Source organism: Perissodus microlepis, chromosome 16 (genome assembly GCF_051167445.1).
Source record: "Perissodus microlepis isolate ML-2025 ecotype Zambia chromosome 16, ASM5116744v1, whole genome shotgun sequence".
NCBI classification, from domain to species: Eukaryota; Metazoa; Chordata; class Actinopteri; order Cichliformes; family Cichlidae; genus Perissodus; species Perissodus microlepis.
In genome coordinates, this window is record NC_140476.1 from 27,365,255 (window position 1) to 27,434,653 (window position 69,399).

Consider the following 69,399-nt stretch of genomic DNA (forward strand, 5'->3'; position numbering starts at 1 on the left):
GAGGTAAATGTAGAGCAGGCTGTTCTGCAATACTCGTTAAATTAACACACATGAGTTTACAGAGCATTTAGAAAACATTCCTGGATGTTATCACAGATTTTAAAATCAGCTGGAGAAGCGCAATCTCCTCTTGATTTGCTACCAGCTACCAGATATTTACATTCATGACTGACCTTTGATCTGAGGGGAGTCGCAGAATTACAGCTAGAAAAATGTCTGTGAATAAATGTCAAATGGAAAAAAAAAAAAATTCTACCTACATAGAAAGTCTTTCTCAGTTTTACAAACTCACATATCGACCAAGATTAAGTAAGTTTAAGTTGGGAAAAGAAGTAAAAGGTCACCAAAGGGCAGAATGTGCACAGAAAGTAAGCTTGATGTCGCCTAATAAAGACTCCAGGGAATGCTGGGAGAGTGAGTTTTGTTGTGGAGGCTTGCTGACATGGGAGGAGCAGCACCTCTGTGGATCCTCTTGATTTCTGTACATGGAGAGTAATTTTTGTTTAGTGATTCCATGTCGATATCTTTTTACCTTCATGATGCTGTCTATGTAGGCTTGTTGTTTGACGATTCAGTCACTCACACCTACTGTCAATTTGGATTCCCGATTTAACCTAGCCCCACCTAATGTGTGTTTGTGGACTGTGGTAGGAAGCCAGAGTTTCCAGAGAAGAAAGGCCCTGGCCAGATGGTGGACTTAAACCCAGGACCTTCTTGCTGTGAGGCAACAGGGCTAAATACTGTGTCACCAGGTTGTCATTTAAAAATAATAATAATAATAATTAAATAAATATGGATTACATACATCCAATTTGGATTTCTCAGCATGGGCACTGAACAGCTGAAAGGCCCTACAACACAGAACTGAAAGAGAAAGTAGTCTAAGCTTTGCCAAACTCCAAAACCTCATCTCACGATCGCAAACACAAAGCTTTTGTGATGGGGTTATACAGCAGCATCAGTGAGTTCTGGGACTACACCCATGTGTATGTGCTCCTTTGCCCCATGCTTCCTGTGTTCTCTACTCAGTACTCACTGGTCTGAAAACACCCATCTTCAGACTCTTCTCTGGTGTCCCCTGGATGACACTCAGTCATGGTGACACACACACAGACTCACAAGGTGAAAACTGCCTCTAGATATTGTTGTCAGTGGAGATCTGTCTCAGGCGCCTTATGAGGAAGGGTTTTGTTTTTTTTCTTTTACATTTTTGTGGGGGTTTTTTTTGCTCCTGGCATACCATAGGTTCACATCATGATGCCTTTAATACATGATAAGGAGGGGCAATCAAAATAAGATGCCACAGCCTGAAGAGATTTAAAGAGGGTTTGCATCAGATGGTGAAGGCATCTGTTGCTTGTGATCACCTTCCACCTGAGGTAAGGCAGGAGGCTGACAAAGCTGGAAGAGAATTAGACTTTTCTTTGCAGCAGTTTGACAGGAACTAATCACTTTTTATTGCTGCAGTGTGAACGTGGTTATCTGTTTGAGCCCTGTGACTCATTCATTTTCTGTTTATTTTTTCAAATACAAATAAAGAACATGTAGAAAGCCTTGGGCCAGATGAGAACTATAATAACAAAGGCCAGCATTGTATTAGTCCCAGAGAGAATTCGAGTGGAATAGGTTGTTGTAAGATGAGTGTATAATTTCTAATTGAAATTCAAATGTAATATTAATTACATTAAAAAAAAAAAAGTGTGGACAGCAGTAGTTCATCTCTTTCTTACCCACTGAGTGTTCAGCTTTTGAGTCCCTCTCGGGATCTGTAACAGCCTCCCGAACACTTCCAGGCAGCAAAGCTTTTGACCCAATAAACAACGTCTGATCCTGACATCCGAAACATCAGCAGCCAATCTGCTGAGAGGAACAGGAAGCTGAAACATGAAATCAAAGATGGGCAGAGTGCCGTAGGTTATTACAGTCCAATATCTCATGTCAGAGATGCACACCCCGAGAATAGACACAGCACTATTACATTTGTGATGTGTCTCATTGAGAGGAGATTGAGAAGGGAGGGAAGATAAGAGCCTCAGATGGGGAAACAGAGCAAAGAGTCCAGATACAGCAAGGAAGACACGCCATCAGGAAGCTAAATGATTTGTACACACACACACACACACACACACACACAAGTCAACTCCACAAGAAGAAACAGTCCATTCCCCCTCCCCTTCATCTTAGGTCCACCACATTATACAAACACTCGACTCCAGGTAAATGTTTTGCCTGTTTGAGTTTTATTAGTGACTTTAAGTAAGCAGCATTGTGAGATGGATTATGTCCTACATTTACATTCAATGTGTGTGTGTTTGTTCTTCTTTCACAGATGACTGTTTGCATTTCCCACACGTTCTTATTAAATTTGAAATAAAATCCCACAGAAGAAATATAGACTTTATTAATCCCACACTGGGGAAATTAACATCAGGACAAGGGTCAGGAAGGAAAAACAAATTAGTAGAAAGAAAATACCATACAAGAATGATTTGTATAAATTGTTGTTATATACAGTTATATTGTCATGTTTTGGCTGTGTGGCAGGCAGGAATTGGACCCAAACGCAAACTCACGGGGACAGAACTTGAACTCAAAAGCACAGCTTTATTGCTGGAAAACAGATCACAAACAATAGAAAACTAAACTGGGAAAAGCTAATTATAACATACACCAGGAGACACAGGGAGAATCACACACAGCATGAGGGAGATCGCGACACAGAAACACAGGGCTTAAATACACTGGGAAATAACGAGGGGAATGAGACACAGAAGGGGAGCACAGCTGGGAGAAATCGGACATAACAAGACCCAAGTGAAGCGAAACTCAATACATTCACGTAGGACACAGACCTTCAAATTAAAACAGGAAATGTAACAGACGCAGATTTGACTAGGAGAGACAGAGCAACTAAGAAACACAGAGAACAATAACAGGGAGACACAGAGGGCGGCTAACTAAATACTCAGAAAACTAAAGAGAATACAAGAAAGCCAAACTAAGACACTAAGCTAAAGAATAAACTGGGGCAACAAAGAGAACTAAGATCATAATACAAAAACTCAGAGACACAAGAAACTCAAAACACTGGGTCACCGACCCAGGACCGTGACATATATACAGTAAAATACACTACACACAACTCCAAGACCGTAATTTACATAAAGGTCATCCGTCCATGTAACTCGGTGTCACAGGAGCTCTGCAGCCGTTTTAAACTGTTACAGCAAAAAGTTGCCAGTCCATCGAGAGGCTAACACAGAGACACAGACAGACATTACCTTCACTGTGACTGAGACCTTAAACCTGTCACTGAGCATTTACTGAGGTCAGCAGCAGAGCCATTTTCTTATAGAGTGCTATAGGAAGCACTTCTTTTTGCAATTAGAGAAATCACCCTCTGCTGGCTATTAGAAAGTGTGCCTGTTTGAGGCTGATAAAATATAGATTCATCATTATCTCATGTGTTAGTGTAGCTTAGATATAAAAAGGAGGACATTCAGAGTGACTTAAATTGTGAAGGAAAGACAGAAAGACAAGCAAGAGTATTAAAAATCTGCCACCTGATGCATCCAAGCATTCAGCAATGCTGCACTCCAGTGGGCCTAAAACAGAGGTGGGCAACTCCAGGCTACAAGGGCCGGTGTCCTGCAAGTTTTAGATATTACTCTGGGTCAACACACCTGAAACACATAATTAGTTCGTTACCGAGCCTCTGGAGAATTTCAGGACATGTTAAGGTGGTCATTTAGCCATTTGAATCAGCTGTGTTGGACCAAGACCACATCTAAAACCTGCAGGACACCGGCCCTGACCTAAAAAAAAAAATCATCAGTCAATTGGGCGTACAGACCAGTTATTGGCCCCTGATAACCTCCAGTCGCTAGGGAAAAATGTAAATTCCTGTGTTGATTGTCTGTTACATGTAGCACCGAGGTCTTGGAGGAACGCTGTCTCTTTTCACTGTGTACTGTACCACTGCACATGGTTGAAATGTCAATAAAGCCACTTGACTCGACTTGAAATTGGCTACAAAACGTCCTGTACCAAAAGCACACTACAATGGGTGTGGTCACTAGCACATTGGCTCCTGGAGTTTTCATCAAACACTCACATACTCAATAAGCAGCTGTGAAACTGCGAAGAGTGTGACTGAAAGCAGAAATGGAGATTATTTGCTTTCAAAATGAAAGCTGCACCTTACAGCTTCAACCAAACAACATGTTTTAAAAGGAGTGCTCTTAAAAGCCTCTGAAAGCGAACGCACTATGTTTTTTTAATCACACTCTTTACAACTTCTCAACTCCTTATCAGGTAGTTTGCAAGTGTTTAAAGACATGTAGGTGTCTTCCATATAAACTACAGGGGGCTACAGCAGTGAGCAGTTTCACATAGTGATAGTAAGCAGCCTTCAGCAATCATTTGTAAATCAGTCAGGCATTACTAATTCTTTCCTAGTGGCCATGACTGCCAGAAAGTTATCAGTCTTCTCTAGATCTGCAAATTGTTTGGACAAATGGATCAGAGTTTGTGCAGATCACAAATAAGCCTGATTCAAGCCTCATTTTGCATAAGAAGTGATCATAACTGAGATCTAAGCTTCTATGTGCCGGTTCATATCAGCAGAGTGTCACCCTCACGGATCATCTTCACATCGCCCTCACTGAGCTCAAGACGCATTCAGCTGCTGTAAGAGTTTGTGCTTCTAAATCTAGAAAGGCAAATACCTTATCAGAGTCTGTGAGAGCAGCTCTGACTTACAAAACACACAAATCCACGTATGTATCAGATTTTTATGACATTTTTATTCCAAGCAGGTCTTTGACAAATCCTCTGTGTCATCTTTATTCCCCAGCGTCTGCGTTGTACAAAAGGACTTTCTGTCTTTCCTGTCGACTTGGTGAGCAGAGCTGCTTCAGGGTGTAATAACTTCTGAATGAAGGGCTGCTGGGTGCCAGTGAGCTAATTTTAACTCTCCCCAAAATGGCAAGAATTTAAAATGGTCCAAAATGAGCAGGGGCTGCACTGCCCTGCTGAGGAGCTGTGACACAGACACAGCGTGGAGCGGGGAAGCGACTGCGACCACAAAACTCACAAAGCTCACAGCCGTTTGAGTGATGGGCACTGATATAGAAAGACTATTTCTGGAAGCCATGGGCTGAGTCATGCCTTATTTTTCTTTCCTTCCATTTTTTTTTCTCCTCCTAAAAGTCACCAATGGGAATAACACAGGACCTGTGGGATATGTTGTTTCTGTATTCTGATCTTTACTCGGTCCCTTCACTCCAGCTCTGAGATTTGTTCAGCTAAAGGTTTCTTCGTGTTTTACCCCATTATAGGGGAATTTGGGGGGGTTTCTCTCCACCTTACAAATAAAATAAAATAACATGACTGTTGTAAGTTATATCAATAAATTGAAACGATCTGAGTAGTATTGAAACTGACCATAGAAAAATAGTAGAAAAAGGTTTACGTGTATATGTGAATTTGAGATTCAATAACAGGGTTTCAACTGGTCAAACCAAAAGAAAAACAATTAAATAGAAGCTAAATAATAAAACAGATTTGTGAACAACACAAGGTCAGGAAAAAAATTAACCAAATTCTAATAAAAATTACACCCCTATTCTGCCTTTAGCTGTTTTTATGAAGCCTTTTCTCATCGCCTTTTCCAATAAAAAATGGCGATTAGGGCAATTCATTCCAGAGATTTGGAACTACCACTCCAAAGACCTGATTCCATGTGTTTTAAAATGAGTGGCACCAGTACTGATCTCTGCTCTGAAGACCTAAGTGACCGGCTTTAAAAGTTAAAGCAAGAATTTTAAAACTGACTTCTGGGGATTTTAAAACTGGAGAGATGTGACATCTTTACTGGAATAAGTTAGGAGATGTGCAGCTGCATGTTGGAGACTTTGCCCAATTTAAAGAGGTTACCATCTTCAAATAGGTGCTAATTCCACCTTGGAGATAACACAACTTAACTTAGTAATATTCCTGATATTTAAAAAAAAAAATGAAGATCAAGTCAGCTTCCTGTAAGATAGAAAAGTTACATTAGCATGATTTAACATAAGAAGTTAGCATTGTTTAATCCCTGGGATGGCCCCATCCTCAGCAATGTCTCTTAAATTACCATTTAACAAGTTAAACAGGTATTTACATCATCAGATTTGCGTTCGAGTCTCAGTACAGAGTACAGCGATATCAGCAGCCTGCAACTGATATTCTGATAACCACAAACTGCTGAATTAATTACAAGTATTTTCACCGAACTCACCTATCTGAACTGGATTTCAAAATGTATCCAGTGTGTATGTGTGTGTGTGTGTGTGTGTGTGTGTGTGTGTGTGTGTGTGTGTGTGTGTGTGTGTGTGTGTGTGTGTGTGTGTCTCACTGTATACAGCTAGTGCTTCCCATGCCACATGTAGGTAAGAACATCTGTCTGTCCAGTTGTCAGTCTGTTTTCCATTCCCACCTGCCCCCTCAATGGTGACTGGGATCAAAGTAACTGTGCCAGAGATACATGCTGTGATCTGCTAAATATCCACTGCAGATATGGATATTTTTTTTGTTACTAGCAGTATTAACACTTATGACTTATCATTCACTCATAGGTACCCCTCCCAATGCTCTTCCCTTCTACTGTGGAAACAATTCCCAGTTTGGACTTGATAGCCAGACAGCCTCTCTACTTTTAAGGTTGTACTTAAAACTTTCCTTTATGTGACATGTATAGTTAGGGCTTTTTCAAGTGACCCTGAATGATTTCATAGTTATGTTGCTATAGGCATGTCTTTCAATTTTGTCCCTGTCTCCCTTAGTCTGTGGTTTGTCCTGTCTTCCTATTCTCTATTTTCCTTTTTTTTTCCCCAGTCACCCTCAAACAGTCTGGCTGTCCCTCCCTGAGCCTGGTTCTGCTGGAGGTTTCTTCCTGTTAAAGGGGAGTTTTTCCTTCCATTGCCACAAAGTGCTTGCCCACAGGGAGTCGTTTGATTGTTGGAGTTTTCTGCAGAACACTGTTAGGTTTTTAACTATAAAATTGCCTCGAGGTGACTGTTTGTGTGACTGGTGCTGCATAAATAAACCTGAATTGGGGAAGTTTGGGATTATTATTTATTTTATGATTTTCTAATGGTTATTAATTCATTAATCTATTCCAAAAACATTTTTTAAAATTTCAATCAGAAGGTGCAGGCTTGATCTTTATTGTTGCTGTACATAATGTATGTGTTTTCTGTTGAAGTAGCCTATGTCATGTTGTGATAACCACAGGCATGTGATTACTGTGGTAGCAGTGTGCAGGATAAAATAGTATAAACATTAAATACAATATAATCATGTATATGCAACATATAATCATGTTTCCACAGGACTCTGTGTAGTCCATGACTCAGTAGCTTGTAGAACCACCTTTAGCAGCAATAACTTGATGTATTCATTTTCTGTGTGGCTGTGTGAGTCACTCATATAGGAATTTTAGTCCACTTTTCTTTACAACGTCGCTTCAGTTCAATGATGGTTGCAGATGCTGCTGTGCTTTGGATCATTGTGCGGTTGCATGGCCAGGCTTTAGCTGTCAGACAGACGGCTTCACATTTAGCTCTAGAATACTGTGGTCAGCTCAATGGCAGCAAGGTGTCAAGTTTCTGTGGCTATAAAGCAAACCCAAATCATCACGCCTCCACCACTATGTTTGATGGTGTACAGTATTTGTGCTGATATGCCGTGTTTTGTTTTCTTTGATCATGGTGTTGTGTATTGTGGTCCAACATCTCCACTTTGGTCTCATCTGTCCAATACACATTGTTCCAGAAGTCTTGTGGTTTGTTCAGATGTAACTTTTCAAACTGTTGAAAGTTTCAGTGCTTGAATATTACTTTACCTTCAGGTGTGTTTCGTTTCTTCCTTAGGCCCCATTTTTGTTTCACTAATGATAACTCAGGAACAATGCATAGAAGGTAATTAAAACCATATTAAGCACACATTTGAATATTAATGAGGTAAATTAAGAGTATTATGATCACATGAGTTTTGGCCATGGAGATCGCACAGAGCCATAAGGCAGTCCTTCTTGTTAACTTTGGTTTGAAAGTCAGCGTAGTCCTGAAAGAAGGACATGTGCACACCCATGTGTATGTGTGTGTATGTTCACGTGTGTGTGTGAGAGAGACAGCTCTGTCAGCAGGCAGCCTCATTTATCTATATTTATGAAGGCAGGGTCCGGTCACCCCTTTCTTCTCTCTTACACTGAAGCTGAGAGAAAAACAGTGCAATGACTCATCACACACTCCTCCACCTGCAGAGATCCAGAGAGGATGAATAAGCTTCCCTGATGACCAGTGAAGGAGAGCGTGTAATGCCTTTTTCATTGAAGAAAACGGCTTGCTGTTGTTGAAGATGACAGCTTATCACGAATCACATTACGATCAAACACTTGAACCTTTGATGGCCAGAGACACACTGAATTATGATATTGAACAGCCTCCTTTTGTTGCTTTCAGTGAGCGTCCAGGTTGGAAAGCAGCTACTCGTCTCACAGGCCAGAGTGCAGAAATATTTTGTGTGGCCTCAGGGTATATCTAATGACTTTATCGATCCTTTGAGTTTTATGTTCCTGTGCTGTGGACAGAATCATTAGGGTCTTTTCGGATTGGTTATCTGTCCCACGCTTGTGGATGTGCTATGTTTTAAAAGCCTTGAGGGAATTTGTTCAGATTTGGCAAAGACATTCATTGGATGACAAAGATGATTTGAGGACAGCTGTTAAAGTTGTTAAAGTTGTTAAAGGTCAAGGTCACTGTGGCGTTATCACGTTTTAAGACAAATAAATAGACACACTAAAAATGCATTTCACACAAAAGTTAATTGGATGAAATATTACTGTGATATTGTTTTGGCACTGTGATTTTTTAGGTCATTGTATGTTTTGCAACTTGATCTGTATAGTTTCCAATAAGATCGACTATTGTAGATAAATGTAGCGAAGTTAGGTGCTGGTTTAGCTCACAGATTCATCAGGTGACCATACCCCATGAGACTAAATGCAGGAACCACACACCCCTTCTGTGACCGAATACTAACACTAATGCAAAGTGTAACTAATAATCAATTTAGATTTTAAAAAAATCCAAAAAAAATTTTGATGCAGAGTAGAAGTGTCAAATCAGACTAAATGGAAACTTCAGAACCTTCAGTCCATCTGGTCTTCTAGCAGAGCCCTGGGAGTTTGAGGGTTTGTCAAAGTATTTTAGCTGTTTCTAGGTCTGCCTGTCAAATGCGGTCTTCTGCTCCATGTCAGCCACCACTATGTCTGGTTCATTAACCAGCAGCTGATTGTCTGTCTGGAACTTCCACAGGATTTAGTCTGCTATTCTCAACCATCTTTTGTGGGATCCCCCATCAGGACTTGGAGACTTCTAGTCCATACATGGCGAAGATATTTCTGTACATTAGTCCAACCATTTGGTTGTGACTTTCACTGTACAATGTCCCATCTTATATTCTGCTACTATGTGTCGGATAGTCTCCGGTGTAGCTTTTCATAGTCTGCAATTTGGGTCCTGTCAGCTGTGGCAGACTCGTTCCTCTATGGCTCTGGTGCTTGAGGCCTGTTCTTATGTTGTCATGATCAGAGCCTGTGCTGTCCTCTGAGCCACCCTTTTTTAGCCACTTGTAGGATTTCTTTATGTCAGCCACTTTCTCTAGCTGTCAATGGAAGATCCCATGTAGGGGCTTGGTTGCCCATTAGAGGTTCCTCCACCTGTTCCTCATCACAGTCTGTCTTCAGCAGCCTAAGGTATTCTTGAAGCAGCTCATCTCAGGGGCCGTCTTTGCATTCAAACCCCTACAGGTCCATGATCTAAAATTATGTTTTTAGGTATACAGCACATTACTGGAGCCTGGATTATTATAAATTATTCAATACAGCCTTTTCAAATTAAAGGAGTTTAGAAAGTCTGGATGCAATAACCCAGGGGAACCAAAAGCCTCCTTATGTGACAGCCACTGACCTCTCCACACATTTTGAGGTGGACAGTAGACAGTCTATCCAGGGTCTACTCTAAAATGAACAAAATCAGCCAAAAATACACTTACTGTATATTTAAATTTTAATGCATTTTTGTCTCCAAATTCTGCATGTCTACATTTTTTTAGACATTTCTTTTTTTTAATTAGTGAGTGATGGTTTACCTGTAATTGCATTACATACATAACGTAAGCGTCTTCATTACTGATCTTCTTCATCTCACTGTCTTTCACCATCTTTAATAAATTAAAACCAATGTGACACTATTAAATATGATTTAATGAGGCACCGTCTGATGAGGCGATGTTAAACAGATGGTTTTACAATCCCATCAGCGAGGAAACATCTGCCGCAGTGTCTGCTTTCTCATCCCACCGATCACTGTCTGAACGTTGGCAGAGAGCTGATGAGAAGATGAAACAGAGTCACGCGAGCCATGGCATCTGCGTGAGCAGAGATGCTAGCATGAGATGGAGTCATCATGGTAGCTGGTCAACCGTCGGCCAAAATCCTGCACGTCTGAACTGCAACAACAAAAATCCACCTGTGTATTAATTCTAAATAGAAAAGTAGAACTAGTGCTTTCTATTTATCAGTCACGCTCCGATGGATGCAACAGAGAGCAATTTGGAGTATTTTGCCCAAGGATATTTGGCACACAGCCTAGAGCAGCCAAGGATCAAACCACCAACCTTCTGATTAGTAGGTGACATGCTCTACCTCCTGAGCTACAACCTCCTCCAAAACGGGGAAAACTGTAGCTCATACTCTGTGAGTTTAAATCATTATACAATTAAATCCAATAGAAGTTCAGACTTTCAGTTTGTTTGCCACTTTTTTCAGCTGTTCCTCTCTTCTGTACTTTTTTTTACTTTTTTCCTGGGTTTGATCTGTCCTAACACTTCTTTGTCACAACAGGGTCGTTTAGATGTTTTCTACCAGTCTGGTCTTCTTGTTCTTGAATCTTGTAACCCAATTCATTCATGAAGATGTCTTTTGAACGTAGACTATAGACTGTAGATATGTTTAGCTTGGTTTTATTACAAGTTTTTCTCACAACCATGGAAATAATGTAATCATACACTTTGTTGTTTTCTGTGGTCTTTCGGGTGTTTCGGTGTTGCTAAGCTGGGCTATGCTTTCACTCTGTTTCTAAATGCACTAGTTTGTTTATTTGGCCACTCCTGGAATTTTTACTCTCTCTCTCTCTCTCTCTCTCTCTCTCATGTGTGGTGTTGGGGGGGGGGGGGGTTCAGCCTAATGCCGGTCTCCCTCCCTTTCACAAACATCTCTTTAGGACACACATTTAAAATAACAGTGAAAAAACTCAAATAACTTTGAGCCTCTAAAAATCAGGGACTATATATAAAAATGACTAATTCCTAAACAATCAACACAATACTTTTATTAAAGCCCTTGAATTAAAGCTGAAAGTCTGAATATCAATCACAACTTGACTATTTGATTTATCCACCAAATCCACAGTGGTGGTGTAGACAGGCAAAACTAGGGGGGAAAGGTGTCTTTGATCAACAAATTACTGACTTTTCTGTAATAAAAACACACCAGACATATGTATAAAATGTACAGGAACACTGTGACACACATGGAAGATGAATTTAAAAAATACCTGCACAAATCATTACTCGGGTATGTATAAATGACATGACAAAGCCCTTTAAACGTCACAGGTCTTAAACAACTGATCAAACACACTGTACAAGATCAATGATGTCACAGCTGGAGAACTTCCAGCCTTACTTCATACTTTTGATCATCACTGCTGACACCTTTGTGGTTAAATGTATTTAACGTATTTTCCGCATTATAAGGCGCACTGTCGATTTCTGAGAAAATTAAAGGTTTTTAAGTGCGCCTTATAATGTATGAATTCTGGTTGTGCTTACTGACCTCGAAACGATTTTATGTGGTATGCGGCACTCAAAAATCTGTCAAAAAATGTTTTAGTACGACTTTGGTAAGATACAAAGCCGCACGGCCTGATGCATTGTCGGAGCATTACGGCTACCGTAGTCAGGAGCCTCGCGGAGTAATCTGGGTCCAAAACACTGTCAGCTTCAGGTCCCAAAGTTAAACGAACACTGCAGCATCACTGAGAGTTAAAAACTGTCTAAATTCTTTCATCCTTAATAAAATGATCAGTGTTGCTGCTCTACCAGGTGTAACAATTAAGTTAAAACATCCAGGCATCCATGAAAATAGAATTTATTAAATTTAACGGAGTTAAAAGTTAGCAGGAAGTTAGTTCGCTAGTTTCCACCTAAACATGATATAGCATGTTCTGACTGAGAGATTTCTGAAAAAATTAAAACGTACAGCTCTGCTATCACTTCCAACATAAATGAAGACAGAAAACTAAACAGCAGTAACGTTTGTAGGGTTACTGAAGTTGGGCTAGCTGGTATATAATGATGTGCTACGTGAGCGACACAGCTATGTTAGTATAACATAAACACAGTGGAAGGACGCTAACTTTTTACCATTTGATAAAAGTTAACGTGAGGGTTCCCGATGGTCAGGGACAAATGCACTCGCATGGCAGGATGCTATAAACGGACCAAACTTCAGTCAGGAGAACAACTGAGATTATTCATCCACAATACCAGGTTAGTCATTAATATACTGCAACATCATGGGAAAAGAGCAGCTGCGAGAGAATTAAACATTAATGAATCAATTGTACGGAAGTAAAGATTGACTTATATGACTGTTTTGTTTCGCTTAATGCGCCTTATATATGAAAACAGACCCATTCATTGACAGCGCGCCTTATAATCCAGTGCACCTTATGAAACCTCAGCGGAGGGTTTCAGTATTAAAAGAAACAGGTTGTCATAGAAATAAAATATAAAAAATCACAGAAGTTTTATTTAAGTCAAAAGCTTTGGTTGAAGAATGAGGATGGAGAGTAATTAGACTTTATGTTGACTATAAAATCCACAAACAGAAAGGTATGCAAAGCTGGGTAGTTCCATCTCTCTGTTATAATACATGAAATTATAAAACTTATGCTTTATTTGCCTCTGTTGACATGCCAACAGATTCCTGACAGGAGTCACGAGGAGCCCCTGTCCACTAAAAAAATGTAAAAGGGTTTTCAAATCTTTCAACTAAAAATACCAAACTTAATATTATATCCACTCAGTCGAGCAGGGATGGCATCAAACATGTGCAAAAACTATGGTCATTTCTGAATTTGGTGTAATTAATAGAAATTTCTAAGAAATATTTTGGCATGTTAAACATTTACTTGCTCATTAGGCACCCTGCCTACAAGCTTTTGAAAAGCTGTTTTGCTCTGCGGCAGTGGTTTTCTTGCAAATTATAAACTGCTCATTTCTCACAGGCATCTCTCCAGCATCATTAAAAACTGCAGGCCACTCCTGAAAAAGAGAAATCTGGATGCCCCACTAATAGCATCCTTGACAGATTTTAATCAGGTCTCTGCTCATATTATTGTAAATTCTGGACTTACTTACCAAGGTAGCACATTAATGCTTCCTACAACCCAGGATCACTTCAAAAGGACCACGTGGTTATCATTTATTTTTACCTCATGCTAACATGCTTTCACCTTGTCTCATCTTGACTGTTGTAATCATGGCACAGCCAGAAGGTCGTATCCAGCTCTTGCTCATCCAGAAATCAACTATCAGACTGTAAACAAATTTAAAATGATCTTTTGAGGTTATTTAATAGGAAAATGACTCATAAATATATATAGAATTTTCATATACGATATATATATATATATACATTTTCTAACAAATGGATGCATTTTCATAAGTTTATAACTAATTTATAAAAATATATAGGAACGGGTTTGCAATTTTTGAGAGCCTTCCCCATATTTTAATACAGTGGCCGTGAAGGACATCTCCCTTCAGACTAATAGCATTTTACGCACATGGCTAGAGGCCAGCAACAGATGGTCACAACAAAGATGGAAGAGAAGCTGTAGGCATTCATGTGCACTGGAGGGGCATTTAAATGAATGCCCGAACCTTCAACCTCAAGATATGTAGGTCTCCTTGACCTAAGAAGCAAAAACGTGAAGAAAAGGGACAACGCCACTGACATCTTCGTAAAACTCCATCTTCTTCCTCCACTCCTCAAGCCTAATGTCCTGGATTAAAGTCATAGCTCTAACAGAAAAAATTGCTTAAATATGTTCATTTATTTCCAATGTTGTCACAATTACGTCTCATCAGTAGATTATACATGTGACCCTCCCACCTCCGGACAGCTGACAAGAGCCAAGCAAACAACAACAAAAGGAGGTTATAAGCTAACATTAGCCTAAAAATCCCAATTTCCCTCTGATAACAGTTTGTTTACATTCTTGCATCATATGAGAGTTTATTAACTAAGCATCAGAGTTCAGCTATGTCACATCCACTTCCAAGACAATTTCACTAACGCTAACAGCGGCTAACAGGGGCCAACAGCAGCTAACCGAGGCTAACAGCAGCAAAAATAGCAGAGCTACCAAAAGTTCACCATATCCACAATCCGATCCTGTCACTGGTCAGTATTGGATGTAATGACCCAGCTCACATTGCTCAAAAGGATCAAGGCTCTTTGTCTCTAGTCACTCGCTCGGCAAGTTCAGGAGCTCCTGGATCTCTGTAGCTTTTTCAGTTCAGAGATACTTGGGGGGCTCAGGATACTCAGGGAGCTCAAGAAAAACAGTCAGCTAGAAAGCTGGCACAGTAAGCATGGGGGGCTCAGGCAAGCCAGTCTCTTAGAGGGTATTAATACTAGGTGCAGGAACAGTCTGGGCCCTAGTGACCTTCCTCCTCAGAGTGGGGAAGAATTTAGACCCAGCCCTGGCTGACCCAGGCAGAGGAATAGACGTGGACCTGGCATCAGTTGTCCTCAGCAGTAGAGATAAAGGGGTGCTGGGACAGGTTTCAGGCAGCTCAGACTAGGCTTGTGTGCAGGGTTGCTGGGCTGCTGCACTAAGGAGGAACAGCACTGCCAAGGATGCTTCATCCTGAAGAAGGTGAAACAGAGGAAGTGGGCTCAGGCAGGCAGGGGGCAAATGCCTCAGTAGGTGGCTCACTGACTTCATGCTTAACCAGCCCACACTGACATGTGAGGAAAAGCTCCCAGAGTAGAACATTATCGCCAAAATGGGTGCTGCTTAACATCCTGCAGTATTTCATAAGACTGGCTTTATCTTTGATGATATTTTGGTAAATTTATGCAAGGTCACAACTTTTAAATCCATCCAGACATTACATTAATTTTTTACAAAAGTCTGGGTGATGGGAGAGTCAGACCACTGCGTAAAGTCATCTTTAGCCCATCCCAAAGAAATCTTGATCATTATTATTATTATAAATCAAAGGTCACGTGCTGTACAGATGATATTATATTATGATATTAATCAGAAGTCACTTGCATTGAAATATATAGTTATATATGTGTGTGTGTATATATATATATATATATATATAGAGAGAGAGAGAGAGAGGCACCAGATCTGATTATTTATCTCCTTGCTGTTTAAAAAAAAAGCCTGTTTCCAATTAAAACTGGGTTACATAACTGTGCTAATGTGCAACTTTTATGTTGTAAATGTGCCTCGGGTTCCCAGAAGGTTGATTCTGGACGTAGCATTTTCAGTAGTTTCTTTAGTCTGTGAGGTCTTCAGTGAGACTGAAGAAGTCACTTGGATGAGTGACAAAACATATCTTCCACTGAAAATGCTACGTCCAGATGAACAGAATCAACCTTTTGAGATTTACATACCTTGATGATTGAGCATGAATCAAGACGTGCCTCGGGTTGTTTGAGGTTTTTTGTGTATCAGCTTGTATTTTCTGACTGTGTGTCAGTATTCAGGGCTTTCGTCATCATTGAGGCCGTGTACTGTGAACTAAAATGAACTGTGTCCTTCGTCTGCAGCAAATGTTCTGATGTAAAACAGTTTTCACTTTAACATCTCAACTGATTCCGGCTGAAAATGATGAGCCTCGCTTGAATTTGATAGTTTTATTAGGTCACAAAAACTCAGATAAACAGTTTTCTTTCCATCTGTGCTTCATCCTCCTCTCGTCTGCTTGCTCACTTCCCTCTCCCTCCCTGCTATCTCCTCGCAGGGTGCAGACAGTGATGGAGTTCCAGCAGTGTGAATACAGGTGGCTTGGCTCCCTGGCTGCTTGCTCTCAGCTGGCTTGCTCTGATAAGGTTCAGAGTTTACAGAAGTTGTGCTGCTGCTGCTGCCAGTTCATTTACTTAACTTGTGATAAGGCCAGTCAGCTGCAGCGAGCTGGGTGGGCTGGAGGTGGCAGGCAGTTGTTGGTCAATTTAGTCCATTCATAAAAAAAACACGCTGTCGTTCTGTGATGAAAATGAGTATATTTCACCAAGTTTCCAGACTAAGCCAAAAAGAGAAATCTACAGTGGAGTGTGTGTGTGTGTGTGTGTGTGTGTGTGTGTGTGACTTAGAAGAAGTACATTTCAAATTCACTGGAAAAATAATACACATGTATCAACACAAATAAACATATAATCAGAGCAAAATCAAGCAAATTGCTTTGGATTCCACTTTATAGTAGGAAGTTATAATAAAACATTATTACAAAATGTTGCCCACAGTCACAACCGCTTTGTAATGCAATGCACGATAATCATCTGCATCATGAAATCTGTGTGTTCAAAATAGAAAAATTAACAGCTTAAAAAAAGGCGAAGGCAAAAAAATGTTTTTTTTCCTGCATTGTAGTGTGATTGACTTTTCATTATCCAATTAAATCATTCATTGAAATCAAGGTTATGTTTGTCTCTACTCTTATTCAACTGTCCAGTGTCCACAAGTAAGTTGTGTTCCTATGTAAGTATATGAAATTTAAACCTTATTGTAAAATAATGATCAATTTTCTTTAAAATGTAGGGTTTTTTTACCAAGAGGAAACCTCAAAAAGTGGCCAGCTATCACTCCCCTCACCACCATCTGTCTAGCCCTACATAGATATCCCATAATGCCAGTTATTTATTAACGGGCGTCTTAAAGTAGTGAGGGTTCACCTGAGCAGTCAGCCTTCTTTCTCCATTCTCTCTCATTTCTAATTAAAAGACCCTTTTCTTCATCATTTATGGCTTACGCATGCTGAATGAGTGACGCTTTTATTATGACTTTCCTCTCCTGATATAAGGGCCTCCCCATCACTGAGCCCTACAGGAGTCTTTAAGTTTTTTATTTTAATTTTGAATTTAACAATAGAGTACAAAGGTGATGCAACAGCGATCAGTATCAGGCAATAATAAATAACTCTGCTGCCCAGAGTGACAAACCAGTCAACCAAAGTCTTATCATGCTTTACAGCATTCACTGAAATAAGCCTTTAAGTAAACATGTGGTGCAAAACAATTTCTGTTTCAGCTTTTAGCAGTGATTGACCATCAAAATACTAGCTAATGTTGGAAACAGTGACAGACTAGAAGTGGATTTGTGGCTGAAATAAGAGGTTGGACCATTATGAACCCTATATGTCTCAGATAAACTTATGTGACAACTGGGGCAGAAAGCAATCATCTGCCGGTAATAGATAATATGTAAAGAGAAAAAAACCCACCTGAACTCATGGTAGTGAAAGTGATATCTTTGAATGAAAATAACAGGTTTCCCACCCAGCAAGAGGTCTTTGAAAACATGTGTTTGGATTTGACTGAAATTGAAAGTTGAGAAGATGGATTTCTCAGATTGCTGTAGAGGTGTCAGGTTTATACACATAAATGCACTCAAATTCGACAGCTTCCGAATAAAAGAGATAGGCCAGATCGGTACACTTTTTGTTTTTGTGCTTCTACACAAATACTGATAACTGTAAACCTGTGATTTTTTTTCAGGCTGTTTTGTTTACCAGAACACTAAAAAGTCAAGATTAATATCACTGTGTAGTTTATCATGTCAACCATTTTTACTGTAACAGTTAAGACACCCATTATTTATGCTGTAAAGCTGTCAAACCAATGAATTTCCTAAATAAAATACCTTTACAAAATTTTTACAAATTTGCTAAAATTGGAACAGTTAGTTGAAAACAACTCATATAGGTCTGCAAACAGTAGTGCAAGTGTATAAACCATGAAAATACCATTAAATAGTAGTTATGATAACTTAGCTTACGTAGCTGCGTCCTCCATTGGTCCAACAGGCAATCACACACTAATATAACAGCATGTGAGTTCTAGGATTCTGACATGGGAATAGATAAACGTTGTTTCAGCACCACTGACTAGCCTCCACATTTCGCTATCCCACTATAACAATTTCAATTCAGTTTTATTTATATAGCGCCAAATCACAACAACAGTCACCTCGAGGCGCTTTATATTGTAAGGTAGACCCTACAATAATGCATACAGACAAAAACTCAGCAATCACATGACCCCCTATGAGCAAGCACTTTGGCAACAGTGGGAAGGAAAAACTCCCTTTTATCAGGAAGAAACCTCCAGCAGAACCAGGCTTAGGGAGGGGCGGGGCCATCTGCTGCGACTGGTTGGAGTGAGAGAAGGAAGACGGGATAAAAGATGACATAAAGTTATGAAATATAGTCTGTGATAATCACTGAAGTTCTTTTGTAAAATGAAAAAAATATGTAAAATTCACTTTTTCCAATAGATTTGGTCAACAAACACACATTTCCCATGATCAAAGACAAAGCTAAAACCTTCATTGATAAATATATATATAAAAAAATATATATATATATATTATATTTTACATGCTTTCATTTTCAGTTTGATATTGGCTGACTTTGACTGTCACCAGAGGTATGATGAGACTATGGGTTTTGTTTGTGGCAAGAGTGATTTTTAAATTTTGTTCTATATTTTACATGAAACCAATGAAGTGGAGCTAATGTGGAGGAAATAGGATCCTTCTTATTAGTTCCTGAGATTCCCCTCAATCAGCTGGAGGCTTTCCAAAGAGCCACGAATTGTCATGATGACAAGAATTACAGTCCAGCATAAAGGAAACAAACATGTGTTTTTTTTATAGTTTTTTAAATCTTTCACAGCATTATTTTACAATCTAGTTGTATAATAAGGTTTATTGTTTTTATTCTTTAATTTACAAACTTTCATCAGGCTCTGTTTTAGTTTACACACGGTACATGCATGCAAGATTAAGGACACATTAAAAATCAACCCGGACTCTAAAGGGTTCCTTCCTGCTGCTCTTCCCTCACTTCTGCTGCAACAAAGTGAGCAATGACCAGCCAGAGGCGTCAGGATTCACGTGTGAGCAGCAGCACGGTCGCCTCTCCTGAGAGAGTGGGAGTCCCTGATGTGATCCGTGCTGACACTTCAAATATCAGTGGTGGAGAAGCCTTTTATTTTAGGCCATGGCATAATGTGTAAAAATAGCCCATTGTAAGAATTAAGATTTTCACAAATTTCGTCAGTAAAATGCATCATGTTGGTGCCTGTTTTATAGCATTTTAATACACTTAGGCCCGTAGGTTTGGGGACAATGACAGTGGGTTTTTTTCTGTACACAACCACAGTAGATTTTAAATAGAACAACTGGGATGTGATTGAAGTCACAGCCACTGTAGGAGGGAAGAAACAGTTGGTTTTGGTGAAAAAATAATTAATAAAACTAGTTTAAGCATAGATAGCCAAGCTATCATCTGTAGATCATATGACCCACATTCATTCTTGAAGATCTAGGGATAGACCTGCTAATAGAGGAAGTGTGGTTTTGTATAAGGAAGTCAGGTGTCAGAGAAGTATGTGAAGCTGGTGCAGCACATGTTGAGAAGTGGCGGGAATGTCCAGCCTGAATGACTATGAGGTTTGCAGATGATGGTGTGCTCTGCAGTGAGAGTAGGAAGCAGGTGGGAAAGAGCCTGGAGAGGTGGAGGTATGCTCTGGAGAGAAGAGTAATGAAAGTCAATGAATAGCAAATTAGTCCCGCAGTCACTCTATGGAAAACAGTGGTTGGAGATTTTTACTACAGCCATGTGCAGTGAAGTTCTTGTTGCTTTTCACGTGGTTTGTTCAAAACAAACAACCTTTATTTGTCACATACACAATTATACAAAGTACAACATGTAGTGAAACGCTTGTGTCCGAGCTGCAGACATAGCCGCACAATTCCAGGGCTTGTTTTTTTTTTTAGCATGGGGTCTAGCCAGGACCCTTACTGGATACCAGGTGGGAATCGAACTTGTGATTCCCGCTCCAAAGGTGTGTAGTCTTACCACTACATGGAGCGAGTCTGCAGCCAGTTGCACTCAGCTGCTGTCTTCAAAGTGTCTTTGTTACAGCAAAATGAGTGTTAAAACAGCAATAAGACACCTGATCAGTCTGCTATCACGCTGTGATTTAGCTTACATAGGGTACATGCATGTAAGGTCAAGGATAGATTAAAAATCAACATGGACTCCAAAGGGTTGGTGGCTGTTTTCAATTAATGGGGTCAAATTGCTTATTGACTGTAAAATAATTCCTCGAAAGTCATAAATCTGTTGCACTCGTCATACACAGAAATTCAAAACAATTACAGGAACACTTTTTAATCAGAGTACGGAATCAAGTCAAGTAAACTTGTGGGATATTGATCTGATGGGTTAAGTAGCAGAGGGGTTGTTAATGAAAATGTTGATGAAACTATAGCAACAGGTGCACTAAAGGGACAACAATGGCACAATCCCTAAAACAGGAATGGTTTTACAGTCTGTACAGGTAGTCCAGTTCTTCCAGGAGTTGTCTATGTACACAGAAAAAAATAAAATAAAATAAAATAAATTAACATGTGCTACTTAAATCCGAAGTCTAGACACTGATGTACAATACTGATGTTGTTGCCACAGGATGGTTAGTTGACAGGAAAATGGCATAAGCACTTAGAAACATTGCTTTTTTATAGGAATATGACCCATTGGCAAACAGTTGAGTCGTCCCCCATAGCAAACAGACATATTACAACATGTTGGCAACCTGTCTATGTTAACAGAATAGTCAGCAAGTACCAGTCTGTCTGAGAGTGACTGCAGCAATTGTTTGAAGACACATCTCCATCTCCACCAGGAGATATGTGCAACCCTTTGGGTTCTGTTATTTTAATAAAACACAGGGTTTTAACTTTTCTGTTTCACAATAATTTAAAAAGATAAAGGCAATAATTTAGAATTTTTGAATGCAATGTAATCCAGCAGGAAACAGACAAACTCTCAAAGGTTATAATCTCACAGAGAAAAAGCCAGAAAATATAAAATCAGTTTGTGGTTCAGGCAGGGGTTTTTCTCTGGCATTTATTGCTGTAATTTCTAACTGTGATCTCCCAGGGCTGGATCTTCAGATGATGTTTTCTGCTCATGCAAGGAACTATGAAGAATTAGAAGAAAAAAAAAAAAGTTTGATACGTGTGATGGTTACACCTATGATTAGGTCTCGCAAGTGTTTGCTTTATTTTCATACCAAGATGCTTTACACAGAGTTTGTAATTGTACAGAAAAAATAAATTCATAAATGATACATGGTAAAGTCAGACATTCCTTAATCATTCTGACCGAGCACTTAAAGCTTCTCCCCCTCAGACAAGATCTGGGCTGCACCGTGTTTAACTTCTCCATTGAAATATCCATGTCAGCACAGTACAAACTCACACCAAATCCCAGAAAAGTGACAGAACTCAGGTATTAGAAACATTTCATTCTAATGATTATATTCTCATTCATCTGATTAGATTTTGATTAGATCTATTTTTGTTTCTGAGCAGATTTAAGCATGATTCATTATTAGCATAATCACATACAGATAAAATGCTGTAGCACTTTGTATCACTTTAAATAAAAAAGCTGGATATTAAGTCCTTTGATCCTCTCTCAGATGTAATGAGAGATAAGCTGGGGGACTTCCCACCCCTCTCAACACTTTCAATCTGTCACTGAAAGCAAAAAACTGAAACGAAATGCCATAATTGTGTTTTCCCTGTCAAAAGGATGTTACTGCCCCAGTTTTTTTCTCATGTGAATGAGCTTTTCCTCATAACCCACCTTTTCTACCGTTTGGTCTCACTGATTATGTTGCAATTCATATATGTAATGTGTTTCAAACCTACAATATTACTCTTAGAGACTTTGGTAATCTTTGGGTTTAGTCTGTTAAAAGTTGCTGTACATCTGCAGGCCACTTTGGAACCCACCTCAAGCCCCGCCTCACTTGTCACAGATGCCTGATTCAAGTTCTGCTGGGGCCTGTTCTCCATACCAAAGACAAATATAAATTATGCACAGAGTTAAAAACAAAAAAACAAAAACCTTCTCTTGGTTGAACTGAATGACTTAGCAATAACGCACACACATACACAAAAAACGAAAAACAACACCAGATTAAAAGTGTTGGTTTGGTTTTGAGATGAACAAAGCTAGACTTAGATTGTAGAGAGCATTTGTTTTACTTTGACCACCCGCCGTAAGTTTATTAAACACTGCACAAGTGATTTTAGTAAGGTACTGCTACATTTTCCATTACAGCTAAAATTACTCATGACACAGATTCAGTGCAGTTTGTCCCGGCTCCAGCACAGACGCTGTGCCTGCCACCCACAAACACGCATTTAGAAAATTAAAAATGTGTCATCGAGTTTCATATTTTAGTTCCAAATGCATACAGTGCATCCATGACAAATCAGAGCCCAGCTTACCCCTCCTTTCCCTCTTAATTAGTTTTAGAAATAAAAAAAGGTCCATTTATCACAAGATTTTTGGCCTCAGCAGTCTTTTCATCTCTGGAGAAACATGGCAGGGAGAGATATAATGAAATGTCTTGTGTACAATCAAAATTATCTTTTCTAGCCACAGGGTCGAGATTTGAGCCTGGTGCTACAGCCAAGGAAATCGTAGAAAAAGAGGCTGGAGCAAAAACTTCAAAGCTCAGTGTGAGTGTGTGTTGTGTTGGCAAGGTTTAATTTGAGTGAAGACGTGAACTCAGCAGGGAGTCCTCTGATGACTTAACCCAGCTTTTCATCTCTTCTACAGTGACACGGCTTTCCAGCGCTCAAAGGCCATATCCACATTCAGCTTTAAAGCAGTGACTTCATCTCACCGTCCGTATTAAAACAGTGCTGCCCTTGTGGATTTCAGCAGCAAAGAACTGCTAGAGCTTGTTGCCTGAACTGGAAGAGGGCACGTGTGGCTGTGTGCAGATTGACTGATTGATAGATCTGCTGCTTGTGAACGTCAAGCACCTGCATTTTAGCAGCTGTCTGACCAACTGTATAATTTGCACCGTGAAGTAAATGACTTCACACTGCACATTATGAATCATTGTGTCATTCTTTAAGAAGTGATTTTATATTTTTTGCTTGTTTTGGCATCTTTTCACAGATTAACTGGTGTGTTCCCGTAGATGTTTTATTTAGATTCGTTACCAGCCAGAACACACTCAGACACATACATGCACACAGGAAAATGAACTCACAATGTGACAGCACAAGCTCTTGCTTGTAGTTATTGCGGTTATTCTTGTTGTATCGACTGATTGGAAGATATTACTACCCTTGTTTTTTAAATATGTGTTCATAAAAATATAACAGAGGTTGTCCAAATTTGCTGATTAAAGATCTGGTGTCAGTAGTCCAAAACCTTTGACGCTAGTTTATATGAATTGCGAAGGAACAATAGTCATGTAAGAAAGAATGTTTTCACCAAACTCTATGCAGTCCTGCGAAAAACTAACTACACCTTATGATTCAGTATCTTGCAGATCCTTGTTGAGCAGTAGTAACCTGAAATAATTGCTGGCCCACTCTTCTTTACATCATTGCTTCAGTTCTTTTACAAACACTTCTTTCTGCACAGGTCACACTACAGCATTTCAATTCTCAATTGAGTTGAGGTCTGAACTTTGACTAATATATTGTAAAACCTTGATTCTTTCCCTTTTCAACTGTGATGTATGTCTACGATCTGTGCTCCACGACCTAATTTGGGTCAAATAAATGACTGCAAGGTCACCAGGGCCTGTGGCTTCAAAACAAGCCCAAATCATCACCACCACCATGCATTGCAGTTGGTATGAGGTGCTTGTGCTGATATACTGCGTTTGGTTTTCATCAAACATGGTGCTGTGCACCATAGCTAAACATCACTACTTTGGCCACATCTGTCCTAAGTCTTTCTAGAAGTCTGATTTATTCAGATGCTGCTGTGCAAAGCTAAAAGCTGCCAAAATTTCAGAGGTGAACACACTCACTGATAATGAATTAATGAAGAGCATTTGATTATTAGCACCCGGCTATTACTGAGTTGCTATGGATACAATAAGCATGAACTTACATAACTATCATTAAATAAATAGATTTGTTGTTCTTAAACATGGGCAGCACAAAAGCCACTGTGATGTCAAACACAGGATGGTTTGAAGTCCCATTATAAAGCCTCAAGCTGAGTGTTTTCGACTTGTGATTGGCAAGCTATTAGCCAATGAGCCGGCATAGTTTACTGGGATAAGAGAACAAGGAAGCTGAGGGTCGTAGACTTCTATAAAACTGGAAGGCTTTCTGCAACCCACTGCTGGTCATTAGGAAGAATGCAAGTTTAAGGCTTTTCCATGTTGGCTTCAGTTTTCAGACCCATAAACTTCATCCATCTTCTATACCATCTATGATTTAAACTTGTATCATCTGGCATGTTATTGTAAACCTATTAAACAGTTGATTGGTCAAGCTTTGACTATAGGACACACTCATTCTTTTTTAGTTCCATTTTGGGTCTCGACCAACTCAGTGCGAGTGTGTGAAATATCTAACTCTTTATCTGTTTTGTGTCCTTCTACAATTTCAACTGGTCTCCGTCCTCTGACCTGACTGATGTTTGATTTTCTCAACTTCAGAGCAGGGTAGCAGAAAGACGACAAAGTGCCCACATTAAACGTCTTTTCTTTTTAAATGCATTTGGAAGGCTTCTACCTTGTTAAAAAACTAAAACAGGGTAATCTTCAAATGTTAACCATGTGTGAATGTTCCTCCAGTTTTTTTTTTTACTTGACTAGAGTTTGAATCATCATGTGTTGTTTTCCATCAACAGAGTCAAAAGCATTTTAACCTGCTGTCAAGAAACACCCACTCAGGTAATCAACCTGCCATTACAGCCAGCGTGGGTGACTCTGACAGAACCTGCAATCAGAGAGCGCTCGCTCAGAGTCGTTACAGGCCCAACACAAATGGAAATATGCTTACAAAATTATTATTATTTAAACAACAAAATGATCCTGCTGCATACCGAGCAGAATTGTTAGAAAATAGCATCAAACAAAGACCATAGTTTAAAGCACCATTCAGATGGGACTGAGATTACACAGGTAAACATTAGAAAACATATTCCCTGTTGTTTGTGATAGTTTAACTCATTCTGAGAACATTTTTAACCTCAGCAAAATTACAGAAAAGGGTACATAACATTAAAACAAAAAAAACAAACAAGTAAAAAAGTATTTTTTTTTCCTATTACCTACTGACAGTAATCTGTATATTCATGAATAGAGGCTGTACAGTGTGGGTAATTCGATAAATTTAGAGTGAATATTAGTCGTTTTCTGTAACTGTGACTTACTTGGTGTCATTTGTCCTCTGTTTTCCAGAGCAGTGCAGAATCTTTTTTATTTTTTCTGGCAAAGTCTAATCCTCTGGTATCCTTTGTAACCAGTGGTTTGCACCTTGTTGTAAACCCTCTGCATTTCCATTCATGAAGGTGTCTCTTGACAATGAGCCACCTGCAGTTGCGACAGCTGTTGACTGGGCTGTTTGTCGTGGAAGGTTTTATCTTAACCCAGGAAAGAATTCTGCAATCGTCCAAATCATTGGTCTTCCAGACCTTTTGATGTTGCTAAGCTCACCAGTGCATTCATCCTATCCAACATTGATTTGGCCACTCTTTTTGGTATACTTGGAATCAGTTCAACAAAGACTAACAAGGGAACAGGTTTTACATCTCCAAACCGCTTGATCAAACCAACACTCATCTAGAATGTCATCTCTGCGTTTTGCAGTTGTCCTGCTGGTTTGTTCAGGTGGTGGCCTCAAGCGAGCACTGAAGCAGTTTGCAGCAGAATGTGAGGCGGCCGGAGGCCATGGTCCTCAGCTGAAAAAGGGTGGAGTGCCCACTCCGGGTCAGGAACAAGTTGCTGCCCCATGTGGAGGAGTTGAAATATCTCGGGATCTTCTTCGCGAGTGAGGGGGGAGGGGAGATTAACAGACACTTTGCAGCCACGCCTGCAGTGATGTGGATTGTGTTCCAGTCCGTCATGGTAGACAGAGCTGAGCATAAAAGAGAAGCTCACCATTTACCGGTTCATCTACGACCCTACCCTCACCGATGGTCATGAGCTTATGTAGTGACTAAAAGTACGAGATGGCAGATATCAGCAGAAGCAAGCTTTCTTCAAAGGGTGGCTGGCCTCTCCCTTAGAGAAAGTGGTGAGTTCACTCATCCGAGTAGGGCTCAGAATAGAGCCTCTCCACATCGAAAGGAGCCAGCCTAGTAGAATGCCTCCGGCTGTAGGTGTTCCTGGCACACCGAGGACCTCCTGCCAAACTAAGCTAGAGGTGGTGGCTGGTGAGAGGGAAGTCTGGGCCTCTCTGCTTAGGCTGCCGTCTCTGTGACCCATGCCCCGGATAAGCAGAAGAAATGGGTGGAGGCCTGGATGTATGAATAGAAGTATTCTCCACTATCTCACAAGACTATTGCAGGTTCTTGATTTCAAACTCATACAAAACATTAAACAGTTGCTCTTTAACAGGAAACTAAATAAAGGCTTCTTAGGCTTTATGGTGCCACTACATTCAGCACCAATTAGGCATTTTTTTGGTAAGAAGATTAAACCAAAATAAATGCTCAGCTTTGTACAGTGTCCAAGACAAAACACACAGGAGACAAGAAATTCAACCAGGGAAAAGTTGGTGTTCTCTGTATTTATTCTTTTCTTTTTCTTCCTTTGCTGTGCTCTTTGTGAGGAGCATAAATATTTTACAGAGCGAGAACATCAGTCTGGTTATTTACAAGATAAAATAAATGACGTACAACTCACAATGTCGGCTTGTGTTTGGAGAGCTGGAGGAGGAGGAGTAAAGGGAAGAAGGAAAAAAAAGAACCTACAGCCGTTTTACAGTTTGACTTGGAGTACCCCAACCTTGACTCTGACTTCACAAACAGAAACAAAAAAAAGGAGCTAATAGACTGTGGCGCGATGGCACGACTGAACACACGGGAGCAGCAACTGCAGAGGTCTAAACCAGCGAATTATTCCATAGAGAGAATAAAGCAGATAAATAAAGAGCGACACAAAATTCCAGTGTCTTCAGCGGTCATCAGTCCATTTCTGGTGACTTTCATGCTCCAAGGGGGGGAAAAATTATTATGGCAGTACTTCATTTAACAAGAAAGTTGCCTACAATGACCACTTTGAACACGGTGATAAACCTGCAATCGGAACCAGTGACTTTTCTGTCCTCTTCAGTTTGAGCTCAACCGGAAAAACTTGTGACTTGTGAACGTCAACCTTCAGACTTCCTGGCTGCCCCCTTTAGACAGTATAACCAAGTACTGTTTGGATGACAGTGGAAGTGCTTGCGTCCTCCTGTTTTGTGCAGTTTCAATTTGGAAAATAATAATCTCAATATTAAAACACAAAGACTGCAACTGAGGACTTTTTTCATTATCTGTTTAATTATTTTCACACTGCCCGGGAATACATCAAATTCCTTATTTGGATCAATTAGCAGCTCAAAACAAAGAGATCTTAAAAGTATTGTTATGAAAGACATCAAAACAACGGCCTTTTTGATTTTCAGATGGTCACAAGATGTGAACTCCATCTGGTTGAAACCTGGCAGGTAAGCAGGAGCAGTTTCCACGGGAACAGGAACGTACACCAAGCTCTCTTGATTTACTTTGAGATCATTCAACTTTTGATCTCCATGTTCCTCCCTGGCAAAACTCGAGGTGCCCAACACAAACACTGAATAATTCATTTATTTTAAAAAAGAAAGTTAGCTGTGATGTATCACCTGTGTTCAACATACCCACACACGAGCTCCACCACAGCTGAGGCACAGCCCAAACGCCAGGCCCGCTCATCAATACTCGCTCAGATCCTGACATCGATCAATACGCCCGCAGGTCTGGTGTCTAATAATTCAGGCAAACAAATGAGACTCGTTCAAACCCGGGTTAAACCGGATTGAGCTGTTCAAACCTTCAGGTAAAGTCAGAGATCAACCTGAAGACCGTCCGTGCCGAGTGTGCAGTTTTGAAAGGAGGAAACATCTGCTGTGTGAGGAGTAATGAAGGAGGCTAAGGAACTCATGCCTACAGGAGGTACAGAAATAACACGGAGGCCTGCATGGAAAAAAAACCACCAATATTAAATCAATGCTGCTGGTTCTCCATTAAGGAGAAAACTGAGGTTGTTTCCTCATGCCAGAGTCAAGCTTGCCAGCATGTTGTTTGTGTGTTTGTAGCTCTTCACTCACACACAAAGAAAATCGTGAATGGAGGAATACATTCCTATTTAGAGATTGAAAGGCACTCGTGCTAAACCGTGTAATGGACAGCACTAGTGGGTCCCAACTCACAAGCATTCAGCTGAAAACAGGAAATGATCCGACTCAAAAGAGCCCCAACCTGAACACCGAGTAACAAGACAAAGCTACTGTTTTTATTCTATTATTGTTTCAAAGTAGGTCAAAGGAAGTGTTCGCAACAAGTACCAAAGAAGACAGAAAGGCTCACCGCGAGTCTCCCTCTCAGGGTGGAAGAGAGCGAAAAAGAACGAGGAGGAGAAGGAGGAGGTTTGTGCGTATCGACTCAAGTGCAACTTAAGGGTATTTTCTGGGTTTGAGACTTTGAGTAAAGGAGGGAGGGGGGGGGGCTGTTCAGAGTCGTGTCATTGTGCCACAGAGCCAGAAAGAGGTTTAACAAAGGGCTAACCTAATGTGTCTTCTCTCTAGCTCATGTTGCTGTTTGATTGGGTAGTGGAGTGGCGTGTTGTTGATAGGCTGACCCAGGGGTGTGAGAGAGGAAGTGCTTGGAGGAAGAGATCTGAAAGGTTGGGTTTCTTAGATGGGCAGCTGGAAAGTGATGTCCACTTGAGCTTCCTTTGCAAGGGAGACAATTTCAGAAAGCTTTACAACCTGTGGACAGAGCAGAGTGGGCTCATGAAATAAAATTTAACATAACATACTTTTACAATTGACCTTTATTTAACCAATAAACGTTTTAAAAAGGAGACCTTTTTTTAAGACAGTCAATACAGAACAGATGACACAAATGATACAGGTCTCTGAAGTCATGCAACTGTTTCAATGGGATCCCAATCCTCCTCCTGACTGTGCTTAAAAAGTCTGAAATTCAGGTGTTATGCAGGTATTCTGCTTTCAATTTAGGATTGAGACATAGTGCACTTCAGGTTTGACAGCTGACATCCCCATCACTCACCGCAGTCATGCTTCACTTCACATCATTACTACCAACTTAGCCACTGACGTTCTACATTTATAAAACTTTTTCTAGAACTTTTACCGTGGGAGTGGGCCGCCAGAGTGTCATCTAGAAGACGCATATTTTTCTCTCGACGCACGCACACCTCAAACTCTACTTGAACAGTCACAGAGCAGCTGCACCTGTTAATCAGCTGATTGCACATGTGCAGTCTTGTTCTTGTGTTTTGTGCACTGAGACACACGCTGCAGTTTCATGCCATATCATGTCATACTTGTCTAGTAATTTTCTCCAAAATCATATTAATTCTAAACTTTTTAAAAAAAAATATTTAGTTATTTTGGCAGAACAAAAATACCAAACACGACAACTACTAATACAGGTGACTGATACACGTTTCTTTTCCTAATCTAACAACAAGGACTCTCCACTCACAACAATCTAAAGGGTTTTCATTCTTTTGTATTCTAACTCCAGAAGAACAGAACAAAGCCTTTCATTTCCTCGCTAACTCGCATATCTAACAAAGCTGATCCTGCTCATCACTAATATCCTGTTTTTAGATCAAATACAACCATTTTCCACATATATAATCGTTACATGAAAGCTGGAATCAGTCCACTTTTAAGCAATTAATCAAGCAGCTTAATTGGATGTGAAAAGTGTTTAGAACAGAGTAAGATTTAATAAAATGTTATCAAACTGCCTCCCGGCACACCTGCTCCCCAACCCTGTTCTCACATACGCTTTCACACTGTTGCTGCTTTCTGGTTACTTTGTGCTATAAATGTAAAGTGACGTTTTTCCTCACATTGGTTCACACACACACACACACACACACACACACACACACACACACACACAGCGACACATCTAAAGGCAGGTACATGTCAGCTCTGCTCTCCCCATTCATGACGTGAGCATTTGAGTTGAACGTGGGTCTTTGTGCGTACCATTTTTGCAGCTTCGTCCAGGTCGTCGCAGGCCAGGATTTTCAGCGGACTGGCAGCAATCAGAGCTTTGGCGTCGTCCACTCTTGTTCCTGAGAACAAACAAAAAAAATACATGAAAAAAAGTCAGTTTTTCAAAACAGCAGTACCTTTGGCCACCCTACAGCTGTGTCACTGTCAGAACTGATAGAGTTTCTTGATACGGCAAACATTCATTTGGATGCTGTTGAATGTTTTTGAACCTCGAGGAAGCTAATAACCTCCTTGTGGTTTTCTGTGGATACCTGTGCCTCCTGTACTGTCCACCCTCAGACCACAGTTTCCATTTGCACTCGGGAAAAACAAAGCTGAATGTCTAAAAGGTCTTTCCAGAAGTTTGGAGAGCTGATGAAGTTTCTTTGATGAAAAAGAAAATGTTCGCCAGACCAAAGTGAAAACTCAATTTCCCTAAAACTGCCCTATAACCTCCCAGCAGACAGTTTTTATTAAAGCTGCTGTCAGACAGCAAGCCGTTGCCTCCTCCTTTGTTTGGTGGATGCCTTCACACTTCATGGTTCAACTTTTTTCAGCTTGCCTCTGTGGCTTGGTGTGCAGCCATGGCAACCACAGATACAACCATGGGGGAAAAATGGTAACGGAGGCTTATTTTACAGGTACTTCGTCAGCAAAAAGAAGACAAATCAATGGAGATCAACAACATCTGCTTTAATGCCTGATTACACAGACAGACCTCACAACCCAGAAAAGAATTACAAACAGAGCAAAGCAGACACATCCATTACAGAATTAGCCACTGACACAAATACACAAACCCATGAATCCAGGATAAACCAGGAAGCAGTCTTAGACACGAAAGAGCATGTATAAACATACCAAAGTAACTTGTCAGTGTGTAGACACACACAGTATATTTATTATTTTTTAAAAAAAACATTAAAATTTTAAAAGAGAGCATGTTCCTGTTTTGAAAGGAGAACGTGGTCCAGTCAAGTTTCCAGAGTCGAATTAGGAGCTGTGACCAATCTGATGTATCCGAGTCCGGCCCCGATTAACAACTCATTTGGTCACACGCACATTTGTGGATTTGCTCACAGGAAAAGCATGTCTTTGTGCTGATGTAGAGCCTTACAGAGGTGCTACTTGTAGCTCTGACTTAAAATCCATGAAACATTTGAGTTTCAAGCTCATCAGTGTGATGCTTAAAGTTTATCAAAGTTAAAAACGCCGCAGATATGTTTAAAAGGTTACAAGACAGAATTTAACAGCTTTGGAAAGTTATTCCAACTACTTTCTTTTACCCTTTACCACTAACTTTAGAAGATAAAAGCAGATGAAGCATACATGAAGGAATTCTTGCCAAATGAATCAAATGCATCTGCTGCAGTCCATCTTACCCTGTACTGCAGGGTGTTAAAATTCAAATAGCCTTCAGAGTTTTAGACTAACAGCAGAGTATTTAGTTTCAGATGACTGAGTACTCTGAAGCCTTACAGTATCAACCGCACTCAGTCAATTAACTTCATTTTGAAGGTAGAAAAACAAACCACAGTATTTAATCACATCGCTATAGGTAACCAACAAAATCTCAGTTACATTCAACCATGTCCAAAACCTTTGTGTGTGAAAATACTTCCTGAAGAAAATATAAAATACAGATGATTCTGCTATGGCCAATATTAATGAGCAATATATTTATATTGTGCAAATATGTTAAGTATGTCCAAACCTCTAAAGAAGCACACATCACTACAAAGGAACTGAAAACATCTGCTGCAAACCATGAACTAGGATGTACTCTGCTAAAGAAGGCAACTTCCTCTGTTGTTGAACCTTTCACCCATATCTTATTTTCTCTTTGAAACAGATTTTATACAAAGTGACCTTAAAGCAACCCAAGTCCATCTCTGTTCAGGTGACTCCAACAAGGAGTCATCATCCAAAGCCTTGTGACACTGCTGACCATAACATCCTATTAAAAAAAATAAAAAATACAGCATGCAAGGAGCAGCCAATCAAAAGAAAAGAAGGGTGGCATTAAATTTTTAACCCTTGAAAGCCAATCAGCAGTAACAATTGAAGCTTTTCAGAACTGAGTCATTTCTGTCATATTTCAGGCTTATAGAACAAAATGAATGGGTGTGCATCAGAAGTTAGCAAGGGCCTGGGTCTCTGACTATGCAGCTACCCAGAAACTATTATAATGGTGATCAAACCATGTTCTTCACCAGTGCATTTACACTTGCAGACAAGACCACAGAGGTGCTAATTGAGATATAAGACAGAACTACCTAATGACTCCAATCCAACTTCAGAAGCGCTTCTACATCTTAGATTATAAAATGTGTAAAGAATAACTTTTAAAAAACTGATTAAACATGTAAACAGAAGGCAGCGCTCCTGTTTAATTCACGTAACATGTCTAAAGCTGCAGTGCAGTTACAGTCTTGGCGCTGGAACGCAAACCTCAGCAGCAGCATTTTGAGGTGACATCCTCTCGTTTCCAAAATAGAAAACAGGAGCAGAAAATGTTACCCTGAGGAAAACTGAGAAATGTCAGCTCTGTTTAGGCTCCAAATACAAGCATGCACCATTTCTTTGTGCTTGCAAATTTCACTGCCTTGCACTGCCGAATGAATAAAGATGAGAAAACCAAATTGGCAGAGGAATTTCACCCAGTGAGGGATTCAGCTCTTTGGAAGGCCACAAAGGACCAGCAAGTCTTTGTATTCAACACTTGGCCTCCTTTGATAATATAGAGTATGAATGTACATATGCATATATCACACGATATCACAATAATTCACACCTCATTTGTGTTTGTCGTTTTCTGCGCGTTTCCAGGAGCCAGACTTTGAAGTAGGAAGCATCAAATGAAACAGACACGAGTCCCCCCCCCTCAGCACTGCCAGCTGCTGCCAGTTAACCCGCCTGACAAGGTGGGGGAGAGTGTGTGTGTTTGTTTCCACTGGAGGGGGAGCCTGTGGCTGTGGTTGATCCAGAACATTACAACACTGTGTTTGGGACCAAACCCCTGTCTATTTCCATTTCCTTTTAAAACAATGTTTAGGCTGTTGGTCAGGTTGGTAATGAAATCTGCGTTACAAATATCTGTACTCGTTTTCAATCTGAGATACTGTGCTGGAGAGTTGTCGGGATTTCCTTGCATTCCATAGCTCACTAAGATCAGACATCCCTGAATTCAGCAAGATCTTCTCATGGAGGGATCCTGAGGGGCTCCTAGTGCAGATGAGATATATATAATCTTTGATCCTGATCTCTGATCCTATTCCCAAATCACTTCAACTGGCTGCTACCAGATGTCTGAGGTCGTCATCCTTTCGTTCAACATTCAGAAGGAAGGAGGCATCAATCCCCCATCAAATTCATGGGAAATTATTTAACAACAGTAAAAATTCAAATTAGGATAAAGTCAAAGCTTCAATTTAACAAGTTAATGAATACAATGCCACATTTTAAATCCCTTTAAGAAAATAAAAAAAATAACAGTTTGTTCCTCACCTTGTAACCGCACAACGATGGGTATCTTTAGGTCCAAGTCTCTTACAGCCATGATGATACCCTGGGCGATGACGTCACACCTCATAATTCCTCCGAAGATATTGACCAGGATAGCCTGAACCTGAGGAAAAAAAGAAAAAAGAAACAACTTCATCAAAAACTGAATGTTGAAGAGCTCAGAGGGGTGAGCTACATCGAGCTTCAACAGTTTCCTGTTTAAAACCCTGAACAGCCTTTGGAAGCTTCTTACCCTCCTGTCAGAGGTGATGAGTTTGAAGGCCTCCGTCACCTGATGAGCTGTGGCTCCTCCTCCTACATCCAGGAAGTTGGCTGGTGTGCCGCCATGGAGCTTGATGATGTCCATGGTAGCCATGGCCAGACCTGCTCCATTTACTAAAACAGACAAAGCCACTGGTCAAATGATTCAGGCAGACGATTTTCTTCTTTTGCACTGAATATGTACTGGAAAAAAAAAAACCAAAACACTCATTGATAATAAGACTGACATTAAATGGAAACGCATTACATTTAAATCACAACTAAAAGAGCTCCTACTACGACAGTGCTGTCTTTACACTCAAAGTCTGGTCTGATAGTCGTTATAAAAAGCCAATTGGTGATAGGCTGGTAGGTTTTAATGGCTGATACTGATGCACCTCTTTGAACTAAAGCAGCTCAGGTGTGTACTTCTAGGTCTGAAACTAACTGTACTTCTTCCTTATGTTATGTGAAAGTGGTTGGAAATGGTTTAATATCCATTTTGAAATCTTTAAATGATGACAAAACATTACAGACTCTCACTAAAAATAGTTTCTACACATGGAAACAAGACTTGGGTGCCACTGTGCTGTAAAATACCACCCCATTGTATTTATGAGTCCCTCGCACTTTGAGCCAGTAGAAAGTGTTAGAGCCAACAACAGCTACTGAGTTTGGATATTTTTAAAGACATAAGACAGAGAAAAAAAAAACACAGTGTATGATCTGCTTTTCATTGTTAAGAGACAGAATTGTGTCAGATAAGCTAGCACAGCACTGGACACAACACAGCAGCTCAGCTGGACATGTGAACTGTTTCTGAGATGTTGTCTAAAGTAAGTCAAGAAAAACAAACAGTTCCACTAAAAGGCCACAAGGTGTCTTATTTGGTGGCTTTAGGTTGTGGGATGCTGTGTATGGAGTTGAGGTGGCTAGAAAGCTAAGGGGGAAAAAAGACAGTAAACAGGAGACTGACAGACTGCAGGATATCGCAGACAAATTAGCAAGCTCCTTTTTTTAATCTATAGATATTCATATCTTGTCCAGTTTGGTCATGTTAATATCTCTGGGTAACCATTATAACCTATAACGTTCATTTTCTGTCTGGCATTACTGAGCATTATGGGAAATGCAGTACCCAATCAGGATTACAACTGAGAACATATCTCAAAATGACCACCAAATAAGTTCAAAAGCTATAATAAACACAAAAAATGAAACTACTAAATAGCTTTTCTGACATTTCGCTTGGACTGACCCAGACAGCCGATGGTTCCATCAAGACCGATATAGTTGAGGTCAGCCGTGGCGGCCTGCCGGTCCCGCGGGTCTTCTTGAGTCCAGTCCCGCAGTTCAAACACTTTCTGCTGGCGGTACGCTGCGTTGGAGTCAAAGTTGATCTTGGCATCCATGCACATCACTGTTGACAAGGAGACACATAAGATTTTGACATTAGAGGAAGATCAATGTCAGCTCATCTCTCCATCTGCCAGAGAGTCATGCCATGGGGGGGGGGGGGGGGGCACTGGCACCAGGAATGTAAATGTGCAGCAGAGTTCTTTTTTTCTAAATGTATATCACCTCAGAAATGATCAAATAATTGAATATGTTGAGGAGACAGTTTTGCTTATTAAAGAAACAAAAACAATTCAGGAGAATAACTCATTTCTGGCTACACTTTGCTAAAATGTCTGCCTTTGATTATGAGTACAAGGAAAAAGGAACACTGAGCTTCACTCAAAGTCATACCTGAACAGTAACAGCACGACAGAAGAACATTTCTAACATGTCTGTAATCAGCTGGCTACAGTGAAGGAAGCTAAGGAGCTTTTATATTATATATATGATCATGCAGAAGGAGGACCTAACATCTCATCAGGCGCTCAGCATAGTGTTTGGCACAAAGGTCAGCGGTCTCCTTTCCTCACAACTGTGTTTGAGAGCTGTGATTCATGCCTGAGGAGCTCATCACTGTGCATCAGGCAAAGCCATTAACTCTGACTCACTGACAGAACAACACGCACACCTCAGACTGAAATCAATCTCCTCATCATCTCCAGGATGCTTTCATGGACAAACCCCAGTGCATTCCTCCTTGCCAGAGACCCATAAGTCCGGTTAAATTAGTCTGTTCCGCAAAATGAAAATGACCTTTAGAGGCCAAGAGCTGCACAAGCATACCAACCACACACCATTCACATCTCAGTCAGCAAGACTGCAAACCTGGGCAAGACTAGCATGGCTCCATTTTTGTTTAATGTCAACTAGGCCCGGGAAATTAAAGAATCCTGATATTTGTCAAGAGGTAAATTCCCCAACTAATGATTAAACTGACAAGTCGTGTATGGTTAATGTCTGTCAGGGTCAACCCTCTTGAGCAACATGACTGTGCAGCTGAAAAAAAGTGCAACTCCAACCAATCTTCCGGAAGATTTGGAAAAGAGTGAAAGAGTGAAAAATGCAGCAAGAAGCTGATGCTGCTTCTCGCTTATATTTAGTAAAAAAAAAAAGAGACCCTAAGCACATGCACGTGAACAAAAGTGATTACACAATTCAGTCCAAGTACATATTTTTCTGAACAACATGACTGATAACACAACAGCAGTGAAGAGTTGTAGTTTAATGTGGAAGTAAAGCCTCTCTTTGCTGTGTAGCATTCACAGCAACAGCGCTTGTTACTATAATCACCATGAAAGCATTTCCTGGTAAAACAAAAGCTAGCAGAGTTTTTATAATCAATCCACCTGTGCAAAAAAAACAAATAAACAAAAAATGGTGGTTGCCCAGTGATTGCATTGAATATTTTACTTTAAAGAAGGGTTGCAAACATTTGCCAAAAGATTTGGTCAGTCTGCCAGTGAGCTGAACTCTCTTATGAGTCTCTTTGCAGTAGGAGACTCAACTGGTCACCGGGCAGCTTGTATTCTGGTTATATTAAGGTTACCGAGCACCAAGTCACTTCCCAACTAAACAGTCATCCTGAAGCAACAATATCACTATTTATTAAAGGTGATTTCTGTGCATGGAGATGACCACAGGTCTGTGATTCCCAGGGATTTATCACAGTTAAATGGCATACTATCACAAAACAACCCCATTCAGTTGCAAACTGATAGCAGTGTCTTGATTCAGTTTTATCACCAAAGGTCTTTAATGTGACAGCCAACTGTGACCAGTCACAGGTCTGATCCCCATCTTCAAAGCAACCATGTCCAAGGTAACAAGATTGCTACTTCATTTCATATGATTGCAATAAATGTGGTTTTGCAGCAGCCTCTCACCACTGTTTTCCTTAATAATATTATTTTTGGATTAAGACATAAAAAAATGTAATTAATTTTTACGAAATGCCATCAATGAAATGAATGGCCGTTTTTTAGATTACCAGATTTACAAATCCTTAAAAAAAATTCCAAAACTAAATTTGGGCACCTGCATGCTTTTCATTTGAATACATGCTGAACTGTTCGGTAAGACCAAACTGGTTTTTACATTTATTAAAATACCATAAAATAATGCCATTATATTCCTTTTTCAAGCTGTATTTCCTAACCTAACAGTGACTCTGACTTCATCTCTGTGTTCAAAGAGGATGTTTTCTTTTTTGTTCTCCAGACCACATGATTAAAAATTCAATGAGACAGAATGTGTGTGATAGAGAGTGGAACAGTGATGTTATGACTCAGAAGGGAAAGATTAGTCTGTTCTAACTCAGGTTGCATCTCTGATGGATTTTAACAGTTTCCTGCTACTGAAAGCTTAAAATGTGCTCAAAACAACCGTAAACACATTTGTTTGCCCACATGATTAGGCTATACATCACTCCAAACAGCTGGGTTAGGTTAGGTTAGGGGAAAAGGCTAGACAAGACCCAGCACCACCCTACAAGGACAGAAACACAGACAGGTGCATGTGTGTGTGCCTACCAATGCCAGAGGAGTCTTCCACCATGGGATTGATCTCGACCATTGACGCGTCATACTTGATGAACAGATTGTACAGTTTGACCATGGTCTCGGCTGCCTCGTTCACCAGCGCTGGAGGGAAGCCCATCTTCTGAGCAACCTGCAGACAGATGTACTTTGTCAAAAAAAAAAAATCAGCAGCGAGTTATTTTCAAACAAATGGCAGAGAAATGCCCAAAGAATACATGTTTACAGCCGCGATCAGGGGGTCAAACATAAAGCCCAGGGGCCAAAATCGGCTTGAGAAAAGACTGTACTCCGGCTTTGGAGAATGTGAAGGAGGAATTTTATACTTTTAGGTTCACAGCATTCGCTACAAAGTAATTAAGTAATTAGCAAGAAATAAACTTTCAGTATTTTCATATTTTTTTGAATGATCAAATATCTTCTGTTTTATAACTACGAAGCAGCTTAAATTAAAGTGTACAGCTACAGAAAAAGTTCTGGTAGGTCATTGCCCAAAAAGTCTTGCTGACAGATTTACTTACCACTGCAGCATTTCTTTATCACGTAGAAACACTGAGCTTGTATGGTTTACTTACATTAAGATTTGTCAGGAATTAAATGTGTAGTAAAACTTCTGTAAACTGAGAGAAAGGGAGTTCGGATCATTATCAACAATGGCATAAGAATTACAGCTTGATTTAACCATCTCCTCTAACTGTCCTGATATCTTTAACATCTTTCAGCTTATTGTTTTGGTTTTCTTGGTCACATATGTAGCACTTTGTCTCATTCACTGCTCCCACAGAGCTTAATCCTGTCGACATTAAGACAAAAGTGAAATTTCAAACAGAAACAGTAGCTTCGACAGGTCTCATTAGAAGCACGGAAAGCCTGCTGGGTCTGTAAGAACATCACGTTGTTTGAAAAATGTGGTCTTGGCGGACAAAAATAAATGCAGTGAAGGAATATCAATGCCGCTCCATCTAGTTTGAGAGCCCTGCAATCAACACCTCTTCTCTCTGTCAAATATATTGAGTCTCTGCTTTCACTATGACAACCAACATATTCAATATTCAGAGCCAAAGAGATGTGCAGCAACAGGGGAACCGGAATAAAGTGGAAAGGAAAAGAAAGACAGTCAGAAGTGAGACAGCGTGGAGAAATGAGTACATCTGTAAACAAAATAAATCAAGTCCACCAAAAACAAGAAAGAACTCCAGCATTAGCTTCTGAAAGTCAGCTGATAGAAAAATAACGAAATTCATGTTTCTTTTAAAGGTGATTAGAATAATTTCTTCATGAACTGTGTTCTGTTTGAATGATTTTCTTATTACTACAATTCCTCTAACTTTGTTTTTAGAGAACTCAAGTCTAGAATCAGTGCTTAATGTTTCTGAGGGGAAGAAGCCATTGTTACTTTCATTTATACCAAAGCAGGTGACACTGGGTCTGTCCTGTTGTGCATCCTAACTGGACAGACTGATGTCCAGAGGTTTAACTGACTTGGTGTAAGACTGCGATGATCAAGTGTTCCCTTCATTTTATTTTGAGCAGTACATATTTACAGTGGTAAAAGACTGATGGCAGCTTCCATGAGAAAACCCAACAAGAGCTGTCCAGATACAGCTTGCAACTCTGAAAGCACTCCTGCTGATGTAAGAAGAAACAGCGGGAGAACCTGATCAAACCTTCTGTAATTATGAATTCCAAGTTGATTTATGTCAGGAAACAAGCAGACATAACGTGTCATGGCTACAGGGTGATCACTTCATCTTTGTAGTTTTTTTTTTTTTTTAATTGAAATTATTATTTAGATCATGTTTCTTTGTTGAGCGCATTTTTTTAAGATCGGTCAAGAAGAAGCTTTTGCAACGTGCAGATGCCGTGATAATGATTATTAAACATGATAGTTTTGTGAAAGCTGTAATGTTTTGAGTTTGTTCAGGTGATCTGGAAATAAACTACAGTTAATGGAGTTCATGATCCAAGCGTGGTTGAGTGAACACACCTGAGTGCTCAGCTCAAGTGTGCTGAATTTTCCCCCTAGTGCTTTTTACTTGTTCGGTACATGTAGCAGGAACATCCTCACTCTCTCACAAGTAGCTGCTCAAGTAGCTGTAAAGTACAGCAGCTACATTACAAACACTGCAGCATCATCTTGTTGACAAAAGGTACACCACAGTGCATCAGAAAGTATTTGCAGCGCTTCACTTCTTCCACATCATGTTACAGTTACGTTGTCATTTTACAGCCTTATTCCAGAACGGTTTAAAATTTCACCGCAAAACTTTACACATTGGCCCATAATGACAGCAATAATAATGATGAAACAAGCATAATGACACAATTACAGCCTCAAGTCATTTTTAGTATCATGCTCGGTTTTTTTGTGTGTGTGTGCTTTTTTTAATATGATCTGCTTCTTTGCAGAACGTCTCAGGCTCTATCAGACTTTATGCAGAGCGTCGGTTGGCAGCCATTTTCAGATCTCTCCAAGATATTGAATTGGGTTCAAGTCTGGGTTCTGGCTGGGCCACTTGAGGATATTCACAGAGTGCTCCTGATGCCACTCCTTTGTTATCTTGTCTGTGTGCTTAGGGTCATTGTCCTGTTGGAAGATGAACCTTGTCGCAGAGCCGAGCGCTGGATGTGTCTGTACATTGCTACATTCATCTTTCCCTCGACTTTGACTAATCTCTCAGTTCCTGCTGCTGAAAAACATCCCAGCATGATGCTGCCACCACCATGCTTCACTGTAGGGATGGTATTGGCCAGGTGGTGAGCAGTTATGAGAGTTTGATCTTTGTTTCCTCAGACCAGACGATTTTGTTTCTGATGGTCTGAATCTTTCAGGTGACTTTTGGCAAACTCCAGGGGGGCTGTCATGTGGCTTTTACTGAGGAGTGGCTTCTGTCTGGCCACTCTACCATGCAGCACTGATTGGTGTAGTCCTCAGAAATGACTGTCCTTCTGGAAGGTTCTCCTCGCTTCACAGAAAAATGCTGGAGCTTTGTTAGAGAAACCATCAGGTTATTGGTCAGCTCCCTGACTAAGGCCCATCTACCCTGATGGCTCAGATTAGACAGGCAGCCAGCTCTAGGAAGAGTCCTGGTGCTTCTTCCACTTACAGATGATGGAGGCCGCTGTGCTCACTGGGACCTTCAATGCTGTTTTCTGCACCCTTCCTCAGATCTGTACCTCAATACAATCCTGTCTCAGAGGTCTACAGACAATTCCTTGGTTTGTGCTCTGATATGCACCTTTAGCTGTCGGACCTTATATAGACAGGTGTGTGCTTTTCCAAAGTCACGTCCAGTCAACAGAATTTACCACAGGTAGACTCTAGTAATGTTGTACAAACACCCGACAGACGATCAGTGGAAACATAATGCACCTGAGCTCAATTTTGTGTGTCACAGCAAAGACTGTGAAAAATTCTGTACATGTTATATTATTAATAAACTTGCAAGAATTGCAAGCAAATGTTTTTCACTTTGTCATTATGGGGTATTGTGAATAGAATTCTGAGGTAGAAAACGAATGTAATCTATTTTGGAATAAGGCTGTAATTTGACAAAAGTGAAACACTGGGAATATTATCCTGATGCACTGCAGGAATACCCAACCCTACCTACACAACCTGTTGTCCTTAAAAAACAAGCTTACTCCTTCATAAGGACTAGAGCCAGTGTCTTATTGAGACTATTTTAAAATTAACTGATAACATTTCTTTCTTCATCGCCGTTATTGTTTGTACATCTCATGTGAAAATCTGATTCTGTAAAAAGCTCAAGCTGAATGTTTGTAGAGTCATCTTTGTAAATAAAGCAGAACACGGAGCATTATTTATCTTGCTTGGCACATCATTTAAACAGGATAGGGTTTTTTTTCCTCTAACAGATTATTTTAAAGGCAAACATCAGACTGAAAAATAAAAAAAAAAAGTATGATTATTCTAAACCAGGCACCAATTTCATACTGTAAACATGAGAAAATATCAGTTGTTTTCTATAAGCCCTGGAAAATGATTATAACTTAGGCTCAGAGGAAAATTTGGGATGATGGGCGGAAATTTGTCATTAACGGACAACAAACTAAAAATTCGAAAAACCTTAATTATATCAAAAATACGTGTAAAAACACGCTAAGAAGAATGCAACAATTTCTCCAACCAATGACCTTGTTTAGATAAGAGTTAACCTTCTTTAAACAGCAAAGAGCCCCTTGTGATTTAGACATTTTAGCACTCACTGCAGCATGAACGCACACAAACACACTCCCCTTTCTCTTCCTCCAAGTCTTCCTGTAGCCCAAACTACAAAGTGGGTGCACCTCAAGTCTGTTTCGTGACTTATTACATCTACCATTGATCGCACCTTGACAGCCTGCTCCATCTTAATGCCCTCCACGATGTCGATGGGCTCCTTCACAATGGCATCTGGATTTTCCGCTGCAACATCTTCGATGTTCACGCCACCCTGAGAGCTGCCAATCAGCACAGGGCCCTGTGGGACACAAGTGGGAGGGATGGGGATTTAAAATCTTAGAGTTACTGCAACATTTTTGTTTCGAAATCTGTGAAACCTAAGCCCCGGATAGACACCTTTACAAAGAAAACGGGTGATTTAATAAGAGTGATTTTATGCAAGGAGGTTTTAACTATCCTCTCCCAATAATTACAATCAAAATTACCTTCTGTTTTTTTACTGACCTGGCTGCTCTTCCTGTAATTTAAATCAAATCTGAAGCCACATCCTTCAGACTTAAAATTCATCTTTTTGTGTGTAAAAACTAAAAGATGCTATTGCCATGAAAAAAAAAAAAATTCCAATGTCTTCAAACCTCTCATAACAAAAGCAACAAAGTAGTCTGTGCCTGCACAGTAAAATCACCATCCTCATAATAAAATGCAAAAGACAACAATAAACAATTTTGTAATCATGTCATTTATCTTCAGATTATTTTCTCAAACCTTCACAAACCCTCAGATTTTCTATTTAAAGTCGTGTAAAACAGGAAAAAGAAGAAACTCTCAGACCGGAGTAAGTAATTTTCATTGTTGTTAGAAAAGCAACACTAAATAGTTTATAAAATGTGAAAATACTTATTAATTTCACATTCATCTGATTGTCAATAGGCTAATCACTGAGCGCGCTGATTGCTTGCAGCAGCTTCATAAACACAGCTGCATAGAGAAAAAAAAAAAAAAAGGTTATCCACACAAGTCTTCATGACTGCACATCCTAAGGAGGCTCCTCAGATCACAAACCCTGTTTAATACAAGGTTTTGTTCCAAAGACTCCTGAGCTGAGACCTCCTTATTTCTGCTGTGATGACGGCAAAATAATAAGAAGGAATTTCTGTGGTGAGCAGCATCTTTATCCCTTTCTCCATACAGTAAGAACACGTGGTACATTACAATCAGAATTTTATATACTATATACAACAGTGTGCAAACGTTTTAAACACATTATAAAATTCTTGCTCACCGCATAGTTCATGATTTATGACTGGATGATCAAGTTATAGACACAATCAACACAAATGTTAGCAGCTTTGCCTAATTATGAATAAAAACCTGAACATCCAGTAAAGCATACAGACTCACTGAACCCTGAAAAAGATCCAGTGAAAGTGTTAAAATTCTTAACACATATAAAAACACTGACTTTATACTGGTGTAAGTCATGCTGAACAGTCTTTATCTTCAGTATTGTGCTGCCATCTAGTGGTCAAAATCGGATTTAAGCAGGACAAAATCTGTTAACTGAATCACGACTTTTTTTTTTTTTTTTATGAGTTCAATGAAGATGAGTCAAGATGCATTTAAGCACTGACAGATGAATCTATGTGTGCTTTGCTTAATTTGGTCATCTGAATGAAAAGATGAGATGTGCAGGGGAGGTGCGATGTACAGTTTCATTACAAAAACAACAGTTAATCTCATCTAAAGCTTTAATTTCACATCTAATTTTTGTAGTTTATAAATTGCCTCTAATTTTTTCAGAGCTGATTTTTCTTATGATACAGATCTTAATTTCAATGAATGAGTAATGTGTTTAATGTGTTTAAGTAAACAAACAGCAGCAGCTTGAGCTTTTCACACTAGGCCTGCAGACTGTCAACAGCTAAACTAAAATAATCTAGAGCTCATTCAATCCCACGCAGAAACATCATGAGATTACTGTAGTGTAAGTGTACCTTCCCTAACACTTAGACTAATACTAATCACCTCTACACAGAGACTGATGGGTTATTAGTAACACTAAATCTGTGATTTTTGGGGGCCATTTAGGGGAGGAGCAAAGCCTGAACACCATTCAACATAAAAAATGTATCATCTCCTCTAAAGGTGTGTTTGAAAGGTTAATGCATGATTTACGAGACACAAAGAAATGGGCATTAAGAGCACTCCTTTTGAACTTTTCCACCTTTGTTGTTTTTTTTTTTAAGGAAATTCATTTCCCCTGAACAGCATCGTTCTCAGCTGAGCAAACACATCATTTGGCTTCTTGTGGGTGCGCCTGTGTTCCCTCACCTGAAAGGACCTCTCCATGGTGATGGCAAAGTAGTATTCTCTGCGTGGGTACCTGCGCTCGCAGATGAACACCTGGTTGCAGATACGACCCGCCTCCCCGGTCTGCTTGGTGTACAGCTTTCGACCAATCATCTGAGATGAAATGTCTCGGGCTTCCTCTGGCCTGGAGATGAGGAGGAGACAGGAAATTTAAAACTTTTTAATGCATAACAAGTAAATTAGAAAACTTATGAAACAAATAGATAAAAACTAGGGCTGTCAAATGATTAAAATTTTTAATCAGATTAATCACAGCCTAAAAATTAATTAATCATGATTAATCGCAACTCGAAATATGACCAAAATGTGTGCAAACATACGGACAGATAGCGGATTTTTACACACTTGTTAGTGTTATTTAATGCTAAGACCACGCTGAGTGGCCTGCGTTCACTCAGCGTGGTCTGACGTAGGCTGGGTGTTGTGCTGGAAGCGAATTAATCACAGCCTAAAAATTGATTAATCGCAACTCGAAATATATGTGTATATGTGTATATATGTGTAAAAATCGGGACAGATAGTGGTTTTTAACACACTTGTTTGTTTTATTTATTATTAATTGTGAGTACAAGCAGTACAAGCAGAACAGGGCTTCAAATAATTGTGAGGGATTTTTACTGAATGTTTTCCACCCGTTTAAATCTAGCACATTGTTTTATCCATATACATCTTCAAGTTCACAGAACATAGGCCTAATTCAACAGGCAAAATAGAAAAAATCTCCAATCATCCTTTTGGGTAAGGTAGATTAGTGCAAAAAAATATGAACAACAGTGAAAAGTATTGTTTAAATCACATTCAACCATAGAACAAGCTCTAAACACACGGTCCTCTGGTCTACTCATCCTTCAGCCAGTTGCTGAGACAAACCAACTTGTCCACGTTCTCTGAGTGCAGAGCAGACCTCTTCTTGTTCACAATGTGCCCTGCTACAGAGAACAGCCTCTCACAGGGCACTGTGGAGGCAGGAGTGGCCAGGTATCTGCGAGCAAGGCGGGCCAGCTGGCTGTGGGCTCCTGCATGAGCTGCCCACCACTGTAAGGGACAGTCCTCTAAGGCAGTGCAGGGCTCTGCTCTGAAGCGCTGTATGGCTCTGTCCTGCTGTACCTCCTCCTCTGACTCAGAGTCAGAGTCCATCTGCAGCAGGCTCAGCCTCTTCTTGGCTGGACCTTCTTCTGCAGTGTGTGATCTTCTAGGAGAGTCTTCATGCAGCATGCCTGCCAGTGTGGTCCACACTGCTTCTCTGTCAGTCTTGGGCACACTGCGTAGGTCTTTAAAACGTGGGTCCAGTGCAGTTGCGATCTGGAGCCATGCATAGTTGGTATGTTCCTGGCGGGAAGCAAGGTCTTCCTTAAACTTCTCTTTAAACCTCACCACATATGCAGGGTCCTCATCAGTTACTTCCATGACACGGCGCAGGTGGCAGAAGGCTGGTAGAACTACAGAGCAGGAGACGTAGGCCTCTCCTCCCAGCAGTTCAGTCACATATCTGCAGTGGAATACACACACACACACACACACACACACACACACACAGATAAGACAGCAAATTAAAAAAAGCTTTTTAATACTAGGTAATATTAATAAAATATTTGATTTCATTTATTTTTTAAATAAGACATTTTCATAATAACAAAACTGATTTAAGATGTATGTTTGATACATTTAATCTAAACCTACAATTATGGTCACAATGACAGGCTCACCTGCAGGGCTCTAGAAGTGTCTCCAGTCTCTGGAGTTTGTCCCACTCTGGAGGCGTCAGGAGGACAAGTTTATGCTTTTGTTTATCCAGAGTCGCGGTTACTGCAGTTTGGTTGCGGATCAAGCGCTTCACCATCTCCAGCGTGGAGTTCCAGCGCGTAGGCACGTCCTGGGCCAACGGCTCCTGCTTGCGCCCCAGTGACACCTGCTCTGCGTTCAGCTCTGCTGTGTTTGCTGGGCTGTGCTTAAAATGGCCAACAATTTTGCGGCATTTGGCCAGCGCAGTGACAAAGCCACTGTCTGCGAGACTCACTGTGATGCATCTCTGTAGAATGTGCGCGGTACACGGCATGTGATTGAATGGCATGATGCGAGCCGCGGCGATCATATTGCGCGCACTGTCCGTGCCTACTGTTGTCACCTTCTCCTCAATTCTCCACCTGCGAGCAACAGTCTGGAACTGCTCTGCACAAGCCTCCGCAAAGTGCCGCTCTTCCGTTTTCATTATAGTCAGCGCAAAGGATGTCAGACCCCAGGCTTCAGTGATTAAATGCGCAGTAACTCCCAGGTAATTGTCATTACTCAATGATGTCCAGTGGTCTCCTGTCAGAGCCACGCATTCTGTGTGAACTAAAGCCTCTTCTTTTTTCTTTTTCTCCGTTTCATACAGTTCGTGGATTCGAATTGTTATTGTGCTTCTCGCTGGGGGCTTGTAGGACGCGTCCTGAGATGCAACCTTTAAAACATCCGCAAAGCCCTTGTCCTCCACAATGCTTAGCGGTCTACAGTCCTTTGCTATCCATTTGGCTATATTGTCGGTCAGTTTGTCCAAAGAAGACTTACCGAGTGGCCTGCGTTCACTAAGAGTGGTCTGACTCAGGCCGGGTGAAGCTGCTGCCCCGACAAACGCGTGTTTGGCATTAAGGTGGTATTTTAAGGTCGAATTTGAACGGTGAAATTGAAACTCTTTACTACAGTGAGTGCAAATTACAACGCGTTTGTTTATTGTCCCATCTATGTTCTTCTTGTATTTAAATTCCCCATCCAGAAGGCCATCCTGTTCCTGCTTCTCCATTTTCAGTGGCGCGGTAAACAAATCAAGTGTAATTATGGGAGCGACTTATCTGCGTGTTGCGCTAAATAGTTAAATATTCTAACGTAATTAATTCCAAAATTTAATTATCGCAATTAACGCGTTAATTTCGACAGCTATAATAAAAACCTGTAAGGACAATACAAACTAAAATTATTAAACAGCTACTTGAGTTTATTAACATTTATATCATATCTGTCAGCACTACTTTCCTGAGCTAGTCAGTAAGCAGGAGAATGAGGATGGACACAGTTACCAAGGTTGTAAGTGTAATCTGCTCCGTGTATTGTACGGTGCAGAAAAAGTCAATTTCCACTCTTTACAGCCTTTGTCCTCTAAACAACAGTATGCAAAGTCTGTGCAGTAACTTCTGAAAGATAATAGAACAGGCTTGTCAAACTCATTAAGAGGAAATGAATAGTCCAATTAATTATTTTGTTCTTCAGATGAAGTCTGGAGTTCATTTTCATCCATTTTTCAGTATTACTGCAGTTTGTTGCTGCCCCACTGGAGACACTTTGCCAAGTAGGCAGCATTTTCCAATTACACAGCAGTCAGCTGTGCTAAATAAAAACTAATGAAGCACTTTGATGCCTACAGCAGCTCAGATATTCAATCAGCACTACAATCTGTAGGCATGAGAAAAAAACTAATCCTACCTATTAGGAGCAGAGGCGGGGTTTCCAACAGCATATTAAAAGTAGGTTAATATAGTAGGAGACAAAAATGGGGGGTATAGAACTTAAGCAGCTGAAGCAGCTGTTGGTGAGCATCAGTCTGGGAGCCTAAGGCCATTGAAAAAAAAAAAACAACTTGAAATCCGTACATCTGCAGTGAGAGAGGTTAAACATTCAAGACCCCTCACAATTTTCCAGCAGTGGAAACAGCCCAGAAAATCCTAAGCAAGTGCAGACTCTGCAATGCTAAGAAACTACAAAAAACACAGGAGCTACATCTCAGACCCTACAGACCGTAGCTAGCATGTCAAAGTTCATGATAGCACAGTTGTGATGACTTCAAGTTTTTTACGTTATTGTTGCTAAAGATCTTTTTATGAGCTATCGAATCGCAGGCTGTTTTTCACAGACGCGCATAGAGTCATGGGAAAACATTCTTCAAATGACCGTATATTCACTACTCAAGGTAGGGTAGGTTAAATTGATTAGCACGTGAACATGGTCAAACATCATTAAGGTCTCTAAACACAGCACTGTTTCTTCATACAGAAGGAGCTGAACTCCCTGGTGTCTTCCACCTCCCTCTTCATTTATGTGTTCTCCTCTCCTCCTTTCTGTGCCACAACATGATGAGGAGCTAGGGTGATCGTTATTTACCGTTATCTCTCCTACAATCTTTCCACTCCCATGGCCAACACAAACATTTCCTGCTGATCCTGTTTCATGTTAATAATCTTAAACATGGGTTTTACTGTGAAGCAGCAAAACATACTCTTTGGTACACGCGTAAGTGAGGACAGGATTTTATCTAAGATGTGTTTACATATAGACAATCGTAATTTAGCTGATTTGTTGCCAGTAACGACTTATTTTGTTTAATTATAAAGGGTGGGTTACTTACGAGTAGACGATCCTCACTCCTCCCTTTAGTCCACCTTCAAACGTCCCCTTTCCTCTGCCGCCAGCCAGAACCTGAGCTTTCACCACAAGGTCCTTCGAACCTAACACACACACACACACACACACACACACCAATTACACACTGTGATATTAAATGCACTAAATGTCATAGTAACTAATCAGTTACATGACAGACCGGCCAGAAATGAAGTTTGTACATTGTTAATAATCAAGTAAAAAAATATCCTGGTTCTCTGTTAATATTTACACTCACATAGTTCAAATGTGTGTTTGCTGCTTTGTTCCATAAATGTACCAATCACTGCTCTACTTCAATTTTGATATTAACAGAAACAGACCTCAATTTGTATTCTTTCTGTAGTGACACAACGTTTAGATGGACTAATTTGATCTTATTCTCCTGTCACGCATAAACAATATGGCCAGAGGCTTACAAGACACCATGAGGCTTTTGCAATAATGGCTGAGTTTAAAAGTGAGAGGAAGGACTCCAGTTGGCAACTAACGCACGCTTGACCGTTTCAAAAATATGCAGTGACACAAAGCTCTGGGTCATAGTTGAGTTTTATTTGAAGGTTTGTTCACAAGTTTGGCTTTTGAACCAGTTTTCTTCAACTCTAGGTGGCAACTTATCACTAACTGTGCTAATGTTTCATGATAATAGTTAGTTATATACACATTTAGCTTTAACTTCCTTAAGAACAGCATGGTATGCTGTAGCACACAGCATGTTTCAGTTTTTTTCCATTAATTAGTACTTTTGTTCATTTTCATCAATACACAGTTTCATTCTGGGACTGGGGGGGGTGCGTAGCTCAGTTTAATCATTTCCTTTTATCTTATACTTGGCCTTGGCACACCCTATCACAGTTCATCCTCTGTCTCAAACAAGCTCTTTAGAGCAGTCTGTAAAATTTCTTAAAAATTTTGATGAAATTAGAAAAGTGGAGGACAAAAGAAGACGTGGCAGCAGCCAGTGGAACCACTCAGCCTCCTAGCAGATACACCTAACGTATCAAAATTTTACATCGTCTTATTCTTGAGTTAGTACATTCACAAATGTGGGCGTGCAAGCCTCCACAGAAATGGTCTCAGTCAGGGTAGCTGTCAAGGAGTCATTCTTAAAGAACATAAACAGCAAAATCAGACAAAAGCTGTACTGAAAATCAGTGGCAGCAGGTCTTATGGAGAGATCAGTCCAGATTTTACATATTTGGTTCAAATCATCATTAATATATACAGGGGAAAAATACAACAGTGAATGTCTACAGCCATCTATAGAACATAGTGGAGGCTTCGTCATGTTTTGGAGCTGAATTTCATCCAGGGACGCAGGAGATCTTGTCAAATTGGTGGAATCATGAGAAAGTACCATCAGATTTTGATCCACTGCAAATTAACATCTGACTATCAATAGCTTCATTATCAGCATGACAATGACCACAAACACACTGCCAATGCAGTGAAAGCATGCCTGTATGGACAAACAGACAGTGGCCTCCCAAGAGCACAGACCTTAAAATTACTGAATCAGTGTGGGATCATCTTGTCAGAGAACAGAAAAAAAATGTCAGAAAACATCCAAAGAAGAGTTTTGAATGTCCTTCGACAAACCTGGAGAACAATTCCTGAAGACTACTGAAACACATGACAAGAAATCTTCCTAAGAGAGTTCAAGCTGTGCTGAAGAATAAAGGTCTTTATACCAAATTTTGACTTTCAAGCTTCTTCTTTTTGGCTTATATACTGTATTTCCATGTATGATTGAACATGTGTCAATAAATAACTCCAAACGCTTCCCATTTCCTAGCAAAATAAAGAAATTAGGGATGGCTAAAAACTTTTGCAACATACTGTATATGCCCCCCCCCCCAAAAAAAAAAAAAAAAAAAAAAGCAGTAGAGGAACAGCTTAGCTAAACAAGTGTTATCATATCACATGTCTCCTTACTGATAGAGGAATATAACTTCACACACAGGCAAAGTAGGAGTAACATATGAGGAGAAAAAAAAACATGGCATGCAGCTCCTTTCATGTTATTTACAATGAACAAGAAACAGGGTGTGTATTGATTCCAACAGGTGCATCTTCTTTCTATCCAAGAATTGTGCACGCTGAGTGTCAACTGATACCACTGAAGCAGAAGATGGCTATGTATAGACTGGGTGTGCGAGAGAGTCTTTCTCTGTCTGTCTCACTCTTACACTCACTCACGCGCACACACACACACACAATGTTAGAAAAGCCTCCAAGTGGCATTCAGATCCAGAGGGGTGAAGAAAGAGTTAGCAGCATAAATGGATAGTCACGCCACTGGGTTTGTCAGAGAGTAATAGCGTGGTTAAAGTCAAAACTTTCATTCCATCTCTTTAAATGCTTTCAAGTCTAATGCAGAGCAATGGGGTCAAAATGTTTAACACCTGCATCTTTAAAGTTTTTCATTTCAAACATAGCTCTAAAGTGCTCTTCTTGCTCATATAAGACCAACCAAAGAAAATCACCACTAGTAAATCCACAACAGTGGCTTGTTGGTGGACCATTAACAGATAAAACATGCATAATACATTCATAACACTACTAAAGCACACTGCATTTAACGTGGTAGCTAAATTCAAAGGTCTCCAGACTGAAGTTTGACAGAACAGAGTTTAACTACAGCGACTCCAAATGTAAGACTGCTGTACTTAGTCAAGTTTGTGAAAGTGATGGCTTATACAATATGAGATTGTTTGGTATAGAAACAGTACTAATGTAATTTGGCTTCTTACAGACAAGGTTGTATTATGATTTATTTAAAACGTTAATGTTGCCACAGTCAGTTCACAATCAAAGCATTTGAAGTTTAGCCTGCTGGGTTTCTCAAGGCTTCTGTAATTAAATGCATATACAACATCTTCAAATGTCAGTGCCTCTTTATCCATTAAAGTGTGAAGCTGTGCATCTTGACTGAGATTGGACATTATCTTTAAAAATCACTTAAATTGTTCTAAATAACAGAACCACAGTTTTTGTTTTTTTGTCCTTGAGTAAAGGACAGTGAAAGTGAACTTGCTTGTTAACGACTTGTTCAGCATTACCAATCTGCTTGGCCACAGTGTACGCCTCCTCTGAGGAGTTAGCCACCATGCCGGCCGGCACAGAGATGCCGGCCTCTTTCAGCAGGCCGATGCTCATGTACTCATGTAGCGAGAGGTTCCTCTGCTGCTGCTGCACGTGAGGGGGCTGGGACACATGGCTGCCAAACAGACCTGAAGAACCACCAAGAACCTGAAGGGACAGAAAGAACAAGCACAGGAAGCAATGAACTTAAAACCAGTACATCTACCATCTTCAAATGTCAATCTAACCTACAAGTAAACAATCTCTTTTAACTCAAAACAAGCGGACACATCATTGTGTTGTCTTTTGCTCAATATTGCTAGAGCAACATGTGAAAATCGCAGACACTAAACCCACGAGATAAAATTCCTACAACACAAAACATAACCATCCTTGGAGGAAGAGAGAATCGTTCACAGTCCGTAGGACCACAAAAGCAACACTGGAAACTTCAGCAAGGATGTGAAACAAAGTGTTACTCAAAGCATGTCAGCTGGGCATTAGACAATCACGTTTATTTCCTCAACTAAATCAGTGGACCAAAAGAAAAATCCAACCTTTTATTTTTGGTCAAGAAAAAAAAAAAAAGAAGACGACTGGCTGCTTTATTAGGTACACCTGCTTCACATATTTACTTATTAACACAAATATCTAATCAGCATTTAGGCAAATAGGCATGGTCAAGACAACCTGTTAAAGTTCAAACTCAGTATCAGACCAGAGACATAAAGCGATTTAAGTAACTGTGACGGTGGAGTGGTTGCTGCTGCCAGACGGGCTTTGTCTGAGTACCAGAAACTGCTGATCTGCACCTCTAGGGTTTACTGAAAAAAGAAAACATCCAGTGAGTGGCGGTTCTCTGGGTAAAAATGCCTTGTTGATGTCAGAGGTGATAGGAGAATGGTCAGCTGCTTTGAGCTAACAAGAAGGCAACAGTAGCTCCAATAACCACTCAGACTAAAGCAGCAGAAACTCACACCAGGTGCCACTCCTGTCAGATAAGAACAGGAACTGAAGCTCATCGAAAGCAGTCAACAGAATGATGATTCTGGATTTTTGCTGTAATATTCAGATGATAGCATCAAAGCTGACCGTAACAGGCTCCATCCTGCCTTGTTTCAATAGCTGAGGCTAATGAGGTGATATAATAGTGTTGGGAATATTTTCTTGGAACATTCTGGGGCCTTAAGTACAAACTGATCATCATTTAAAAGCTCTCACTGTACTCAAATGGCCTCCACGGTTACCAGATCTCATTCCAACAGAGTACCGTTAGGATGTGATGGAACAAGAGACTCACACCATGAATGTGCAGCTGACAAATCTGCATCTGTGTGATGCTCCATGTCAATATGGACTAAAATCTCTAAGGAATGTTTCCAGCCACTTGTTAAATCTGTGCCACGGACAATTAAAGCAGTTCTGAAGGCCAAAAGGCATCCCCCCTGGTACCAGTATGGCGTACCTGTGACTGAAGTAAGTGTTTAGCTAAAACAGAACAAGAAGAACTAAACCTGTCATGGTTTTTGAGGTTTCAGATACCAGACAATTAGTCAAACATTACTTTGTTCTGTTACCTTTACACACTATATAAAATTATATCACAAGCAAAAGCGTGTGTAAACAGACATTATTAACTCTAATAGGTGTGCACACACTATCAAGATTATAATGAACAGAAAAAAAGGGAGCAACTGAAGACTTTTTGTTGGCTACTCAAGTAAGACTTTTAAAGTCCCTCTTGCAACCACATAATGTGTAACACATGTATTATTTCACTGTTACACCATCCAAAATGAAAACCCAGAACAATACTGCAATTAAAATATACATTATATCACATTTCCAGATGGATAACTCAAAAATTCCTATTGATGAATACAAATGTAGGCAAACGGAGTCCTGACAGGTAGCCTAAAAAGAATGAAACAATTTAAAGATCACCGTTCTTTTTCGTTGATCTACATTACACCTTTCAACCATCTTTCAAACCAGTATCCTATAAATTTTTTAGCTGAAAACATGCTAATATTTTGTCACTAAATAGCGTATTCCGAGTTTTGAACAAAAGAGCTGAATTCAGTGCTTTTAGAGAGCTTCAACAACCTGCAGATACCTTTTTAGTAAAACAAATGTAAAGCTTTGCTGATGTTATTTTGACACATTCTGTTCAGATAAGTTTTACAAGCATTTCAAACTTGCACCTAAGATGACACAAAGACTTCTGTTAAGAATGCTGATACGTTTTCCACCGATAAGACAAAACACTAAAACCAGCTGTTTTGTATTGTGTAGGTCCTCTTCATGCTTCCAAAACAGCTCCGGACTGCCAGAGCACAGCCATGAGACCACTGAGTTTGTCCTGTGGTGTCAGGTGTCTGCAGCAATGTTTAGGCTGGAATGTCAAGACCCAAAGCCTCTCACCAATACGACATAAATAACGTAATTCTGCTCAGTGTAGAGTATTCAGAGTTTTGCTGGTCAGGCTCTATCTTATGGGGGCCCTGGTGTAATGGACTCCCGGTTGAATTGCGCGCTCTTCCCGGTTAGATCTCTTCCGTCATTTTATCTTGCTGTTCCCCCCGTTGTATATTTACAGCGTATCTCTGCAGTGAAAGCTGTTTATGCTTCCGAGCCTGAGCGGATTTGGCCAGATAACTTCCCAAGAAGACCCAGTGGGACAGATGCCACGGGGGAGGAATAGCTGGGATGGAAGCTGTAGCAGCTGCCGGTGGAGGTCACTGAGCTTCACTGAGCATATCCTCGACCAAGAATGCCGTTCACAGCCACACGAAGTGTACGGCTACAGAAAAGACTAAGGGCACAGTGATTCTTTGGCCGTTTACTGCTTAATCTGCAGATTTGACAGCCGGCCATGCTAACTATGTGCTAGTTAGCGTGTTAGCCAAAATAACGGAAACTCAATCGAGTTGTGCTAATGTCAAATTTGACCCTGTCAGATTCGGAGAACTTTCAACCCTCGGGGAAGGTGTGGTGCCATAACAGACACATTCCACGAAAGCCCAAACGTTGTCTTCCGTTGTGGATACACACTTACCTTACAAGCGGAGCTAATAGTGTTTCTAGCCCCTGAAGTTCTCAGGCTAGCCGTCAAACGGCCGCAAATCAGGGACGTCGCCATGTCTCCCTCTACAGCAAAGTGGATTGAACGCGCATGCGTAGTGCGATTCCAAAGACGCCCTCCCCTCTGGTAATTTCAAATGCTGTCGGAACGTTCAGTGCCATGAAAGGAATGTTATGGCCAAATAAAAAAAGAAAATACATACATATAAATATATACATACACACATACACACACACACATATATATATATATATATATATATATACTATTTTTGTAAAAACTAGGAATTAGTATTTTGAGAATAAAGTCGAAATGTAGAGATTAAAGCCCTCTACAAAGTGCCTTGCGTAGATGAACTAGTAAAATCGTACTTCATAATTGATTTATGTTACAAGTAAATTGTTTATTTTTAACCATAAACACAATGTGCAATCTCCACATTTCGCCTTTTCCCCCTCAAAATAGTTTTTCGAGTGTAATGTCAAAATTTCAACCAAAATCTGAAAATGAACACAATTTTTTATTGTTTTTTTTTTTTAATCTGGCCCTATTACTACCATTGTACAATGCTTAGGATGAAGGACTCAGGGTTAGGGTAGTATACTGCTGGTGTGTGTTCAAATATCTGAAAATATGCGTACTTACTTTAAAGAATAAAAATGAGCATTTAAAAAGTAGCTAAATGTATTCATTTGTTTTAAATATCCACTTCGTGCCTATTTCCCCTTTTCATAACACTGCAAAAACTCAAATAGGCTACATCACATAATTTTAATAGCATACTGCAAAAACAAATCTTTATTTCAATCTTTAACCATAGTATACAATAACATAGTGTTTTACAGTGAGCTCCTGAAGGCAGCACTATCATTGCCTCAACATACTGTAAATAAAGACTCCTTCCGCCCTTTAACCTAAATAAATACAATTCTTAGTGTCAAGTATAAACTTGTAAATGAATAAATGAAGTCATATCTCATGGCTCATTTAAAAAACAACAACATGTAGGCACCGTGTTGCACTCTGACATTAGTTCCACTTGTATGTAACAAGAAATGAAACTTTTTCTACCCAGTGCTAATTTCTGGCTTGTATCTCTATTATCTCCTTAGCTTTCCACTCAAAAAAGTAATGTCAAATGCAAGATGGCCCTGATGTACTTATTGCTCTTTTGCATTATGTTCTACTTCCACTTCCAGTGAGAAATAGTGTTCCAGCACGTGTCAGTTCAGATTTTCAAAGATTTGATAAATAAAAACATACAGCCAACACCTTGCACCATGAAATGTACTGAATCGTAATGGATGAGATGACCTCTGACTGTATCTGCTTCCATCTAATGCTGTTCAGGAACATTTGAAAGTTGGTGTTCCTAAACATGAATAACAAAACAACAAATCCACAAATCCAGACACAAAAAGAGTAGAAAAAAAATTGTATTCAAAAAGTATTTATTTACAAGACTGAGTATTTACAGGCATATTTACACAACTCATACTACACTGCAAACATTCTGACCGTGATCAACTAAAATTAGACATCGATTCTCTCACACACACAGTGTCACCAAAGAGCAAAAGAAGGCAAATTATTGTCTTTGTTTTCTGAAGGATATTCTTTGGTCTGTCTTCTTTCATGTAGGAGTCCAGAATGACACGTTCATTTTTGCTAGTTCTAGTTTATACAGTAGTTTCACTGAACTGTATAATAACGCCAGTTAGCCTGGTTCTGTCCAAAGGGAACATAATCCACCTACTAACACCATAAACTCACTAATATTCAAAAAGGGTACATTTAAAAAAATCAATTTCTCAAAGGCACAATAAATGACTGAAGCTGAAGATGCCTGCTCAGATGTTGCTCGCTGGTGAGCTTTAAGTCGAACAAACAGACACGCGCACACACACACACACACACGTCTCAGCATTTCTTGACTCTGAGACACGCTTTTAGTCGGAGTCACTACTGCTGCTGGAGGAATCTGTGGACATGGCCTCTACATCATCTTCATTCTCCTTGTTGTGACCCGGAGGCTCCAGGCCAAAGTCATTGCCGTGGTGAGGGGGTAGCATCCCCACTGAGACATCAGACGACTGCCACGGGTAATGAGGCGTCAGGACGTCTGAGGTGACACGAGAGAAAAGTGGTTATTCTGTGAAATGCCAAACACTGACTGACACTACTTATCTCAGCCTCTCTCTCAGCTCCCTTATATAGTATCTGAAAGCTGGTACTTTTTGCCAAGTTTCTTATGTTACAGAGCTTGATGTAGATGCAGTCTGAATGGCAACAAATAAAACCTGTGTTCAGTGTTTATACTTGATAAAAAGAAAAATAATGGATCCATCCTTTAACTTTTTAAAGGATGGATAAGGATGGATAATGATAAATTGATAAATGATACATTTTGAAATCACCGTAACAAACCTCTGACCTCATCTAAAATCTCTTTGCCAGGAGGCATGGGTACTCCTTCCTTTAAGTGCTCAGCTGAACTTACCTGGTAACCTCCCAGCAGCTAACGCGTCTCCTGGCAGATGACCGTTCACACCATTGGTGGACAGGTTGGCCATGTGACCAAGCATCCCGCTACGCATTTCCAGGTCGGTAGGGTACGGTCTGCGTGGATCACCTGTCAAGTATGACAACAGTGAATGAAGCTGAACATGAACTTTTACCAACACCCAGTGTGAGATACAGAGAGCCTGGCACATACCTGGCACCCAGTTGAGAGGAGCACACACAGCGTTACTGGCACTGATTCTGTGAGCATACTTGATGATTTCTTCTGATGAGATGCTACCTGCAGAGAACATGTAAACAGTGTCAATTTATGGGCAAGCCATCAAAGAGAAAAACAGCCATCAAACATAGCTTTCACCAGAACGTGTCGGGAGTGTTCCCTCACCTTTCCTGGCTCTTTCGATGGATTTCAGTTTCTCTTTTGCCTGGTAAACAGCAGTGGCCTGAAACAGATAGACAGAAATATATCAATCCTCTTTATCACTTCTCACATGATATTAGGATTTAAAGAAGATGTAGTTTCTGTTTATTATGACTATTCGTATGCTGGCCTCATTATTTTAAACCTTGGCCATGTTTAATATAAACATCTGTAACACGGTATATCAGAAAAAGAAGAGAATCATAGGCCCCTTTACATTACAATAGCAACACTATAACCCTGAACACCTCTGCTGTAAGAGCACAGTATCAGCTACACCAGCATACTTAAAACATTTGAGCATTTATTTCAATCTGTCAGTGCTGCCCTGCTCTGGATAATAAAAAAAAATACAACAAGAGACAAGCCAAACCCACCAGGATGTGTTCTGCTTCCTTCAGTTGTTTCTGGAGCTGCTGGATGTCACTATCTCTCTTCTCCACCTCCTTCTCCAGCAGTTGCATTTCCTGGTGAACCTTCCCCTGCTGCTGGGCCACCTCCATCAGCTCCTGAAACTCCTTGTCCCTCTGCACCAACAGCTCCAGGATCTTATGGATAAAGCATCAACACATTCTGTTATCAAAGATTTCCTATTTCATACGCTTCATACAGGTTAGTGTAACTAACTAAAATCACTCATGTCTAACACAATAAAAGGTTCAAAAGTTATGAAAGATTTATGGACGACAGAAAATCAGTTGGAAGGAACTAGATATCTTCAAATGTGACAGCATTAAAATTAAATGCTTAAATCTAAAAAAATTATGGTTAGCAATTAAGCACAGGTTTGTCCTTAAAGAAACAGTGATCCTGTATCAGTGATCATGTCTCACCAAAACTTTAAAACAGCAAAAAACAAAAGACTGTGCAAATCCACAAAGAACTTGAAGCTCAAGTACCAGAAACTGGAAAAATACAGACACCGAGTGGCAGACAAGTATCAAACTGGACAGTGTTGCACAACACTGACCAAATATATAGCTGGAGACATTTTAGAATAGCTGCCACATAGTGAGACTTGCTTCTAGAAGGCCTTTGATCACCACTAACCCTAGGACTATGCATGGTCTGACAGTCACTGTGATGGTCATTAGTTTGTTTAAATCTCTGTGTGTCGACTAAAGGCTGAGTGGGGTGTTACCTGCGTGTCCTCTCCAGGTTGAGGCATTTTCTGACTCCTGGACAATGCCAGCATCTCTATCAGCTCCCTGAAATGAACACACACACACACACAATTAAAAATGGTCAAAAACCACATTTTAATCCAACAAATCAATTTCTATGTTTATATATTTATTTACTTTTTAAAGCTCATACTGATGATCGTTTTCTGTACGCCTATGTTCGCTTTGTTTCTCTGATTAGTCATTTTGGCCATTCTTGTGGTAGTTTCCTTTTGAAAGTCTAAGGAGCTTGGAAAGAAAAGCGCCTGGACTTCTTTGAGTTGCTTGAAGACGTTTCACCTCTCATCCGAGAAGCTTCTTCAGTTCTAAGGGTCAAATGGTGGAGAGTCCCAGTCTCAAAGAAGTCCAGACCCTTTTCTTTCCAAGCTCCTTAGACTACGATGACCTGGATGACTGAGAACCTTCACAGACATATTTCCTTTTGAAAATGACTATTAGCCGTAGAGTGTAGTACCTACAAACTCTTCAACAACCTTGTTTTATAAAATGGACACAGAGTCTTCTAACTGCTAACAGTTTCCAACAGAAAAATTAGAACAGTGTTTCAGGTTGTTTCAAATCCCAGAGCTCGTTATCTTTCTTTCAGAAAAGCCGTAGGCTCGGCCAATGAGCGGCATGTCTGCTAGTAATCAGCACAAACTGGGGGTGCTAGTTCACGGCTCCGAGTATTTTATCTCTTCACAGATAAAATACTGATAGCTTACCAAACAGTTTACACGAGACACGAGAAAACGCTCGCACGAAGTTTAATTTTACCTGGATAAAACCTCCAAATCATCCAGCACAGACAGTAGTCTCTCCTTCGTCGATTTCTCCGCCGCCGCCATGTTTACTTTTGTTCCTCTGGTTTGCGCAAGACAGGAAATGACGTTCCAAAATCTTCTTCTTCGTCGTCTTTGTTGTTTTCGGGCAATTTGCGTTTTGGTCTCTAGGGTATGCTAGAGATATGACTCCTGTTCTCACTTCCGTAGCATTTATTGGCGTTATTAATATTATTGGCAGCCATAATTTAACATAGACTTATGGTGCCTTATTTATATATCTATAATATAATCTATAATTCTCAATAATTTGTACTCAGTTCATCTACTCCAAATAAATCCCTCCTGTTTTTTTAACGTTTTAATGCACTGCACTTATTTATCAGACCTATGTTTTTAATTATAGGTTACCTCTCATTTACACAAGTAAGAGCGTCAAATATTTTGTCTATTATCAGCGTATTTCACCTTCATTCAAGCGAAAAGCAACACCAATAAAAAATAAGGAGTACATTAAATTGGAAAGGTTGATAATATATATATTATTATGACGGGGAATAAAGTGGAAATATTCAAGTAACGATTCAAGCGCTTGAAAATAAAAATGAGTACAGTACTTCTGGCATCCTTTTTTCATTGTTGTTGTGTGTGGGGGTTTTTTAGTATATCACACATCACACATTCCAGCTGGCGAGAAGGAATTGTATTAATCTTTTGTTTTGTTTTGTTTTGTTTTGTCACTGTATATAAATGTGTTCACACAGCTTTATTTTATTTTGTTCCCATGTCTCCGACCAGGGGGAAACAGCCGTTTCCCAGATGTAGGCTGTTTCCCCCGGTCTATGGCAGGCCGTAGACAGCGCAAACCGAAACTGAAGAAGCTTCCGGACCGTCAAAATAAAAGTGCAAACCTGCTTAAAATTTCATAAAAGTTTATGTAATGCAAGCATTTATACAAAAAGGGAAAAGTGCCACAGTAATTAAAAGATAAAATACATAAAACCTTTTTCTCTTGCAAGCTGTGTACTGTGATTCTGTATTTCATGGTTGGATATTGTCTTTCGCAGATGAGAACTCACATTACAGCCTAATTTTATTCACGTGGTTTGTTGAGATATTTGAATCAAAGAAATAAGATATATTCTGAATTCATTACATAGCTCATCAGGTAAAACTGACAGTTCTGTTTTTTTCTGTAAATCAAAAATGTGTATATTTCCTTGAAGCCCATTAAATTATTTAAATTTTGGATTTTTATGTTGAATGTTATTTCTTTAACACACTACCAGTTTTTAGTCATAATTTAAGTTCGTGTCATTATGTTAATTTTCTTATTTTCTCTTATGTTATGGCAGGGATATCAAACTCCTTGTGTAAATATAAAGCCAGATTTGATCTTAACTGTCATTTCTCTCATTGCAAAGAAGTTTAACTACACATTACACAATACATCTCAGTTTTTCTGCATTACAGAGAAATACTAAAGTTTTTCAGCACAACTATTTGGGCTTAAACTGTAAGAAATAAATGCATAAATTACTTCCACTAATTACGTTAATTGTATAAAATTTACATCCAAATGTATTAATACAGAAAAAGTTCTATTAGCTTATGGCACAGATGGTCTTTTACTTATAAAAACAGAACATTTTTGTTACTTCAAAGAATTTTTGTTTTTGTATTTTTCCTGTAAAAGCCACTGCAAAAAATGATAAATTTGAATAACAACAGTAAAAAAGTGTCATTTGTGTTTTCATTCTTTATTTACTTTAGGTGAGTGGTCATGGGGGAGTTTTTTGATCAGCAATAAAACTCATAAAACATATGAAAATACAGTTTAAAAAGTTGTCCCAGGGGCCAGATTGGAGAGTATTTGGCAACCGATTCTGGTCTCTGGGGCTTATATTTGACGCCCCTGCCTTACTTTTACCGTATTAATCAGTGTGTGTGTGTGCGTAGCTCGGATTGTCCCCCCCCCCCCCCACCCCACCCTTTGGTGTTGATCGGTTGGTTATGCAAATACATCCCAGCAAAGTAATAAACTCTATAAATTATAGTCATAGTAATAAAGTCTTGAGTTTAGTGTATGTATTCCATTACATTTCGGAAGTAAATTATATAATATTTATTGACAGCTCTAGGTACTAGAGCAACAGTCGTGATCTAATCACTTTCATAATATTTGCACAGTTTTAATGTTCTATATTTAAATAAAACATTTTAGTCTATTACTTGCCTTTTTTGTATTATTTATCTATTTTATTATTTAACAGTCATTTATATGTTCTTTTAAGTAGGTATAGTACTAAATATGTTAACTGAGTTTTTCGTTTATTGTTTTCTGCATTGTTTTATTTGTTGTTTATCTTGCATTCCCATTGCCTGTGCTTCTCGGCCTATTGTAAATAGTCTTGAAATACATGTCGTACATAGAAGAGGCTATAAAATAAAGCATAATAAAAGCAAGTATAATAAGGTATAATAAAGCACGTAGATACAGATGATTACATAATTTCACATTGATGTTGCTTTTAAGATAAGTTTTAAGCTTGGATTGTGCCATTTTGCTTCGTATTTCAGTCAAATGTCGGAACGTCTCAGACTAATTGTCGTGGATATGCTTTTATTTTGAAGGCCGGAAGCGCGGCCACTCTAAGTCTAGCTTTACGTCGCTCTTATCACAACAACAGACTTGGCCGGGGGAGAAGTGCGACTTATTTTTATTTCGGAGCAAATTCTCTTTGCTGTTGTTTGCTTTCTGTTGTGTTGCTTTTTTCCCCACTTTCTCTCGGAGATTGTCACCACTTGTTTCAAGATGGTCAAGGTATCATTTAACACGGCTCTGGCACAGAAAGATGTGAAGAAGGACGCCGAAACTCTTATTCCCGAGGAGGACAAAGTGAGTAGAAAATGGCTAACGGCAAACTAGGTTCTCGGTGGGGGGAAAGGCGCAGTTAAGCATAAATGCGTAGAGACACAATACTGTTGTTTAACAGGGCTCCTGATATATTTCAGTTTCCCCACTCTTTGAACAGTTTTAAATAATACATTTTAAAATCATACAACATGTTTTTAAAATACTAACGTCAAATAATTCAGAGTTCGGTGGACGTTACTTCCTCAGGTGGCGTTTGTTTTTTCACCTTTGATACTCTTGATGTTTCCGGTATTTTCTACTTGTTTCCATTTTTAAATCTATTTTATACACTGACTAAATGCCACATAAATATAATATTTACACCTTTTAAGTTGGTCTGGCAATACTCTGAAAACATTAATGTAAGTTTATGGGCTCTAAAGTGCAGGAACGAGCTTTGCCTGACTTTTCATGTCGTTTTAGAGGTCAGCAAGTATACTAGCTGGTTAAAGCGTGTAGTTTCCAAACCGATCAGTCAATAAACAGAATTTGATTTTGGTGTTTTTTTTAACCCCAAATCACGTGGAGATTTTTACCTGACAAATTTTAAGATGGGTTTTAATCTGGTTTCGTATTACAGGAGTTGTCAGTGTTCTCACCAGTTATTCCTCCTTTTTTTTGCAATCAGTTCGCCTCAGACTTCAAGGACGTGAAAGTGTGCTGAGGGGGGAAAAAAGAAAAGAAAAAAACACAACAGAAAATGCAGATGTTATGTTATTGCGTCTTGGTGAAAGGTGCCACTCTCAAAAAAGAGAAAGCATAGTAGGTGGGAACTTCCCCATCACTAAACTCAAAAGTCCATGCAAATTTATTTCTTTTTAGTCTGCACCTCTCAGCAATTAATGACGGCTTAGGAAGGAAAGGCTTCACAGGAAGGCATGAGAGTCTGTCACTTCGCCAACCTTTGTGGTCTGAAAAGTATGTATGTAGAGTGTCCTAGAAATGTCATTCAAAAGTTAGAACCCCCCCCCAAATAAAAATGCAAAACCCCAAAGGAGTGCTGTGCAGTATGGTGACATTGCAGTGCATTTCACACAACATTCACTAGAAAAGTGCAACTAAATGACAGTTTTGGAGTTGCAGAGTGGCTGTGACTGCTGTGTGATCTCAACCTGCGAAGGAGCTTGTTCAGCTGCTTTCGAGCTGACTTGTGGAGTTGAATGTGTGGGCTGCTGAGGCGTGTTGCCTCTCAGACGGTAAAGTCTACAAGATCTTCCCGCTTGCCTCCACCCTGTTGTAAAAGGAGCTGCCTGTTGTTTCTGTTTCGTTCTGACTGAGGACGTCTGGGCTCTCTCTGTATGCAGAGAGCGCTGCGATGTCAACCGTGCTACATGTTGGAGTTGCAAACGCAAACAGCTGCTTGTAGTTTCAAAGATGTGCGCTGAGTGACAAACCACAAAGTGTAATTCTCGATGAGCAGCTGTGAGAATATCTTATCTTGACTCATTGTGGTGAGAGTTCTGCCTTAGCTGGAAACTTTCACACAATCTGCCTGCTTGGTTATTGTGGGATTAGACTGTATGAAGGTGGCATACACCTCCAACCCCCCACCCCCCTGTGTCTTGAGCTTCAGTGTCACAGACTTTTATCTTTTTAATCTTGATAATCAGAGCTTAATGTGCTCCTTCGGGGGAATTGAAGTAGAAAAGACGCGATTCTGCACTTCGTTTGGGGTTGTGTTTTGGGGGATTTTCTAGCACTTGTGGAGAGAGCAAATGAGGACTTTGTGCCATGTGTCTCGCGCGTGGGGTTCAGTAGCATTTTGTTGAAATGTAATCCTTTGAAATCCTTTACTGAACCTTTTTTAAAGTAGATTGTATCCTCTGGTTTTTTTTAGAGTTAGATATCAGCCCCTATCCTCTAATTTGATTTAAATTAACAAAGTCTGGATAGGATAAGAAGTGCATTATTGTCCCAAAAGTCTGAAAATTTCTTTGTTACAACCGCTAAAAATTAACTCAACCTGTAAACAAAAGAGTTCAAAAGAGTTCAGAAAACTAAAGTGAAGGCGCTAAATAAGTAAAAGTCTAATGCAATAAAATACAATGCAAGTTTTAAAAAAAAAAAGTTGACATTTAAATAAAATGTCAAAAAGTGGCAAATATATAATAAAGTGTCCGTATAAAGCAATATATCTCAAACTGAGGAAATCAGAACAAAACAGGATAAAGCTGTAGAGGAAGTCCGGTGCTCATGTGGAAGAACAGACATTTCTCATAGTGATTAATGATTGATTTATCATTGGCAAAGTCAACAAGTTCTTCATAAATGAGGATGCTTTACTAAATTTCTAAGACACGATTTAAAATTCTGCACTGTATCAGATCTGTTTTCGAATGTATTAACATGCCCTCAAAACAAAAAAGAAAAAAAACATTCTACAGTCAAGGAACGAGGTGTGTGTCTTGTTGCTCAACAGGATCCAAAAACTGATAAAAGTGGTTATAAAATATAAACGTTGCAGGCTAAAGCTATTAGTAAGCAGCTGCTTTAACAGACGGTTAGCTGATTTAAATTAATCACAACTAGAAAAAATCCATTTATCCCAAACCACCAACAGAAGTGGACAGGAGCAGAGATGGAACAGGAAGTTTTATTACCCGCATCCAGCACGCGAAGCCAGTCCTGTCTGTAGCAGTGAGAGAGCACTGGATCATATCTAATCTGATTTAAGTACCCCTGAGTAGTGGTCATAGGTGGATGAATATTAGCTGAATAAGTGAAAGACTATTAAGTCTTTAATAGCTCCTCTGGTTCTCTAATCCCTCATTAAACGTGTTGAACTTTGTTTTGTTTATGTGTAAAAATTGCTGAGAGGAACAGTATGCTAATACAGTACATTAGCCTTAGTTTAGAAAATAGCTTGAAAAAATCATGATGTGATGTAAATCCAGTTCTGTTTTTAATTTGATTCATTTCTTCTTCAGAAAGTACTGATAAAAATACCATTAAAGTAATGGACTGATAAGCATTATCATTAAAAATACCATTAAAACCATTCACCATACCCATACCTCATTCTGTAGTCAAGGAAATATGTTGGAAAGTGTTTTCTAACATATTTAGAAATCAAAGAATTATTAAAAAAAAAAAAAAAAATCTCCCATGGAGCAGGCTTGAGTTTATCACACCGTCATCTGTTTTGCCTTCATGGAAATTTTCCTGCTGGTCTGCTTCCTGAGGGAGGAATCTGCTCTACTGGTCGGACCGCACAGGACCAAACAGAAACTAGCAAATGTTTTATGTTTTTGCTAGTGTTTATGTGTGTTGGGGAGGTTATTTGATTATAAAAATAGTCAATCTGTTGAGGTCTTGGCTCCTGTTTGTTTTACTGCTGCAAAGGATCTTCTTTTCCTCATTGCTCATGTGAACACAGACACTGTTGTAGTTCAGTGAGTTGCAAATCTTGTAAATGTAGCAGCTTGCTGGTTTACTGCCATATGTGCCGATTAGTAAACAACAGATGAGTTATGATGCAAAAATGGGAGCTAGGATGCTTTAAAGTGCGTGATGAGCCAAGTCTTGCTGATACAAGGTGGCCTGATGGCAGACACTTGAATGTGCCATGAGTCTTGTGGTCTGACAGGCTGGAGACAGTGAGTTTGTCTGTAAGCCATCCCATTCTGCCCTCATCAGATGTTTTGGTCATTCCTGCCTCCTGTTATAGCTGTGAATTTTCCTTGGATGTTTGGATTCAGATACAGTTATTAATCATTACTGATTGGGGAGAATGCCACATGATTATTATGTATGGTGGGAGGTCTCACGAGATCAGCCACTTGCTCCTTGTTGGTTGGTAGACTAAACAAAAGAATGTCTGCAGGGGCAAAGAGCGGTCCAGACAACAGCAGACTGTTGAACTTTGGAAGACTTGTTTCACAGGGAATGATAGAGATCCAATAGCTAACCAAAACTTTGATTGCTTGCCACTGGAGGCTGAGTAGGTGAGAGATCAACAGCAATCCAGTTAAAAATCCAGCACCTGCAACTGCTGATGATCACAAACTCAGCTACAGAACATTTTTCCAATTTTTACTACTTGTGAATAGATCTTGTTAATTAAAGGCTGTATTTGCATCATCTTGACTCTAGCTGAACTAAGCAGTGAGTATGTTCTGGCTTATATTGAGTGATGAAGACATACTTTGCCAAAGAAAAAACTTGAATTTTGATAGTTTCTTTTTGTTGGGTTCCTCTTAACTCTCTGAGTCACTATCTGTCTGATAAACTCTTGTCTGACTTCCGTTTCATTTTCATTCTTCTTATATTTTAGCTCAGTTATGAGCAGAAAAACAGCATATTGAACTTTTGTAAACTTGAAATTTTATAGTATTCTTTAGATAAATTGAATAACAATTATCAGCATGTTTTATGATGGATACAGCTGTGTTTGCATCAAATACAAATATCTCTAAGATTGGTTGGAAATGAATTAAAGGTGCTTGATTATGTATCTGCTCTGAGTAAATAGATGTTTTTTAAAAAAGTGACTTGGCGTATTACCAGACAGCAAAAAGCCATGTGACTGAAACGCATAGAGGTTCATGTATAATAGGAACAAATTTGCAAGCCTGTTTGGCTCCACAGATACTGCTTGAGCACTTGTGGTGTATTCAGGGACAGCTAAACTAAGCATGAAGATATGCTTAGCCTAAATATTTAGCTTGACCTATTTTCCCTCTATAGTTGTCTCAGTGGCTGTCGTTAGTATGAGACACACTCAGGATTATTGGGGATTGTTTAACCTGTTAAGGTGTGACAGAAACATCCTTGCACAGCAGTTGAACTGAAGGCCATGACCGCACCTACAGAGCAGTGTGCTGTTTGTGATGTGGCTTTGCAGCCCTTTATATTGTCTGCCTTATTGTGTTTACAGTCTTTCTTTTATACAGGATGGCTGTGAGCCATGCACAGTCATAGTGCTGGACTTGCACCTTTATACTTTCGGTGTTGTTCCTAGTTGCTATATAAGAGACAGCTACTGTGTAGCCACTGTGTTTACATTTGGTATAGAACGATGTCAGTGTGTGTGTTTTATCTGTTTTACTTATTCATGACTTGAGATGCAAATATACCTGGAAGTACCTGGAAACAAGAACAGTATGTGTGTCAATATTTGCATGAGCAGTGCTCTTAAGTAGCAACCTTGCATATAATTTGCAGGTGACCGTAAACACATTAGGAAACTCAGCAAGTATTAATACCAGCTGTAGCACCCTGTGTCCAAAACCAGAACTTTGTTCATGTCCAGTGAAAAACCTCTCATACAGTCAATTTATCCTATTATTTAATGCACAGAAAATAATCTATCATAATATTTCTGAGTCTGAGATGGTAAATTCAGCTTTAGCCAACAGATTGGTTTCCCCACCCCCCAAATTAAAATGTTTGAAACAGTTATTTGACTTACAAGTCGGCAGAATAATTATTGCAAATTTAGTAAAATCTTTATGCTTTTTGTCCACTTATTGTTTATTTCAAGTGTTAATAAATATACTATTTTATCTGCTTTACAAAATTGCCGCTTTGTGCAAATTTAGAGCGCTCTTCAGTTAGATATTTTCTCTTTAAAAATTTTCTATTTATTAAATTATCAGTTTTATTGACCAAGTGCTTCAACAGCACACTACAGGATTTTCATTACATTAAGATATTGTCATTGACAGTGCAGTTTTGCATTTGTAAGGCACATTTACACAACAAACACATTATTAGTACTTAATGTCAAGATGAGGAAAAACAAGGCCAATATATGATAATTTGGTTTTAAATGATGAAAACTGCTTAGATGGTAAGGCAAATAACTTCCAGCCACCTCAGCTTAACTTTGGATGGAGGAGCACCTGTGCTTACCTCACAGTTGGTGAGCGGCAGTGTTTGAATCAGGCTGTAGTGCTACAGCAGTTGCGGGTGGTGCTTATTAAAGATCAGCTTTCACATCTCTGTCCTCAAATCAACTGCAGCCGTGTCGAGCTGAGTGTAGAACATCACAGGAGGAAACCACTGCGCTGAAAATTTCACTCTCAGAAGAGTCTAGTGTTTAATTTCATGCTTAAATATAAATGTTGAGTTCTCCTGACTTGATGGGCTTTTTTTTCTTTCTTTTTTTTTTTTACTTTCAATTATATGTTGACAAAAAGTTTGCACGACTTAAATTATGTTTTTTAAATAAGTAAAACACAGCCAGCTACCAAGAGACTTTTTTGTAGTGATGAGAAATCACTTTTGTCTTCAAGTCAGGTTAAATTTAAATGAATACATTTTTAAAAAGTAACAATCAAGACA

The 69,399-nt window shown here is 39.7% G+C and overlaps 4 protein-coding genes across 5 annotated transcripts in view; 1 reads left to right on the plus strand and 3 right to left on the minus strand.

Moving 5' to 3' along the window:
- Positions 1-26,972: 26,972 nt before the first annotated feature.
- On the minus strand, positions 26,973-55,409 carry sucla2 (succinate-CoA ligase ADP-forming subunit beta). Its single transcript, XM_084954946.1, has 11 exons — positions 55,282-55,409; positions 52,202-52,391; positions 49,105-49,204; positions 44,691-44,853; positions 42,529-42,657; positions 38,168-38,306; positions 35,500-35,661; positions 34,234-34,376; positions 33,984-34,104; positions 30,468-30,556; positions 26,973-29,207 (listed from the first exon to the last, which is right to left on the minus strand). Exons 1-11 carry the CDS (start codon positions 55,363-55,365, stop codon positions 29,133-29,135), a joined length of 1,395 nt encoding a protein of 464 aa, XP_084811072.1. The 5' UTR covers positions 55,366-55,409; the 3' UTR covers positions 26,973-29,132.
- Positions 45,251-49,096, minus strand: LOC146371074 (E3 SUMO-protein ligase ZBED1-like). Its single transcript, XM_084954945.1, has 2 exons — positions 46,436-49,096; positions 45,251-46,218 (listed from the first exon to the last, which is right to left on the minus strand). Exons 1-2 carry the CDS (start codon positions 47,506-47,508, stop codon positions 45,567-45,569), a joined length of 1,725 nt encoding a protein of 574 aa, XP_084811071.1. The 5' UTR covers positions 47,509-49,096; the 3' UTR covers positions 45,251-45,566.
- Positions 55,410-56,742: 1,333 nt separating the features above from the next.
- On the minus strand, positions 56,743-60,316 carry med4 (mediator complex subunit 4). Its single transcript, XM_084908850.1, has 7 exons — positions 60,193-60,316; positions 59,394-59,460; positions 58,630-58,800; positions 58,217-58,274; positions 58,025-58,111; positions 57,809-57,940; positions 56,743-57,430 (listed from the first exon to the last, which is right to left on the minus strand). Exons 1-7 carry the CDS (start codon positions 60,261-60,263, stop codon positions 57,258-57,260), a joined length of 759 nt encoding a protein of 252 aa, XP_084764976.1. The 5' UTR covers positions 60,264-60,316; the 3' UTR covers positions 56,743-57,257.
- A 2,528-nt stretch (positions 60,317-62,844) lies between these two features.
- Positions 62,845-69,399, plus strand: part of itm2bb (integral membrane protein 2Bb) — a 20,483-nt gene continuing 13,928 nt past the window's right edge. Inside the window, exon 1 of one of the 2 annotated variants that reach the window (XM_084909043.1) lies at positions 62,845-63,096. In XM_084909043.1, coding sequence (XP_084765169.1) covers positions 63,013-63,096 — 84 coding nt within the window. In that variant the 5' untranslated portion in view covers positions 62,845-63,012. The remainder of the gene's footprint in view (positions 63,097-69,399) is intronic. The other variant, XM_084909044.1, reaches the window with a different exon arrangement.

Coding starts and splice junctions, on each gene's coding strand:
- LOC146371074 (XM_084954945.1), bottom strand. CDS start 47,508: ATGGAGAAGCAGGAACAGGATGGCCTTCTGGATGGGGAATTTAAATAC. Junction 46,219..46,435: donor ACACTTCTAGAGCCCTGCAG/GTGAGCCTGTCA, acceptor ATTCCACTGCAG/ATATGTGACTGAACTGCTGG.
- sucla2 (XM_084954946.1), bottom strand. CDS start 55,365: ATGGCGACGTCCCTGATTTGCGGCCGTTTGACGGCTAGCCTGAGAACT. Junction 52,392..55,281: donor CTATTAGCTCCGCTTGTAAG/GTAAGTGTGTAT, acceptor CTGTCCCTTCAG/GTTCTTGGTGGTTCTTCAGG. Junction 38,307..42,528: donor AGATGGAGCAGGCTGTCAAG/GTGCGATCAATG, acceptor ATCTGTCTGCAG/GTTGCTCAGAAGATGGGCTT.
- med4 (XM_084908850.1), bottom strand. CDS start 60,263: ATGGCGGCGGCGGAGAAATCGACGAAGGAGAGACTACTGTCTGTGCTG. Junction 59,461..60,192: donor GATTTGGAGGTTTTATCCAG/GTAAAATTAAAC, acceptor TGTTCATTTCAG/GGAGCTGATAGAGATGCTGG. Junction 58,275..58,629: donor AGGAAGCAGAACACATCCTG/GTGGGTTTGGCT, acceptor TATCTGTTTCAG/GCCACTGCTGTTTACCAGGC.